Source organism: Diceros bicornis, chromosome 12 (genome assembly GCF_020826845.1).
Source record: "Diceros bicornis minor isolate mBicDic1 chromosome 12, mDicBic1.mat.cur, whole genome shotgun sequence".
In the NCBI taxonomy this organism is placed as follows: Eukaryota; Metazoa; Chordata; class Mammalia; order Perissodactyla; family Rhinocerotidae; genus Diceros; species Diceros bicornis.
Window position 1 is genome coordinate 52,876,670 of NC_080751.1, and position 71,790 is coordinate 52,948,459.

A 71,790-nucleotide genomic window follows, 5' to 3' on the forward strand; every position below is an offset into this window, starting at 1 on the left:
GCTGGTGCTGTTGGCCTGGAGACCACACTTTGAGAACTGTTGATATAAACACTAACCATGCAGGGTCTTGAGCCACACACTTTTGAGTGCTGGAAAATTCTGGTTCCACCATTTTCTAGCTCTGGGACCTTGAACAATTTGCTTAACTTCATTGTATCTCAGCTTCTTCACCTATAAAATCGGGGTAATTGTACCTTAGGATTGTTGTGGGGTGTTGTAAAGGTTAAATGAGTCAGTAAATATGTCAAGTAATTAGAAGAGTGCCTGATAAAATGCAAACACTCAAAAATGTCAGCTCTCAGTATGTGCTAGACTCTTTTAAAAGACATCATCTCATTTAGTTGTCAAAAGACCACTAGAGATTAATAGCATCATTTCCACCATTTCCATCTTACAAATGGGGAAACACAGGGTTAGAAAGACGAAGGACACCATGCAACTCGTAGGAACCCGAGTTAGGATCTGAACCCAGGTTTTCTAGCTCCACAGTTGGGGCTCCTTACAAATCAGGTCTCACTGCTTCCTGGTCCCTGGTCTCCTTTCTTTAAACTCCAACCCCTGGGAGTGGATGACTGAGCCCTTAAGGCTGGGTGCAGACTTAGCTGAGAGTGGGCGGGGCTGAGTGCAGAGAAAGGAAGAGGGAAGGAGTCGTCTCTGGGAGGATATTTGTCTGGGAACCTGGTACAGAATTACTCAGGATGCACGGAGTGGGCATTTTTGTGTCTTCAGAGGACAGCTATACGGGATGAGTCAATGTCTTGCCCACACATTCCCTCTTTTCTCTCAGCTGCCATAGCTGATTGAAGTCATCAGTGAATGATGTGGCAGGTGCAAACGGATCACCCACTGCTGGTTTACATAGCATTGGAGGACACCTCTATTCTCTGCCTAATATGGACAGAAAATCCATCTACTGGACTACAGTATCAGTAAACACCACAGCCCTTTGCGGGATGAATCAGAGCATCCCATTCACCCACACTGACCTCAGTGTTCCACAAGAAGTAAGGATCAATAGCAGCAAGCCCTTCTGTGGAGGGCGAGGGGTCTTTGTACCCCCCAGTCCTAATTGCAGTCAGTTGCCCTGCATTCAATGCTTAAGAGCAACAGTGGAGGCAGGGTGCAGGGTCAGCCCAACTCCTCTCAGCTGCCAGAGTGACAACTCTGACCCATGCCCCACACTCGATGGGTTTATAGATAGAGGATTCCCATGACATGTTTGCAGCCTGACTGCTCCCCTGAATTCCATACTCTTTCATCCCCTGGTCTAGAAGATATATCTACTTGGAATCCCTCAGACTTTCTGAATTTACTTGTCCAAATCTCCTCTCAATATCGTCTTCCCTCAAAATTTGCTCTTTTGCCTGTCCCCACTATCTCAGTTGATGATAACATCCACTAAGCACCCAAGCCAGAGGCTCAGAGAGGACCCAAGGTGCACATTCTGATGCGAAGGTCGCTCCTAAAGCAGATAGTGGCCCTGAAGTGGGGTACACTGCCATCCTTGCCCCAGGAATGTCCACTCACTTCTGGTTGGTCCCAGTTGGCCCTGGCCCTGACCTGCCTTCTTCTGAGGAGAGCTGCCTGTGGTTTGTAGATTAACCCTTCTCTTAAATGTCAAGCTAGGAATCACCTCACACGAGCTTTGGGATGATCTGATTATCACTGATGTAGAATAGATACAATAGATAAACTGGAAGTCCTTCTTCTTGACCACGATGCCTGCAATTCATTCTCATTTCGTCCTTGTCAATTTCTTCTACTCATTGACTTTGTTTCTAAGTATGGTCTCCATAACCAGCCCTGGATTCAGGGAGGGAACAAAAAGTGGGGAGGCAGAGGGGACTGGGGACAACTGGAATCCTAAAAAAAAAGCCTTCAGTCTGATGTCCATTTGATCATGTTGACCTCTCTTGCTCGTTTGCTAAATGTAAGGAGTGCTTCCTTCTCACTCCCCTCTCCCATGCCCTCCTCCTCCCATAAAGGCCCCAGCGCTCTTTCTGCTCTGGGGGGGGCTAGAGTGAGAGATGGGGAGGTAGTGGAAAGAGAAAGCACACGAGAAACTGGGAGTTAAACCACAGTCCTCTTCTTCACATTCTCACAACTGAAGACTTCTGTTAGTCTTTCAACTCTCAGATGCTGAAACAGTTAACTTTAGAAGAAACAATGGAAGGATTTGGAATGCCTCCACTTGTTATAGGGAAAAGGAATGCATTGTTCAAATTTCTTAGCCTCTTTTAAGAGATGTGGGCTATTAAAATGTTTCCTCTGAAGAAAGACTTTTGAAAATTCTATGAAAGTAGCCACATTTCTAACTAGATTTAGATGTGTATGTTGGTACTGCTGGGTATAATGTAGAGCCAGAATCACCTGTGTGATGACCATTCTAGATACACCCCCAGAAAAAATGCACTGTGATTATGCATGAAAACTTTGTATACATGGGTGCGGGGGGAGCTTGGATCCTGTGTGGCCATCTAGTCATGGCCACTAGGCTCACAAACTTTAAGAACCAAGCTCATAGCCACAAAGAAGCTAAGTGACCTAGCTTCCCAGCCTAGGATCTCAGGCTTCTCATCTCTGAGATGTGGAGTTTAGACTAAAAGATCAAGGAGGTTTCTTCTAGCTTTCATATTCTGATTCCACAATAGTGCTAGTGTGTGTGAAGATGGAATTTAATAAATAATAAAATTACTGGTTGTGTCTATTGTTTTCTGACTCAACTCCTGCCTTAGAAGTCCCCAGCAACACCCCTACCCTGCCTCTTTATGGGTTTAACATTGCGTCATCCTCTCTGGGAAGGGGTGTTCCACCCAAAGAACTCTATTTCCCCTTAACAAACTTTTATGAATATTGTAGGGACAATTTGTTTCAGGGGAAACTATACATTGTCTATAGCACACCCTTCCAGGTTGTCAGATTCTGCTCTTCATTGTCTTTGAGCTACTTGGCAGTGCTCTGTAAATTGTAAGTAACTGAAAGATTTATAATTCTTTCTTGTTTGATAGAGATTTAATTGACTTCCTAAAACCAGTTTTATCTCCAATTCATCTCAATATTCCTTTGCTCAATATAAATGTGTGTATTTTTTACTTTTCCTTTGAACACCTGCCTGGTTCCCTCATATCGGGAGGAAAACAAATTCCTGAATGTGTACATTTTTATATATGTATGTGAGTCATGATTTTACCTTTTTCTGAAAATTATCTGTTAATAACATATTGTCTCTTCCTAACCTTTTAGGAGACTGTTTCTATCTTTAGCCCATCATTTGAATTTTGTTCTACTTCAGTGCTCTCCTATCTTCACCAATTACCCCTTTTACCCCCTCCCTACTCCACCCCATTTATTGCTCCTTCTAGATTCTTCTGTTCTTTTACCCTAGACTTGTGCAGAATCAGGCTTGAACATATCCAGGCACTTGCTGGAAACCAAATGTTTTGGGGTTTGTTATTTTGGAAATTTCAGCTTCAGTGCTTAAGAAATACAGCCTGGGCATGTTTTGGTATTTGGGATCACTTAAGAGCTGCCTACTTGGTGCCAGGAGACAGAGACCATAGTTAGCATTTCCTAGCTTTGGAAGGCAGAGTTAAGGCCTGCATCTTTCCAGATAATTTATATGACATTAATTGTGCAAATAATTTAACCCTTCATTTCAGATTTTTTCACTTTACTGTAGAGGGGCTTAAATATGGAGGTGCATCTCTGTTACCCTCAGTTAATATTTTTGTTTTTCAATGGCATTTATTAAGAACGACAACAAACCCTGAATGTGACTTTGCCAATATATTTAGCCGGCTTATTTGGGTGTGCACGTATGTGTGAAACACACACAGAAGACAGAGGAAATGAGAGAAGGCCCCAACAGTTTGCAAAGTGTATGAACTCTGATACTTACATTTATAATTTCCGTTTTCCTTAGCTGTCAGGTTTGAGCCTCAAACATTTATTATCCGGGGGAAAACAAGAGCCCTCGAGGCAGCCCACGTTCATGGCTTTCCTGGGTGGGCACCTGGCAGGGTGGGAGGTACTTTGTTATTTGGACAAGCTAATTAGAGACACTTAGTTTACTCTTGTTCAAATTCATAGCCAGGGGAGGTAGGAGAAGAGAGGAAGTGAATGAATCTCACTCGCTCACCATTTCTTTTTTTATTTAACTCTTTCTTTACCCCGGTGTGGACAATGTACATTTTAATCCCAAAAGTCAGGGCTCCAACAGTATACATGATTAATGTTCTCAGGTTTCCTGCCAGAAAACATGTTGCTGCATCAAAGAAAGGAGAAAATTATACATGTGGTATGTAGCTTATGGAGGAACATTTTCTTCTGAAAATAGGGCTAGAGAATGGATCACAGATTTGCACTAAACATAGACCTTGTAGGCCTCTAGGAAATTTCTCTGAATAGCTCAGTGAGAACCAGGGAGGCCATTTCAACATTTTGTGAATGAAATTCCTCATTAACATTTTTTTCATTAGAGAGAGACAGACTTAATCCTAGACTAATATAATTGCAGCACCAGAGATATTAATGTAATTTTGAGGCATCATATTACATTATAAAAACACAGTGCTACAAAAGACTCTAATTTGCCAAGCTCTACTGGGCACCAGAGGGTACACTTACACAGAGAAATCTTTTCCTTAAAGAGGAGAAAGTATGTGACGTCACAGGCAGGAGAAGTCATGGATGCTCAGAATCTTGATTTGGAAACTGACATTCTCTTCAGCCAGCGAGGAAAAAGCCCAGCAGATACCCAGAGGGGAAGTGCTAGGTTGTATGGGTCCTGGCTCTGCCTCCTTCCTGGGATTGTTCCTCTGGTTCTGACAGAGAGACTCAAGAAGGAATGATTGGAAACTCCTGGCCTCTGGCAACCCCACTAATAGTTTCCCACAGATCTCATTTCCTCTGAACCCACTAGAAACCCAAGTGGGAAACCTTGGATCGTTTCAGACTCACCCTTCTCCCTCTTCCACTGCCCACACAAAGCACCATCGATTCCCGTCTTGATATCTCTGACCTGTGTCGGCTGCTGCCTGAGCTCCGGTCTATTTCATTCCTTTGTCTGAATAGGCAGTGGGCTCTGCCTTGGGTCTCTCTCTGCTCTCCTGAACCTTTCCTTTCTATCTTCTTCATGCTGCCAGAGTGGTTTCCTTAAATGCAAATCCTATTACTTCCCTCTCTTGTTTACAAATCACTGGTGGCACCTCACTGCCTGTCCCAGTAATCAGAAAAATTGGCCCTAGATGAAAGGTTGTTTGAGTCCCACCTAAAAAGCCCGAAAGCAAATCTCAAAAGATAAAATTGCTTCTGGGTAATTTAATAGAGTCCCAGAATAAAGCTCAAAAATATTCAAAGAAGAAAAGTCAGCATTCAACAACGTAAAATTCACACTATCTGTCATCCAATAAAAAATTATCAGGCATCAAAGAACTAGGAAAATAAAATCCATAATGAGAACAATCAATTGATAGAAACAGATACAGAAATGACACAGATGACAGAAATAATAGACAAGAATGTTTTTTAAAAAGTTATTATAAATGTGCTCCATATGTTCAAGAAGATAGAGGAAAGCATGAGCATGTTAGGAGAAACAAAAAAGATATTTCTTTAAAAAAGAAATCCAGGGATAAAAAACTACAGTGTTTTTCTAAGATGAAAACCATACTGGATGGGAATAACAATAGATTAAACACTGTGACTGAAGAATAAAAACAGAGCATCAGTGAGCTGTAGGACAACTTCAAGCAGCCTAATATAGGAATAATTGCAGCCTCAGAAGGAGAGTAGAGAGATAGAAGGAAGAAATAGCTGAAAATTTTTCCTAATTTGATAAAAGAATCCAGGAAGCTCAGTGAGTCCCAAGTACAAGAAACATGGAGAAAATGACCCCATTTTGTACATGATCAAATTGCTTGAAACATGAGGAAAATGACACCAATGTACATGATCAAATTGCTTGAAAACAGTAATAAAGAGAAAAGTCTTATAAGCAGTCAAAGAACAGCCACAAAGAACAAAGAAAAGAATGACAGTAGACTTACTGTTGGGGACAATGCAATCCAGAGAAGAGTTGAGCAACTTCTTTAAAGAAGTGAAAGAAAGCACTGTGAACTTGGAAGTCCATACATAGCAAAAATATTTTGCAAAAACGAAGTGAAATAAAGATTTTGTTCAGGCACACTAAAGCTAAAAGAATTGATCACCAATCCTACAAGAAAGTTAAGGGAGGATCTTTGCACAAAAGGAAAATGAAATCAAACAGAAATCTGGTTCCACACAAAGGAATGAAGAGATGGTAAGTAGTAAAAGATACAGGTAAATATTAAAAAACTTTTAAATTTAATTTTTAAATCTTTAAAAGATACTTGATTGTTTAAAGTAAAAATAATAACAATGTATCGTGGGATTTATATTTTATGTGCAAGTAAAATGTTTGACAAGAGTATCACAAAAGTTTGGGGGTGGAAATGGAAGTATACTGTAAGGTTCTTACGTTAGATTGTATTGGCATAATATTACTTGAAGGTAGACTGTGATAAATGAAAGATGTATATTATAAACCCTAAAGAAACCATCAAAAACAAAACAAAAAGATATCAGTAAAAAGCCAATATAAGAAATAAAATAGAATTATACAAAAATAATGTAACCTAAAAGAAGATGAAAATAGAGAAAAATGGGAACAAAAACACAACAAATGGCAAACAAAGGCAAGATAGTAAATTTAAACCTAATATCAATAATGACGTTAAATGTAAATTGTATTAGATGTTAACTAGACTTATTGTGGTGATCATTTCCCAATATATACAAATACTGAATCATTCTAGATGATCGCTCATGTTGTACACTTGAAACTAATATAGTGTTGTATGACAATTATACCTCAATAAAAAATTTTTTTTAAAGCAAATTGTGTATGCAGTCCCATTTAAAAGGCAAAGGTTGTTCAGATTGGATTTTAAAAAGCCAAGCTCTAACTATAGTCTGTCTATCAGAAATCAAATTGAGGGCCGGCCCCGTGGCTTAGTGGTTAAGTGTGTGCGCTCCGCTACTGGAGGCCCGGGTTCGGATCCCGGGCGCGCACCGACGCACCACTTCTCCGGCCATGCTGAGGCCGCATCCCACATAGAGCAACTAGAAGGATGTGCAACTATGACATACAACTATCTACTGGGGCTTTGGGGAAAAAAAAAAGGAGGAGGATTGGCAATAGATGTTGGCTCAGAGCCGGTCTTCCTCAGCAAAGAGAGGAGGATTAGCACGGATGTTAGCTCAGGGCTGATCTTCCTCACAATAAGTAAATAAATAAATAAATACATAAATAAAAAATAAAAAAAAACATAAAAAAAGAAATCAAATTGAAATATGAAGGCACACAGGTTAAAAGAAAAAAGATGGAAAAGGCTATGTCATGGTGACACTACTCAGAGAAGCCATGGGGAGTAGTAAGAAGGCAGGGGGTTGGGACGGGAATGAACAGAGAAAGACGTCAATGGTATTCTTCCCACACTTTCCCTTGCTGGGGAAGCTGAATTTCCTCCCTTTATGACCTGGTGTAGAGTGAGGCATCCGTAGTCCCCAACACTCACTGTGACCCAGCCTTGCGAGGGCAGACAATGGAAAAAGTGGAGGACAGAAGGCATCTGGGTGAAAGACTGGTTTTTGTCTTCATGTCTGGGCAGGACTGGCTGCTAGAAAAGTGCCCACAGGAAGAACTGTGGGTGGAGTGACTGGAAATGATCCCATGTCAGCATGGCTCCTAAGCCAGAGGAAGATGTAGGAGCTGAGTATGGGGCAGGGCCCCCTTGAATGACTAAGGTGTTGGTATTATTTCCTATTAATCAAACCTTTTTTATACCTTTGGGTAAAGAAGCCTAGCAAGTTAGGAGTGCTGGGTCATCCAGAGGGCAGAGATTTTTCTCAGGTCCTAGAAGTGCAATTCTGCCTACTTTGTTCAAACCGAGTTAACCCTTCCTCCATCAAAGCTTGGCCACTCACGCAAAGCCAAAATCCAGCTCCCTGGAACTTCCTGCTACGGCTGCTGGTGATTCTCTTTGTGTCTATGGAAACCATCATGACCATGAGGGGAGCGTCCATGGTGCTTGTTGGTGAGCACAGGAGTAGAGTCAGACAGATGGGGAAGCAGGACGGCCAAACACCTGAAGGATGAAGTCAAGGCCAACAGTGTAGGGTTGGACCAAGGAAGCTCTTCCAGCCCCAGGCTAAGAAGTGGTCCCATGGGAAAGTCTTTCTTTTGAGGAGGAACAAAGGGCTAAGACTGTCCTGTCCTGGGGGACAAAGAGCTCAGGACTCAGAGCAGCATTTCTGAAGTGTTTAGTCATTTTAGGCAATGTTTTCCTGGAATTAGATTTCAGGGTCTCACATCAGAGATGCCTGCCTATAACCCCTTGCACTTGACAAAGCATGGAAATCTCCATGTAGGTGAATCACAGTGGAACCCGAGGGGATCAGGGATACTCTCTCAAAGGTAAGCAGATGGCAGGGGTATATAGGTCAAGGATAGGTGAGGCTCCACAGCTGGGGCTTCATTTCCTTCCCTCTCTATTATTTCTTCCAGAAAAGAGCAAGTCACTCGCAGGCCACTAGATACGTAAGTACCCCAAAGCCGCCTGGGCAGCCCAGCGTCACCCAGACTAGTGCCTCAGCCACCAAGCGGACTCTAGATCTGAGCTTCCATTTTCTCACTTCTCCCTCCACCCAGCTGCGAGAGATATCTTCCTGCAAATCACAGCTCCATATTATCCTAGAACAAAATGCACATTCTTCAGCCTGGCATTCTCCACCAATCTTTATTTTTCTCTTAGTATAAATGATGTGCATACATATCTACTTCCTCACTAGCCCGCCTTAGCCTGGGCACCCCAGAAAGCAGATCTCAAGGCATACACTGATAGGCTACTCCGTTATTAGGGTGTGCATTTCTGGAGAAGCAAGAGCAAATGAGAAGGGAATGAACAGGAAGCCAGGAGAGCCAACACGCGCTGCGCTCCTGAGCTGACCCCACTTATACTGAATAAGCCAATTGCTTGATGTTGTGGGGCCGTCTTCCAAGAGGCTGTATAAACCTCTGAGTCTCAGGACAGCCCATCCAGGGGGGAAAAAAAGGGAAGATCGTGTTCACTGTCTCATGTCTCCATTGGTCAAAGGTCAACCTGACCTCGCACTTTGTGGTTGTGTGTATGAGGCCCATTAGTGGCATCTCACACCTCAGAGGCAACATGGAAGCCCTGAAGTAGGAAGGAGAGATATGAGGTGTGGGGATGAGGTGAGGGGTTTGCAAGATGGTGCCCACTGGAAGTTGGCTGGAGTGGCTGCGGAGTTGGTTGCACAGAAGCAGCTGGAGCATAATCAGCAGCCAAGGGTCCCAGAAATGGTGAGGCTCAGAGGGTCAAGGTGGTCCATAGAGGTGCCTCACATACACTTTAGCTCCGCATCCACCACATGCAGAGGGTTCTCAGGAAATATGTGAGGAGGTACAGCTTATTAAATATGACAATTTGTGTAAAGTACTTGGCATGGTACTTTGGAAATGCTCAATAAACATTAGCTACTGTTATTGCTATTATTATCTATGACATCAACCTTGTTCTGTCTCTCTGAGCTGGGAAAGGTGTTTCCTGCCCACCCCACTGACACTGTTCCTAACTCATGGCAGGTGGTCCTTTCCCAAAGGCTATTGCCCACTCCCCACATCAGCCATGTAATTCAGGCAGTGGAGCTGGTCAAGGGAAGAGAAAGTGGGCCTGAGGGCAGGCAGGGTGGGGCTGCCCCACGATGGGGGCCCCATCAGCTATGTTTCCCCAGATGACTTCCCCTCATCCTGCCCAAACCTGCTTCTGCTTCTCTCCACTTGGTCAGCAGACGTGAACCAACACAGCGGGCCTCCCACCCAGCTGCCCGGGGCCAGGACCCACAAATGTACTGGGGAGTTCTGAGGGTGCAGAGGCTCTTCCCTAGGCTGAGTGCCTCGGGAAGGAGGGAGCAGCTTCCAGAAAATACCAGGAACTCCCATTTGAGGGCAGCTGGGGCCTGGCCATGATGCATCTCTTCCTCATTCCCTCATCCTTGGTGCAGACCCTCTCCTCACTCCATCCTGGCCTTGGTCTCTACCCATCACTCTTAGTCTGGAACTAAGGCCTGCTGGCTTTGAGCAATTCAGTGGTTCCAAGTTGAGGCTTAAAGCAGAGTCAGGCTCCCCCAGGAAAACAGCTCACCAGTAATGGGGGGAGAGCGGGGCTAGGACTACACCTCCCCTTCCCTCCCCCCACCAGCAGACAGGCCCACGGCCTTCTTCACTCTAGAAGCCCACCCAGTAGCCTGCATCAAAGAACTGTTCCAGAATTGTCTAGAGAGGCCCAAGAGGAAAATCCAAAACCTCTGGCCAGGGCGGGTACAGCGCAAGAAATTTACACGTTACCCAAGAGTTCAGCATATATGTTGCAGGGCAATTCGTATGTACGCCCGTTACAATTAAGTAATGTGACCCCACTGGCTCATTTATTTGTTCATTCATCCAGTAAATGAATTATCAATACCAGAACGAAGAGACATGATCATGAAGTCCAGCTGTTGCAGGAAGGTCCATAAGCAAGTAACCAAAATACTACAAAAGGAAAAGACTATCAGCTTACAGAGAAGGAGGAAACTAATTTCTGCCTGAGGGAACCAGGAAGGAATTGTGAAGAAGGGCTTTTTTAACTGGGTTAAAGGATAAGTAGGAGTTTGCCAGGAGGAAAAGTGAGGAGGCTGTGGAGAGGGTTGGTGCATTCCATGCAGGTGGAGAATGTACTAAACTAGGGTGTATGAAGGAACATGTGTTTGTTTACTATTATTCTGTAAAGTTTAATTAAAAACCTACTAGGTTCCAGATAATTGGGTTAGGTGCCAAGGGTGCAGAAAATAATAAGGGAGACATGATCCTTCTCTCATTGTGGTGAAAAATGAGAAATTAAACAAACAAACAAAAATCACACAGATAACTATATTTACAATTGTGCCAAGTCTGTGAAGGGGAAGAGGAAGGAGCTATGGGAGCATGAATGGAGTGAGAGACGGGCCCGTTTGATCTGGGAATCAAGAAAGGCCTCCCCAAGGAAGAGACAGTTAAGCTGATACCTGAAGGATGAGTGGGGTTAGTCAGGCCAGGCATTCCAGGAAGAGAGAACAGCATGTGTGACAGTCCTGAAGTAGAAAAAGCACAGGGTCCAGAACATCTGAAAATAGTCCAGGATGGGAGACTGGACAGGAGAGCACCCAGGCTTGCGGAAGGCAGGCAGAGTGAGACGGCGCAGGACCAGAAGTCTTCGGTCTTTGTCCTAAGAGCAAGGGGATGACAAAATGAGATTTGCATTTTGAAAAGACCCTTGACTACCATGTGGAAAATGGAGTCAAGCAGTGATGGATGTGGGGAGACCAGTTAGACCAGTGAGTCTCATTCCTGGCTGTAAGTTAGAATTAACTGCGGAGGTTTTAGTAAGGATGATTGGAGCCCACTCCCAGAGATATTTTACTTGGTCTGGGATGAGGCTTGGGAATTAATGACTTTTTAAATTTTGTAGGTGACTTTAATGTATATCTAGGGGTGAGAACCCTTGATTATAAGTATATTGCTGAGGGGGAGGATGAGAGGGAGAAGGAGAAAAAGGGGGCGGAGGAAGAGGGTATTTCTTTACTCCAGGTGATAGAAATGGTGGTTTGGCCTAATGGTGATGGAGATGGAGAGAAAATGACAGGTACTTTTAGGAGGCAGAATAGACAGTAGTAACCAAGAAGTACTGCCAGATTTTTGGTTTGGGCAATTCGCTGAGAAATAAAATACTGGAGAACTACCAATTGTGGTGTTCATGACATGAATTCAAGTTTGGACGTGTTGAGTGTAAGGTACCTATGAGCCCTTTAAGTGGATGGCAGGGAGTTGGATACAAAGACCTGGAGCTCAGAGAAGTCTTGGCTGGGGTGTAAATTTGAGAGTCATGGATATAGAGACAGTATTTAAGATGTGGCTGGGATTGCCTGGCAAAAGGAAAGTGTGGGGGTGGGAGGAGACAAGAGGGCCTAGGATAGAGGCTGAGGTACTCCAGCCTTGGAGGGTGAGTAGAAGAGAGGAGTTGGCAACAGAATCTATAAATAAGTGGCTGTGGAGAGTCTTGAAGCCCAAAGCAGTCAACATTTTGATGTTACTGAAGGTCAAAAAAGATGAAGTTTGAAAAATGTTTATTGGACTTAGCAATCTCTAGGTCATTGATGACTTTGGAGACAGACATTTTAGGGGAGCGGTTAGGGCAAAAGCCAGACTAGAGTGAATGAGAAGGAAGGAAATGTAGAGAAGGACACATCAAGAGTTTGGTTGTGGAAGGAAGCGAGAGGGGTGGTGGTTGCTGGAGGGGGTTGTAGGATCAAAGAAATGTTTGTTAAGATGAGACAGAACTGAGTAACTTGAAATGTTACTGAAAAGGAGAGAGAGAGGTTGCAGGTACAGGAGAAAGACAGGATAATTGAAAATGTAGAGGAATGGGATGGGATCCAGAGCCCTGGAAGAGGATTGGGATCAGTTTTAAAGAGTCACCCTCCATTGTAAGAAGACAGGGAGGAATGGTTGGGTGCTGAAGTGGATGACTCTGTCCCTTTAGAGTGGGAAGGTAAGGGACTTCTCATCTAACAGCTTTCATATTCTCAATGTGGTCATCTACTGGAAGTAAGGGGGATGTGCATATTGGGAAGGATTCTTTGAGGGTGGGTGGTAAGAGGGCTGGAAATTTGAAGAGAGTTGGGGTGATTAGCAATATTTGTTGTGGAGAGATGAAAACTGAGGTGGCAAGAGAAATAGTAGAATGTGAGGCTGTGTAACAGGCTTGTAGAAAATGATGATGAAGAATTTATAGTAGCGTTCAATTCTAGAGTGACTTTCCGAGACTTAGTGAGATTGTATTGTATTAATCATTTATTGCTATATAACAAGTTATCCCAAACTTGTTAAAACAATAAACATTTATTATCTCACTTTTGGGTCAGGAATTTGGGCATAGCTCAGCTTGGTGCCTCTGCTTCCAAGTCTCTCACAAGGCTGCAGTCAAGGTGGCAGCCAGGGCTGGGGTCTCATCTGAAGGCTCAACTGGGGGAAGATTTGCTTCTAAGCTCACTCACATAGCTGTTCGTAGGATTTAGTTTCTCACAGGCTATTGGGTTGAGGGCCTCAGCTCCTCACTGGCTTTTGGCTTGTGTCCTCCTTCAGTTCCTTACCATGTGGGATTCTGCACAGAGCAGCTCACAATATGGCAGCTGGCCTCCCTCAGGGCAAGTGAGAGGGAGGGAGGGTGTACAAGATGGAAGCCACAGTCTCTTTGTGATCTTATCTCAGAATTGGTATCCCATTGTTTTTGACTTACTTATATGGTAGAAGATACTCCCCAGGCACAGAAACTCTTAAGAGGAGGAGATTGTTCAAGGATGGGAACACTAGGAGGTGGGGATGATTGGGGCCATCTCAGAGGCCTCCTGCCACATTGCATGTAGCATGTATTATAGGAGATAAGGCTTGGGGAAGGGCTTTGGTCAGGTTTTGAAGGCCATGGATGCCAAACTAAGGGATTGGAGTTTCATCCCATAGACTATGTGGAGTCATGGGCGATTTTGAGACAGGAGGGCGGCAGATCAATTTTTAAAAGGTTTACTCTGGGGCAGGGTGGTTGATGGTTTGGTTACGGAGAGAGGAGAGGTTCAGGTAGAAGAACCAGGAGTCTGTAGCAATAGTCTGGAGAGGGAATGGTGATTTAAATTGGAGATTGAGAGTGGGTATGGTGAGGAAAAAGTGGATTCAAGAGACAGATGAGCAATATTACAGGGTTCTCAGCCAGCCCCCCGGGTGGTGGCCCAAGGGGCTGCCCTCGATGAGGAGTTCAGCTGGAGTCTTGAGTATTTTTAATGTTGGGAGGAAGGACAGTGTAGAATCTCCCCAACGTGAGGTGGTAGCTGTCTTCATCTTTTTAACATGAGCGTGCCCAGGGGTAGGGGAGCCTCTGAGAGGGTGAGAGCGGTTGTAGATGGGCCAAGTCATTCAGGGAAGGTGGGGACTTTCATAGAGAAAAAGAAGCTTTAGGAAAAAAAGCAGATTTTTGAGAAGCCAATGAGGGTAGGCTGATTCAGAGTAACCACCTCAATAGGAAAACTTAAAGAGTAAGAGAAGGAAGAAACAGGAAGGAGAGAGCTGCTGGGTGGAGCCCAGGCTGGGCGGACTGAGGTGGAGTCTCAGCCACTGAGCCGAGTGGCGAGGCAGTGGGCCAGGGAAGGCAGCTAAGTTACGGGCTCATGGGAGGGCGCCCAGTTGGGGCGGGGTCGTAACCACTTGAATTTATATAGCATTTGACAACTGGCAGAACACTTGCACATAGGTTCTATTGCAATTTCACAACAGTGTGGAGGGGCACACAGGGCAAGTATTATAACCTCCACGTTAGAGGTGAAGAAAGAGGCTCAGGAATTCAGATGACTTCTTCAAGGTTACGCAGCTAGTACTTGGCCGAGCCGCAGGGGGAACCCAGGGCATCTGTGTCCAGGCCCAGTGCTCTCTCCGCTTCACCGTGCTGCCTAAAGCCAGACAGCAAGCATGGGAGGTCCCGTTCCTCCACGGATGCGGATGGCCAAAAGAGGGAGCACCTTCTAGGTCTGAAGAAATAAAAGAATCCCAGAAGTTGGGCTCCGGAGTTCACTTAGGAGAAATGAAGGGAGAGGTGGGAGCAATTAGAGAGATACAGGAATATCTGGTGGAATCCAAGGTTAGGAACCCAGGGGGGCCTCTCCAGGGACTAATGGGAACCAGGAACCTGAAGCTGTTAGGAACCCCAAAGGTGATCTCTCTCCATCTCTTCCAACGTCCCGCTCCCCAATCTCAATAGGAAAACCAAATCAAGAGCAAAACTTAAAGGGTAAGAGAAGGAGGAAACAGGAAGGACTGTTTCCCCCATGTGTCTATCTCTGTGTCAGTCTCTCTGGTCTCTCTCTGCCTGTGTCGATCTCTGTCTCTGTCTCAGGCCTTACCTCTCTCCTCCTCTCTACACATCTGCTTCACTATCTCTTCACCAACTGTTTTCTCTGCTTCTGTGTGTGAACTGGGATGTGTGTGAGCAAATGGGGCTGCCCCATGGCTCTAGAGCCCACATCACAGCTCCACCTGAGAACAACCTGGAAGATAGGATCCAACAGGCAGAGGGAGAACAAACACAACTGCCACCCCTGTGACTCTTAGAAAAGGGGGTCCCTGTGAGTTGGGACCTGCGAACTAGAGTCCTTAGTGGAGAGCATAAGAGACTATTTGGGGGCCAGCCCCCATGGCCTAGTGGTTCAGTCTGGTGCACTTCGCTTCGGTGGCCTGGGTTCAGTTCCCAGGCGTGGACCTACACCACTCATCTATCAGTGGCCATGCTGTGATGGAGACCGACATACAAAATAGAGGAAGACTAGAAACAGGTGTTAGCTTAGGGTGACGCTAAAAAGAGGAAGATTGGCAACAGATAGCTCAGGGAAAATCTTCCTTAGCACACACACAATAAAAGAGAGAGACTGCTTGATGCTATATGGAGAAATCAACTCCCAGGGACACAACAGTGACTCACCTTGGTCAGGCCCACTCCAGTTCCAGGGCCTTTGCACTTGCGTTTCCTCTCTCTGGAATGCACTTCGCAGATAGCCACATGGCTCATTCCCTCACACTCCTCAGGTCTTTGGTAAAATGGAACCTTCTCCATGAGACCTTTTCTAGCCACCCAATCTAAACTGCACTCCCAGCCCCATTCGGCATTCCTTAACTCCCGCTTCATTTTTCTCCATTACATATCACGATCAGGACGACTGTACATTTTGTTATTTATTTTTTATTGCCTGTCTCCTCCTTCTAGAATGTAGGCTCCGTGCAGGCAGGCATTTTTGACCGTTTTGTTCACTTTTGTATCCCCAGTGCTTAGGACAAAGGAGGTGATCAGTGAAGATTTACTGAAAGAACTAATTAATAAGTAAAATGTATCTTGTCTTCCCAAATGCCCTCTCCCTGCAGAAGTGAATGTGAAATGACTGTGTCTCGTGAAATGGGGCCCAGAGGGGTCCCCTGAGTGGATGAAAAATTAAGAAAGACTATGAACCCAGAGGTAGACCTTTAGAAAGGAAATATTCCCTACTCTGGTCCTTATGGGTTGGCGGAATTAGCTAATGGTTTGGGAATGAATACAAATAGAGACTTTCTAGGTAAAATAAGAATAACTACAGATTATTCCATAGAGTGACAAACTCTATGAAATAGAGTAAATGGTGTAAATGTTGTTAATGAGGGCTGCCAGGGGGTGGGGCTCACCATGGTCCCTCCAGTGACACCCCATAGGCAAACATCTAGCCTTTTTATGACTAAAGCTGGCTTCCCGTGGCCTGACTCCTTCCCCTAGGAACACAGAACATGCTACCAAGTGAGGAACTCCTGGCCCCAGACGTTGTTGTCCAGCCTGCCAGGAGGAGCCATCCAGCCTGGGCAAGACTCAGGCAGCCCCAGCCCCCAAGTGAGGCAAGCCAGGTGCCTAGAGCATAGAATTTAAGGAAGCACCCACTCTGGGGTTCATGCCAGTGCAGGGTTGGTCCTTGCAGGAACCTGAAAATGGGAGCCTCCTTAAATCCTGTGCTCTTAATAGGAGGCTCACTCTCAGGGCAAGAATCACCGTGACTTTCAGGGTCCTAGGCACTTTTGCCTTTGTTGACCCCTTCCTCATTGAGAAATATATGTTAAAATTACATTTCAAGGGGCCGGCCTAGTGGTGCAGCGGTTAAGTGCACAGCCTCTGCTTTGGCAGCCCAGTGTTTGCAGGTTCGGATCTCGGGCGCACACCGACGTACCGCTTGTCAAGCCATGCTGTGGCGGCGTCCCACATAAGTAGAGGAAGATGGGCACGGATGTTAGCCCAGGGCCAATCTTCCTCAGCAAAAAAGAGGAGGATTGGCATCGGATGTTAGCTCAGGGCTGGTCTTCTTCACATACACACACACACAAAATTATATTTCAAACTGCGTTGATATAAAGACAAATATAATTCAAGCCAGATTATATTGTTTTTTTCTTCTGACCTTAAAATACATTAAAACATTTTCATGGCCCCTAAAAGTGTCCTGGGCCCTAGGCACTGTGCCTACTGTGCCTGATGTCTGTAGGCCCTGGTGAGGGATCGCACAAACTCGAGAGTGAGTCTTCCTAGATTGTGCACCCTAGCTGCCTCACTTGCCTCACCCTAGTCCCAGCCCTGGGCGCAGAAGATTGACAGTCTCTAAGTTAGCCACCTCTGCTGAGTGATATCATTTCCTTCACTTCTATGAGCTGCAGTATCCTCATGTTTAAAATGGTTACAATCAAGTAAGAATTATTTATCCAATATAAATAGGAGAATATAATAAAATCACCACATGTTGCAGCAATTCCACTCCTAGGTGTATCCCCAAAGGAGTTGAAAGCAAGGACTCAAACAGGTACTTGTATACCCATGTTCACAGCAACATTATTCACAATAGCCAAAAGGCAGCAACAACCCAAATGTCCATCAACAGATGAATGGATAAACAAAATGAGGTATGTACACATACAATGGAATACTATTCAGCCATAAAAAGGAATAAATTCTGATACAGGCTACAAGATAGATGGACCCAACAACATTAAGCTAAGTGAACTAAACCACACACAAAAGGACAAGTTGTGTATGATTCCGTTTATATGAAGTACCCAGAATAGGCAAACTCACACAGAAAGAAGTTCAGAGTTTCTTTTTGGGATGATGAAAAAGTTCTAGAAATAGATAGTGGTGATAATTGCACAATATTTTGAATGTACTTAATGCCACTGAATTGGACACTTAAGAATGGTTAAAATGATACATTTTATGTATATTTTACCACAATAAAAAAAGAGTATATGCATAAGCACTTTACACAGGATAAATGTCATACAAATGTAAGAAATCATTAATATCATTATTCATAATTACTGTGTTGCTGTGGTAGACGAGCATTCCAAAGTTCACAGACAGACAGGCGGGCACAAAACTGCTTCATAAACACAGCCTTCTCTAGCCCGGACCTGTTGCTCACCGCCCACTGCAGCCCACAGAGTTAATGACCAAGTCAAAGAATGAACGGAAGATAGTCAAGATTCTTGATCACTGAGTATCAGAGAGTGTGCACTTTCATCCTGGAAACCTGTCATTCCTTGCCCTGCAATAGCATTCCAGTTGGGACACCAAGGATTATGGGCGTGGCTGAGAGATCCAAGATAGTCCTGGTGTTGGTGGCATGAGGAGTGGCCCACCAGGCCCTGACAGTGGGCACTTTGTGTGGAGGTTGGCCTGATCCGATTTCCTGGTTTGGAAAGAATGTCCTGGTATCTGAATGAGCAGAAAGGAGAGCTCTGGGGGCGTTATGACCTGGGACAGGGACCGAGAGGCCTCAATGTCAGAACTCCTTCTCTTTCTATGAGCAAACTCTATTCGCCAAGATGAAGTCTTAGGAAACACACAAAAGGGGTGAGGTGGGACGAGGGATTCCCAGGACAGAAGGACACTTCCCAAAGGGATTCACTATGGAGTTTCTTCAGATAACAAGTCTGTCCAGTGCAATTTCGGTTCCAGGTACACCCGGCCTCTCAGGGGATCCTGTGAGTTTCCTGGAATCTGTAAGCAATGTGTTGGTAATTGTTGGGAGAAAGTCTACAGCTTCCATCAGATTCTCAAAGGGGTGCATGACCCAAAAAATGCTTTTGAAACCACTGTTCCTGAGAGTATAAAATGTGGTCTTAGAGATCAGTGCCTAACTTAAACTCAGTTTTGTTGGGGGGCATGAAGGTTGTTGCAAATGATGTGTTGGCCTGTACACATCTAGTGGCACAAGAGGTACGAGGCTTCAGTGGAGGTCACTGCTCAATCCTCCCACCCTCTTCTCCTAAGACAGGTGATTCGTTTTTATTCTGTTTTTTTTTTCTTATTGTTGGGAAAGATTCGCTCTGAGCTAACATCTGTTGCCAAGCTTCCTCCTTTTTTCTTCCATCTGCAAAGCCCCAGTATATAGCTGTATATTCTAGTTGTAAGACCTTCTAGTTCTTCTATGTGAGCCATCGCCACAGCATGGTTACTGACAGACAAGTGGTGTGGTTCCGCGCCTGGAACTGAACCTGGGCGGCAAAGCAAGCGCCCAGAACTTTAACCTCTAGGCCATCAGGGCTGGCTCTCGATTCATTTTTAAACAAGCAAGCTTTACTTCTGTGCACAAACACCGGCACCAAGTGACAGCACGTCTCCTTGTTGACTGTGACTCCTCCTCATTCCTCTGGCTTTTGTGTGTGTGTGTGTAAATGACACACCCGAGTCACAAGTCAGCCCAGAGCACTGAGAGAATGACCCTCCAAGCCCTGTTGATCCCTGTAATAACTCTTTGCGGTCTATTTTAATCCGCCAGAATCATAGGCCGTCTGCAGGAACTTTTGGCCAGGCTGGCCAGAGTCAGGCAGATGGCAGCTTGCATGGTCCTGCACTTTCCCGCACAGGGTGGGGAGGCGGTAAGGAGAAGGGTCACACTGAATGGGTAATTTAAAGGCTCTGAAGAGTGACTCAGACATTCCAATGGGGCTTTTATTTTTCCTTTTTGTTGATGTGTGAATGTAATTGTAGTCATTTTTTCCAGTGATTTGATAAACAGTGATTATCCATGGCAGCTTCTGAGCTGGGACCAACATGAACCCATCCACGTGCCAACATTTTTCTCTCTCCCACCCCCAACACCTAAGATAACCACCCCAAGATTAAGGTCAGAGGCTTCTTGGTCCCAGGAATTTCAGCAAAATTGGAGGCTGCAAAGGGTCAGAGGAGGCTTTCCTAGAAGGGTATCCATAGTGGGAGGTTGAAGTCCGTGAGCTCAGGCCTGACTGCACCCCACCCCCTCCTCGCTTTGTTACCTGGGCTGAAGGAAGAGCAGAGAAATGGCTTGTACTACAGACAGATGGTCATCAAGAAAGGGACAAAAGAGACATAACGTTTGGTGAGCACTTCCTGTGGGCTAGGAGCTGAGCTAACTGACCCCTTCCACATGCATCGTTTCATGTAATCCTCAGAAGAGTAGAGAATTATTTAAACCTGAAAGTGTTCTAAAGGCCAGACATTACAATAATTACTTTACAATAATTACCCTAATTGGTTATTATTGTCTCCCTCCAATTTACAGATGATGACACTGAAGCATAGAGAATTAAGTCATATGGCCAGTGAGTGGTGGGAGAATCAGGATTTGAACCCAGGTCTAACCCTAAAATCCATTCTCTTTCCACCACACATGGCTGCCTCCCGTCAGAGAGCTGGCCTTGCTGGCCCACAGTGGGGAAAATCTCTTCCGTGGCAGGACTGTTCGGGGACCCCCAGGCCCGGATCCTATAGCCCAAGCAGAGCTGGAAGTGTTGGGTAAAGGATGGAGAAGCCAGCCAGGACTGGGGTGGCTCTTTTGGGGGCTGTTTAAGGGCATTCTGGCTGGACTGCTCTAGATAACCCTTTCTGTGAGAAGCCGTGATAGTCCTGCGGGGTGGTGATGGGGCCAGGCTGGGGTGCAGCAGTAACAGCGGTGAGAGATGGAAGGGACTTTTAGGAAGGAAGTCCTGGTAAAGGTTTGACTGGGCAGGGCAAGGAATCAGGGGAATCGAGAGTGAACAAGAGATCTGAGGCAGAGATTAGAAAAATGACAGCACCTTTTTCTAGCAAAGTTTGTACTAAAGACTGGGCAAGATTAGACCCCCAAGTAAGTTTTTAATTAGATCCAAAAGCTTAATGCTCACAACTTTAAAAGGGGGTGGGTAGGGAGGGGCAGGTGACTTAGTCAAAAGAGCCTTGGAGTTAAGACTGCCACTAACACTGTGGGCCTCTGAGCCACTCTTTCTCATCAATAAAATGGGGGCTGTCATTCCTCAAAGCTGGTTTGTTTTGTTTTGTTTTTTCTGGGGGAGAAGTTCAGGAGTCATTTGAGTATTAATTCTACTGAAGTTAATTGTCTTTTTCTTTCTGGCTCCTTTTCAGATTTCCTTTTGTCTTAGGTGTTCTATATTTTAATTTGTGGTGTGTATTTCTCTTCTTCTTTTGGGGGGGGATTAGCAGCCTTCTCAAATGTGTGGAAAGGTGTATTTATTCACTTAGGACAAATTCTCGTCCGTTTTCTTGTTGAATATTGTATTCCTTTCATTTTCTTCCTCATCTCCTTCAGAAACCCCAAATGGATATGTATTAGATATTCTGTCTCTGCTTTCTATGTCTCTACTCAATGTTTCCATATTTTGACTTCTTTATTTCTTTATCCTCGAAGTTGTTGAGGACAATATTTGGCACATAGAAAGCACCTTATACTCTTTCCTGGTAAAAGTGGGTGAATGTATAATTATTTGGGTGGATGCATGAGCCTTATATTTAAAAGACAAACTGAAAAATGAATCTTTGCAAAATACTTTTATCTGAAGAAGAATTGGGATGCAGAGTGGTCCTCTGTATCTTTGCTATCCGAGGCATGGTGGTTGCTGGACCAGCAGCATCGACCTCACCTAGCAGCTTGTTAGAAATGCAGAATCTCAGGCCCTGCCCCAGACCTCTGCATCAGAATCTGCGTTTTAACAAGAGCCCCAGAAGATTCACATGCATTGTAAAGCTTGAGAAGCGCAATTGCTTTACAAATTTGACTGAATATTGCAATCACCTGAGGAGTTTTACAAACTGCTGGTGTCTGGGTCTCACTCTCAGAACGTGATTTCATTGGTTTGGGGTGAGGCCTGGGCATCGAGACTTTTTAAAGGTCCCCCTGACTCTAACGTTCAGCAAGCGTTGCGAGCCAGCACTCCGCAGCCCTGCCGTTTCAGGCGTGAGAGGCATCTGGGCAGGGAGAAGCAGAGGGAGCAGGACACCTGCTCGGCTTTCCCGGGCAAAAACCTCCTTGCCAGCAGGAGTCGGCCCTGGCTTTTCCCCAAAGGAGGTTGCCCTGGGATTCTGGGTTCTAATCCCAATTCTGCCTCCCCTAACAGGCTGTGTTTCTGAGCCCGGTGACCGCGAGTCAAATGAAGGACCGATTAATGAACTGTCCCTCTCTGAGTCCTGGTGTCCTCACGTGAGAATGAGGCTATTTATTTCCTCCAGCAGTAAGGTCTAAAGTGTCCCTGACATTCTCTGTCCCCTCCTGCTTCATGGTCCTGCTGAAGCAGGCTTCTCCCAGCCGGGCTGGCAACACTGGGACCGTAAGCAGCTTTGGCAGGGCAGGTGTGCTCCTGAGGGGTGCAGGGGGCTGGACTCCATTTGCACGAATGTGGCGAGGGGTCGGAATTGTGGTGACCCTTTGGAGGAGGAGTTGACAGTGAAGGGACACAGAAGCCTTCTGGGTGTGAAAGTATTCTTTATCCAGGCCTGGGTGGTGGTTTTATGGGTGTATAAACCTTCACTGAGCTATTCACCTGTGAAGTAAGCACTTTATGTAAATTATACCTCAATTAAAAATGAGGAGCAAGTCGTGCTCAGCAGGCCCCCAGGGGAATGAAAAGTTCAAGTCACCTGACAGCCAGGAGCTGGGGACAATGGCTAGCTTGGGGTCTAAAGCAGAAATTGGGGAGAGGGGGAGAGAGTGAGAGCCAGAGAGACCCGGATAGACAGAGATGGACAAAGACAGAGAAGGTGCTTGTGGGAATAAGCTGACCCAAATTCCAGGCAGTTGAGTTGGTCCTAGGTAAAAAGTGTGAGGTTTGGCTTCCAACTCTACTGGTTTGCCTAGGACTCCCGGTTTTAGCAATGGAAGTTCTGTACTCTGGGAAATACGGCAGACCAAGGCAGTGGGGACAGCTCATCACTCCACTCCCAGGCCCAGGGCTGAGGCTGCTGAGGAGAGTGGAGCAGGCCCGGGGAGAAGCCGGCCCACCCAGGGCCCCGAGCTGTTTTGGAGGAGCCCACGATGGGTTAGGTAGGTGGGCTCTCTCCTCTTCGGCCAGAGGTGGCCGTGAATCCACCGAGAGTCTTAAATGAGGTAGTGGCCACCTGCTCCATGGTCCTCTCAGGTCTTCCCCAGCTATGCCCTCTGTCCATACAATCTCCGCCTTCACAGCACCCACCAGCTTATTGATTTGTTTATGGGTATTTCTCTGGCTTTGAGACCCCGGGGGTGTGGGTGAGTCTTCCTCACCTTTGCACCCTCTGCTCTGGCTCTGCTCAGGGCCCCAGCACCACCAGTGCCTCAGGGGCTTTTCAATATGTTTGTACCATGGATCCCTTCAGCATTTTGGAGGAGTTTTAATCTTCTTCTCAGAATAAGGCTTTAAATGCATAAAATAAAATGCAGAGGGTTGCAAAGAAAATCCATTATGCTGAGACACAGCCATCAAAAGAGTTTTAAAAAACCTGTTCGTGATCAAGTCATAGCCGTCCTCCTTTATGAACGGCGTATCTGACGCGATCCAGCGGCGGGTGTGATTTTGAGGTAGCCGTGACTACAATGGTAATTCACCATACCTGCCCCAAGTGTACTGGGAAAGTGAGAACACATGTGATTGCTATTGGTGACAACCACAGGTGCTGCTGACACTGCTGTGGTTTGTTGCCTACATTCCTAATAGCAGGAAATGCTAAATTTCACTTAGTAGTTAATGAAAATATAGATGTAATTTTTGTCCTATTCAAATTCACACGCACCCCTGAATTCTACCCATGTGTCTCAGGTTAAAAAATGCTGTGTAAGTGAGTGAAAGATCAGAAGTGTGTATTGTAAACTGTAGGGTGCAGTGCCCTTGTGAATATTGTCAGTCCTTGAGGGATGTGGGTGCTTCTGGGATGGGCAGGGGAGGCTGAGAAGCAGGCTAAAACCAGATTATTAGCCAGCAAACTGTGAGGCCAGAAGTGAACAGGGGAGCCTAGTCTCTGTTTCAGAGCGGGTTACTGACCCTCAATAGGCTTAGTTGCAGTAAAATAACATTTGGTGTGACCCTCACCTCCTTCCTCCACTTCGGAGCATGTGAGAGGACCGACAGCTGGCAGAGCTCAGGCACTGGGTGGAGAGCGGAGAGCCTGTCTCTTCAGCCTGGAGAGAGGCCTTTGGGGAACAGCGGGAGGTGATTTGGGGTCAGCACAGGGTCAGACCCGGGGTAGCCAAGGGAGAGGCTTTGAAGGCTGCTGGGAAGGCCTCTGTCATCACGGTTCCCTGAACATCCACCGTGTGAGACAAGCTTCGGGTAAGCCCTCCTGGGGCCCTCTTGTAAGATGAAAGTCCACCTGGGGACGTGGTGCATTCAGACCTCAAGGTTGTATCATGAGTGATTTTTTATATCACTCTGTGCAAGAATGCAGGGGAGCAGAGACCCTGGGGGCAAGGGGCCCCATTCCTGGCACCAGCCCAACTGACCTCCGGCTGGAAAACTGCCCTCCAATTAACAGTCAGGAAATCAAGGCATAGCACAGCGTCCAGCGGCATGACCCAGCTGTAGCCTGGGGACATTTCAGCCCTTAGACAGCGTACCCCTGCACTGCATGGCGGGGCTGCAGCCCCCATGGGTTATTTTTATCTAATGGTGTTATTGTTGGTTGTCTGGTAGCTGCTGTGTTGGGTTCCAGCGGCAGTGAGCTTGCAGCAAGGATTTCCCCTGCAGCTTCCTCCTCCTCCCTCATGTGCGGTTCCCTCCCTCCTCCCGTGCTCACTAGGCGCTTGCCAAGGGTTGCTTGGAGCCTAACCCTGGCCTTGGAGGAGGCCAAGGGCATTGTGGCCTTCCCCTGGCTTGTCCCAGGCACCAGCTACCCCGGCTCCGCCCTTGGGTGCCTCAGCCCCATTTCCTCTGCAGAGAAGGATATAAAGCTACTTTTTCTAGTCGCCTCTCTCCCACCCCACAACTCTCTAAGGTAAAAACGATGCTTTCTAGAAAGCCAGGCTAAGTCAGTGGCTCTCAAACTGTTTTGACTGCGACCTACAGCAAGAAAAATATTTTTCATGACCCAGTACACACATCCATACATATGTAGGAATGAAACAAAGGTTCCGGGAACCGCACTTAATCTTTTCATGTCTACTGAGCTCTGATTTTTTCTTGTTCTAGTCTAGTCTTTTCTATTTGTTTTCTTTTTAAAATTCTGGTTGCAACCCACAAATAAATCGACTTTACACCCCCCAATAAGGATTCATGATTCAGTCTGAAAAATACTGTACCAGATACCTCATTCTGGAGCTATTTCTCTTTTCTGAATGAAGGAAGGGCACTAGAGTTTAGAGGGGCCCTCTGAACTGGGCACTGCCCAGTTATATCCACTTTACAGAAAAGGAAAGTGATACTCAGATGGGTTGAGAAGCCTGTCCACAAAACCAGCCATGGTGGGAGCATTTACACCGTGGAAATTGGCAAATGCTACAAATCAGGGCTTTTATCCCCACCATTGGAGAGCCAGCTTTTACCAGCACACCATTGATCCTAACCCCACCCTTTCTGGTTCCAGAGTCAGTATATTTCTAAACCCTTTGACCTTAGCTTCCTCATCTCTAGAAAAACATTAAAAATGCCTACTTCATGGGAAAAAAATTATATTGATTGGGCACATTCTGGTAAGTATGAGGGACAACTACTGGAAGGAAATAAAAATGCAAATAATTGATTTGCCACTGTCACGGGATTTGAAAGATGAAGTCCCTAATTTCCACCATCTTATATAACTTCCATCATTGCCAAATATAGATTGTACAGAAAAAAATTCTGTCTATAAAAACCTACACTTTGCAAAACTGTTGTGAGAATTAGAAGAAATGAAGATAAATCTATAGCCTCGTGCTCTGTAAATGGTAGCAATGTTAGAAAAGTGAATTCACATTTTTCTGATCGGAAATGGCAAAGGAGTATTGCCAATGAGTTGCATTTCAAAGCAGGACCTTCTACACAGGTAACGGGAGAGAGGGGAGTATTCTAATGAATATTCTTCTGATTCATAGACTATGCCAACAAACATATCACACATTAATCACTAATTTTCAAAATTTTAAAATGAGGGCTTTACAGCCTCAAATTTCTCCATTCCTAGTGCAGCGGTGCCCCCTCCGTCTGATGGACACTTCTGCCTGGTGACATCCAGAGAAGACTGTGAGCCTTAGGAGGATGTGGGCTCCAATGCTGGACAGGGGCCTGGGCTTACGTGGCACCACCTCCCATTCACTGCCATCCTGCTCTCTACGGCCACACAGGAAAAGTCCATGTAATCCTCATCATCATCGTTAGGATAATAATGGCTGTATTAGTTTCCTATTGTGGCTGTAAGAAATTACCACAAATTTAGTGACTTAAAACAACACAAATTATCTTACCATTTTAGAAATCAGAAGTCCGAAATGGACGTTGCTAGGCTAAAATCAAGGTGTTGGCAGGGCTATATCCCTTCTGGAGGCTTCTGTGAGAATCATTTCCACGCCTTTTCCAGAGGCAGCTGCATTCCTTAGCTGGTAACCCCTTCCTCCATCTTCAAAGCCAACAGCATTTCATCTTCGAATCTTTGTCTGACTCTGGCACTCATTGGCTGCCTCTGCCTTTCATTATAAGGACTTTGTAATTAGATTGGACCTGGATAATCCAGGATCTCCCGAACCACGGTCAGCTGATTAGCAATCTTATTTCCACCTGCAACATTATTTCTCCCTGCCATGTAACATAACATAGTCACAGGTTCCTGAGATTAGGATGCAGACAACTTTGCGGTGGGGGCCTTACTCTTGCCTACCACAATGGTTAAAATTTTGAGCACCTCCAGTGTGCCTGGTACAGTTCTAAGCCTCTTACTAGCAATAATGCATTTAAACCTCACCACAGCTCTATAAGGTGGGTACCCATTTTACAGATGAGGAAAGTGAGGCAGCACAGTGAAGAAGAGTAACTTTCCCAAGGTCACACAGCTAGAAAGGGGCAGGGCTGAGCTACAGATCCAGGAGTCTGATCTCAGAGCCCATTCTCTTAGCCACAACTGCCCTTCAATAATTGGATGACAGGTGTGCAAACTGAATTCTCCCAATTTAATCCTTGACAATCCAGAAGCCCCTTCAAGTGTCTGTCAATACTGACTACCATTTGCCACCAGTCAGACAACTCTGGATGGGCTGACCAGTGGACTTCCAGGGGCTGGGATGCCAGATGAGCCTGCTTTCTTCCCCAGTGGTCTTCTCACGATGGGCAACAGAGGTTCTAAACCCTGTGAGGAACATCAGCCCTGAGCTAACATCTGATGCCAATCTTCCCCTTTTTGCTGAGGAAGACTGGCCCTGAGCTAACATCCGTGCCCATCTTCCTCTACTTTATATGGGACACCGCCACAGCATGGCTCGACAAGCAGTGTGTTGGTGCACGCCCGGGATCTGAACCGGCGAACCAGGGTCTGACCCAGCGAACCCCGGGCCACCGCAGCGGAGCACGCGCACTTAACCGCTTGCGCCACCGGGCCAGCCCCTCAGCTACTTCTTTTTCCCTCTACTCTTGCCGTGCTAGCTTCACAGACATTCCTCAAAAAAGTCAAGTAAACTTCTATCGCGGGGCCTTTGCACTTGCTGTTACCCGCCTGGAATCTCTCCCCAATTTACACAAAGCTCAACCATCACTTAAAACAGGTCTCTGCCGAAGGATCACCTTTTTAAAAAGGAGCCAGGCTTCAGGCCCACCTTGATGGGAATTGTCTCCTCCTCATTCCAGGATTTTGGTGGGCAGAAGGCAATAAACTTCCTTTCTTCTCTCTGCTTTCCCCTCCTCATGGTGATGAACAAAAGGGGGCAGGCTAAGGGAGTTGCATTTGGGAATAGGGAAATGTCTTCACCTTGAAGCTTCCCTTGACTCTGGCATGCACAAAGGACCCAGAGCAAAAAGCAGGGATGAGAAGGCAGGGGCCGCTTCATTAGCCACCAGGTCTTCAAGGAGAAGAGAGAAAAAAGTCCTGACTTGTGGAGCACCTTCTGAGCGCTCAACCTTCCCACCTCTATGCAGGAGGTACTAGTCTTATCCCCATTCCACAGACAAGAACACTGAGGATCCTGGACATTGAGAAACTGGCCTCACATCACATCTGGAGGGGCTGAGCAGGAGTTGAATGCAAGTCAGCCTGAATAACAGCAAATTCACCAGTTGCCACCCAATGCTCCTCCTTTAGGGAGAGACGAGGCAGACTGGGCTGGAGTGGGACAGTATTGAAGTGATTGGCCAACTATGAAAAAGGAATTTTTGTCCTAAATGAATGACTATTCTATTTAGAAGATCACAGGGAGACAATGGGAGACAGAGTGAAGACCCATGTTTCCGTCCCCAGGAGATATTTGCACACGAATAGCCAATTGTTCCAGCACCATTTGTTGAAAAGACTATGCTTTCTGTGCTGAGTTGCCTTGGCACCTTTGTCAAAATTCAGTCAACCACGTTCTTGTGGGTCTATTTCTGGACTCTATTCTGTTCCATGGCTCTATTGTCTATCTTAATTCCAGTACCACACTGTTTTGGTTACTGTAGCTTTGTAACAAGGTTTGACATCAAGATGTGAGTCCTCTAACTTTGTTCTTCTTTTTCAAAGTTATTTTGGTTATTCTAGGGCCTTTACATTTCCATATGAATTTCAGAATCAGATTGTCAATTTCTGCAAAAAAGCTTGTTGGGGTTTTGATTGTGTTGAATTTGTAGATCAACTATACCTATGTGGAGAGAATGGACGTCTTAACATCGTGTCTTCAGATCCATAGACATAATTTATGTAGCCTCTCCATTTATGTAGATCTTATTTAACTTCTCTCAGCAATGTTTTGTAGTTTTTGTCAAACAGATTTTGCACATCTTTTGTCAGATTTATCCCTAAATAGTTTACATCTTTTGATGCTAAGTGGTATTTTAAATTTCAATTTCCAATTGTTCATTGCTACTATATAGAAATGCAGTCAATTATTGTATATTGATCTTAGATCCTGCAACCATGCTGAACGCATATGTCCATTCTAGTAACTTTTTAAAAAAATATTTCATAGGATTTTCTACATAGACAATGCCATTGGTGAATAAAGATAGTTACCTGAGGGGCTATGTTCTAATAAACTCCATCCTTAGGCTGTGGAGGGAAATAGAGGGACAACCTAAGGTGATGATGGTCGAGGCTGGCAAGTCACCCCAGGGCAGCAGATCTGTAGATTTAATGGTTCTACGAAGGCTAGTGTTAAAATGACTGATACTCTATTAATACTGGGGGACACCCTCAGCACAGATCACTTGATTATCTACTCTCACCACGGTTATGAGCCCAGATGTTGGCTGAGTAAAGGCAAAAACATCCAGCCTTGGGTTAGAAAAATGTCCCCAAACCCCATTCACAAAGCACCACCTTCCCTCACTTTGACCTCCATGAAGCCTCCTTCCTGGTCTCCGGGCCTTCCATCTTGCCCTCTCCAATCCCATCTCCATAGAGCCAGGTTGCATCAAAATGGAAATGATACCATTCTGGCCCTGCACTTAGAATAAACATCCCACTCCTTACCCAGGCCTAAGCAGCCCTCCTCTGAACCATTTCCTCCTCCTCACCTCCACCTATCGAGCTCGTGCCAAGCCTTCTCTCTGCAGGAAGCACTCTTTCCACGCACCCCATTTTTCTTGCTTTGTACTCACCAAATTTGTCATTTAATTTTACACTAACGCAGAACTATGAGGGCTGGGACCACTGCTATTTTGTTTACCCCAACATCTTAACATGCCTGATAAGTCGCAGGCACTGAATAAATGGTTTGAATGATTGCCGGAGCCCTCTTCCACTACATACACACTGGTCTACTTGCCCTCTGCCTTGGTGAACAACCTTACAATCTATTTCGGTTGTTTCTCTTCCCGTAGAAAGGTGGCTCAAAACTGTGGGTGTGTTAAAATCCCATGGGTGATTCTAAAAAATACTAATGCTTGGACCTTACCCCAGCCCATTGAAATCCAAGCCTCTGGGGGTAGGATCCAAGTATTCGCATTTTTTTTAGAGCTCTCTTGGTGATGCTGATGTGCACCCAGAGTTGAGACCCACTGGCATAGAGGGAAAGGCTGCTGTCCTTTAGCCAGGGGATAAAGAACCATCGATGGGCTCACCCTGGAAGGGCCAGCAGGTGGGCTATATAAGGAACAGCACTTGCGACTGCCCCTAGCTCGGCCTCCTGTGAGTTGCACCTTTGTCCTGGGCTCTGTTCACTCCAGTGGAGCAGCAAGGAAGCAGGAAACCAGAGCAGAGTGGAAAGCATTTTCAAACTTTATTTACAACTGTCACAGTGACAAAAAGTAGTTTGGAAAAAAAAAAAATGCTAGTTTCTCCCTGAGCCTCAAAAAAGAACAGATAGAAGTTACAGGAGGTTCATCTTACAACAGGCATTTTTACTGAAATACTAGGGTTTTTTTTTTTCAATACGATCAGTTAGAAATACACACGGTACTTAAAAAAAAAAAAAGAGGAGGCCAGACAGGAGCTCAGCAGCCACTTATCCAAGAGTGGCTGGGTCCCCCCAACAGACTCACCGCTGTGGGTCCTGACTTCAGCTGTCAGCCTCTGGCCTGCTCAGACTCCAAATGGTCATACAAAGGGGTCTAGTGACCAGCAAAAATAATAAACCACCTCCATAAACACACATATACACAAAGTAGATTTGTTATGCAGTTTACAAGCACGTTCCCATCACATGGCAAGACCAGGACCGATGATAGGGAGGAGCAGATGAGAGGGAGACACGGAAACACGGGATTTTAAAAGGCAAGACCCCATCCACAAAGGGCGGCAGGCTGAGAATGCTGCTGCGGGGGAACAGAGTGAGGAGACTGCAGCCAAGACGGAAGGAAAGGGAGACGAGAGAGACCCCGCAGTACAAGGCCTCTCCCTCTTCCGCAAGGAGCTGGAACAAGTTATTGCCATCAGTGTGTAACACAAGCAGACAACACAGAGGGAGGGAGCAGGGTGCTGGGGTAAGCGTCGGCTCCCCAGAACCAAATCCTGCTGGCCAGCAACAGCACACCCTCGGCTTTTGTCTTCCTGCCCCAACATTCCCCAGAGCCACACTAACCTTGAGGTATTACATACAGCTCTACACGCAAATCCAAAACCGGGGTCAGCCTGGACTGACTGGACACCTGAGGGGATGCGGTGGGTGCCTCAGTCGACTGAGTTTGGCCTCAGGGAGGCTCTCGAGCCCACCTCTTAGCCACACAGTCCTGCTCTGAGATGGAGACAGTTTGAAGAGCTTGTCCTGCAACCTGCTGCTCCAGATGGTTCTTAACTACGATAAGAAGCTCTAAGTCCAAGGCTAGCTTTCTCGTGCAACTGCCCTTGCAGGGGGCAGGTGGGAGGTGGGGAGGGATGAGGACCACTGTTCAGTGCTCCCTCACTATACCGCCCTCCCACCTGCATCCGGGAACAACACGGGGAGAAGCCAGGGATCTCACGACACCCTTTAGTTTCAAACTCAATCTGTAGGCTGCTACATGAGAGCCTTGGTCACCCCCATCCAAAATTCCCAGGCTCTGCCAGCTCTCAGGACCTGCACTAGGCTCACCTCCCCAACAAAAAGCAGGAAAAGTCTCCTCTGCTGTCCCCTCAGCTCCCACCAGAAAAAAGGGCCAAGCGCCCCCAGGGGAATGGTGGTCAGGCCGGCTGGAATGCACAGCATGCTGGGAACCACCCCTGCCTGACTGCTGTGGCCAGAGGCTGGGCAGGGCAGTGGCAGGAGAAGGGGCGAGCAGCCTGGGAGAGCCCGCCTGCTCTACGCCTCCACTCAGACTGGGGCCAGTCTGGGGAGGAGAAGCTAGGGAGGGACCTTCATGTCCAAGCATCCACTTCAGGCTCCAACAAGGGTGGGAAGTGCTCTCACTACTCCCAAAGGGCGGGGGGGGGGGGTGCAAAAAAGATACACCAGGGGAGAGAAGCTCAAAAGCGATGGCTCCTAAAACCCTCTAGGTTACCGCAGGTCTATGAACCTGCCACAGCAGGAGCACAGGGTCGGCGGAGAAGGAACAGGGACACCTTTTTCTTTCCCTGTGCATCACCTCCAGCTGGCTTTGCAGGCAGCCAGTTTCCCTGGCTCTCCTTTACCTGCCTCCCTGTTACAGACCAACACACCTGGAATAAAAGCAAAGGCAGCAGTGGGCGAAACTGGAGAGAGATGAGGACTTTGTGTTCTGATGCCCCAGCAGCCAGAAAGAATGCTCGCTGGGTACTTCCTGGCTGCACTTCTCTGCTCAAAGTCTTCTTTAAAATGTGTGTTTTCTCTTTTGTCTCATGATTGTTTTCTTACCCCAAATGTTCTTTGCTCACTTTGCACATCTCCCATCCCCCCGCCCCCCAGAGCCCACTGGAATCCCACCACGACCTCTAGCCTGCTCGAGTTCAGATAATGATCTCACAGATGCACCCACTTCCCCACACCCCCCACCCCTGCTCGAAGCAGCTTCCTTTCTCAGAAGGCCTTGCAAATTGTCGCAGAGGGCTCCACTGCCCGACACATTTCAAAAAGAGAAAAGAAAAGAAAAGAAAACCAACTCAGTGATTTGCAAGTGCAAACGGAAGCCATCGTTGGACATTTTCAGAATTGTGGTGGCTCCCTCTCTCCTTCCATCATACTGGGAAAGAACAGTTCAGGTAGAGATGCTGTCTGGCATGACCCCATGGGAGCTGGCGGGGACTCTACTGCTCCTTGCTTTCTTTCGCCGTCTCTTCACAGTTGTCCTGCTCATCCTCCTGGACCAAGAATTCCTCGGGGGGCCACCGGAGCTCCCCACTCTCCACCTCCCCCTCTGTGGGTTCCACCACAATGGAGGGCAGGCGGTCCTTCAGTTTGCAGCAGCGGTCGAAGTCTGACGGGTCAGGAAAGATCTGAAATAAAAGCAAAGTGAGCACCAGTCACGCACGGATCTGAGAAGAGAGATTCCGTTCCTTCATCGCACACACGCATGGAGAACTGAGCATCCGCTGTACGCCAGGGACGGTGTTCCACCCTCAGGATACTGAGGGGTGGAAGGCAGGAGCCAGGGAGTAAACCTGGGGCAACATAGGCAACCACCCCTCAGCAGACTGGGACTCAACTCCTGAAGCTGCAAGTTTTCAGGGCAGCACCACCGAGTCTCAAAGGAGTGTAGCTCTGTTTGTATTTTTTGTTTTATTTTCAGATAAAAGACTTCAAGATCACGTCATCCACAGTAAGTCACGTCTCTATTTGCAGCAAGCATTTTACTCGAGCAGCCCAAACCAGACAGCAGGTCCCATAACATTAAATCCCTCCCGGGATGATGATCAGCACCTCGTGTGAGCCAGCTACCAGGTGCTTTGCATATATAGTTTTGAACAAACACAGAAAGACAGGTATTGCTAGTGCTATCTTTAAAAAGTCTCAGGCTTGGAGAAGGAGGTTGCCCAAACCATACAGCCTGGAAATGAGTGGTGGTGGAATGAGAGTCACACCCAGGCCTGTTTGAGTCCCATGCCCACGCCCCAGCACCCCTGCCTCTCAAGCAGACGGGTCCTGACCTAGCTAAAGTTGTAAAGTCAAGGCCAAATCCTGGTGGACGGCAATCACAGGCAAGCTGGGAACAAAATCCCAGGCTCCTTTTCCACCTGTGAACACCTCCTGGCTCCTGGACGGCTCTGCAGCTGGAAGAGTCTGCTTCTTTTTCCAGAGTGCCATCAATGAGGCTTCTTTTTTTAATGCCTACTGTGTGTCCTGCCCAGAGCTGGGAGAGACCCCAAACCAGGCTGTAAAACGGAGGGCTACGTCTGGCTCCGCGGATTCCCTTTGCACCCACTGCCCTGCGACTACAGCTGACCCAGTTCTTTGCCCAGCAGCTTAAGTACTTAATCCGATGGGCTGCTGGTCCCTTGCATTCACAGCCCTCGATGACACACCCAAGAGCCGGAGAGAGGAGTCTCTGTCTGAGACACCGGGGCTCACAGAATCACAGATGTCGAGAGCCACATGGCACCTTCAAGTCCAATTCTTCAAACCTCTCCATTTAATAGACAAGGAAACCTCGGCCTAGAGGGGTCAGGAGACTTGCTCAAGATCACACAGCTTGTTAATGGCAAGAGAAAGGAAAGAAAACCAGGAGCGGGTGGAGACACACACACGAAGAGATCCAGGAGATTGTCAGAGCCTGGCTCAGATCGAGACAGGCCCACGGCAGCAGACAGGCGTCCTCTGTTCTCAGGAGGTAGAAGAAATGCTCTCCTCCAGACTCAGGCCTTCCCACCTTCTGTGGTGCCCAATCTTACTGCACCCCGACCCCAAGCAGCCCTGTCCCAGTCAAGTCACTGAGTACATCACAGGCCACGTGAGGCTCCTGGGAATCATGGGCCTTGACAAGACCTCCGCAATCCCTGCAGACGAGTGATTATTAACCATTTATCCAATGAAGCCCTATTGCTGGGGATTAAGCCTTAAGCCAGCCACACAACCAGGCATCATTAAAGACTTAACAAGGCTCATAAAAAGTATGGTAATGGCAGCCAGGAGGAAAACAAGCCAGGAGAGGGGCTCGGCTAGTGGGGTGAAAGGAGACGGGGGCTAAGTTTAGCCCCACTCCGGGCTTTCTCTTCCTGATGCGGCCAACCCTGCAGTTCTGCCCTTGGACTGTGCTCTGCACAGAGACCTGCACCTACCGAGCAGGCAGAGGGTCTGGTAGCCTATTTGGGCCCTTCCTCACTTCTCCTGTGGAGCTCAGCCCCCTCCCTGGGGGAGAGGACACAGGTGCCTTCCAAGCTGAGCTTTGGGAGCGAGTGAGGGGAAAGCCTGCCACAGTCTACAAAGCTCTTTCAGACATCACCTAGTTCTGCTGTGTTCAGTGCTGTGCCTTTTGGAAAATGAATGGATGCCTCTGGGTCAACACACCCATTTCACAGATAGAAAACTGACCAGGGACAGTGGGCAAGACTCTGAGCTCTAACCATTCAGCTGCTGGAGGCCCCAGTTTCAGGTGCCAGGAGAACCATCTGGGCATCCAGGTCCAAAAGATGAGCTTCCGTCTGGACAGTTGTTCTATATCTTCAGGACCCAAGATAGAGCTGTCAAATATCAGAGGAGACGGACAGCTGGCCCAGAACAGACCTGGGCCCCTGCCTTTGCCCTCTGCCCTCCAGCCCAGGGCTGCGCCTACCCTGTGACTCCCTGTCGAGAGATGTGGCAACCAGATTCTAATTATGATCACCCAAACCAAGGAAGAGCAAAAGGGACAAGAAACAGCAAGGCCAGCAGGAGGAGGAGGAGGACAGTGATGGCGGAGAGCATGTGATTTCACTCTGGGCTGGGAATAGGTCTTTAAAATTAGGGGGAAAAAATGTTAAAAGGATGACGATGATGATGGAAGATATTCCAGGCATATTTGCTGAGCAGAATCTCAATCTTCACAATAATCCTATGAAGTATGTAGTGGTGTGATCCTTATTTTATAGATGAGGAAACTGAAGCACAGAGAGGGCAAGTGACTTACTCAAGGCCACACAGCTAGGAAGTGCTTGAATGGAGACCCAAACTCAGACCTGTAAGACTTCAGATGAGGTATTCATTTGATAACATGTTGTGTCAAGCCACAGACCCCAGACTCTCTCTATGTCCCTGACATCAATTGTATAAACCCCATACAAAAGATGATAAAACCCTTCGAGGACATATCCTAAACTCAAATTGGCATGTCCTCTTTGGAGCCATTTCAGCAGGACTAGAGTAAGTATTTAATCTCTGAGCAAGAGGCAGTGATACTAACACAGTAATTAAAATAACTCCAAACAAGGCGTTTCATACCACGAGCTGCACAATTAAGTCTTTTAAATCCTTAGGGGAAGTCTGAGCATTGAACTTCCGATACCGCTTAGTTGCCAGAGAACTTTGCTCCTTGAATTGCTCAAAGCAGGCGCCATTAAAAAAAATTTCTTTTACAAAGCCTGTTAATTGCATTTTAAAAAATCACTATAATCATCTAACCCTTCCATCAGAGATTTTATTTTATTATCAGATAATGTCAATTTACGCCTCTGAAAATTGTAGCTCTCTCCAAAGACAAACAAGATGCACCCGGAACCAAACAGCTTCTCATTTCCTTATAGGCAGACAGAAAGCCTTGCAAAGTGTTGCTGAGTATTTTGCCAGCACAATCTTATCTCCAACAGCTGCTTAAGAGGCTGACCCTAAGGAGGTCAAGATTTTTCCACTAAGTCATGCTTTTTAATCATCTAGGCAGCAGAAAAATGAGAGGTTGCAACTGCAAATTGACGGGGTGGGGAAGGCAGTGGAAAAAAGGACTCAAGTCAGACTTGCCAAGCACATGACAGGTAGGGTTGAGGCGGAAGGCCAGTGCAGTATACTGTTTGCCTGCAGGAACTGGCATGGAATAAAGAACTGCCCCTGTTCCAAAAAGAAACTGCTTCTGGTTAAACCTCTTACTCCAAAGAGTCCTTTCTCTCTGGATGGTGAGGGAAAAAAATTCCTTTTCTCTCTGCAGCAAAGGCTCATCTCCATGAGTCCAGAAAGGAAGATGGGGAGGCTCCGAGAAGCATTTTCCACCCTCATCCGCAGGACAGGGCAGATCTAGAAGCATCTGTCCCCAGTGGGATTCCCTCAGCCCTGCCCCTTCCTCTCTCTGCCAACACTGGCCTCTACCTCCGGGGCTCATGGCTTGGATGCAACTCATAGACACCAAGACCCTCCTCTGCAAATGAAGTCTTGAAGATCCCACACACCAAGAACATCCCGGGTCCTGCACCTCCCACTGTGTAGGCATAGCAGGTGTTCCGACTTGGTAGTGGTGAATTTTATAGGGGACACTTCTTCAGGGGCATCCTTTGCCAGGTGGCCTCCAATCCCAACAGGCCCTGACATTCTGGAAACTCAAATGAGTTCACTTGAAAGGTCAGTGGAGTTTTAGGACCTTCTAGGGGGAAGAAATGGGCTGTGAGATGTAGTTTGGATGCCAATATACTGGAATTTCTGGCTGTATAGATCAGAGCTGCCCAATAGAACTTTCTGTGATAATAGAAATGTTTTCTATCTGTGCTGTCCAACAGTAGCCGCTAGCCATAGGTGGCTATTGAGCACTTGAAATGAGGCTAACATTTTTAATTTTCTTTAATTTTTATTAATATAAATGTATATGATATATATAAATATAATATAAGTTTAAATATCTGCATGTGGCTAGTGGCTACCGCATTGGACAGTGCAAATATAAATGGTTAAATATGAGGGCAATGAAAGCAGGACTGTGCAGGAAAACTTAGGATGTTTGGGTGATGGACCAACATGGGCAGCCTCAGAGCAGAGAAGTCTGGGTTGAGGGTGAGCACCTGCAGATCAGAAATTAGTCAGCAGGCTCTTTGCTTAAGTATAAAAGTTGCCTGTCAGTCAGCTCCCATTTCACCCATGGAGAGGAACTGAAAGATAATACCAGGGCTCCAAAGGCCCGAAATTTGGGGGCCTAGCTATCAACTGGCTGCCTCTAAGCCAGGTGACCTAAACCTGGCTGCCTTTGGGGTGGGGAGAGGAGAGAGATATCTGGCACCTGGGATGGAAAATGTGAGCGATGGTGGTTGGAGTAGCCCTGCCCTGTGTGCGTGCATCTCTCAGCCATCACCCCTGACAAACCCGAGCTGGCCACAAAGAGGGAGGAGGGCTCGGCAAAGAGCTGAGAGATGCTAATAGGGAAAGCAGACACCAGCAGGTGGAGGAGATGAAAGGTGGTTAACTCGACACAAAGGGCTAATTACCAGCTCTGCAAGCTGAGACCTCCGGAGCTTGGACATCCTGCTCCTCTTTGCTGGGGTGGAACAGAGGAAAGAGGCATGCTGGGGTGGGGTGGGGTGGAGAGGGGAGGTAGGGCAGAGGGCCTGAGATGAATAACCAGGTAGCTTCCAAAGGCACTGAGAGGGATCTTCTTCAGCATACAAAACCACACAGTGAGCCTCTCCCCTTTCTGGTTCCAGAAGGGAAAAAATCAACCTCAAACTTGCTATGGAAAATCACCCCTCCCACAGGTAGACTAGGAGTCCGAAAGATCTGGCTTTTACCTTGACCCCACGTCTTATTATCTCTATGACCGTGGTCAAGTCATTTTAACTTCTCTGAGCCTCAGTTGCCTCATGAGTAAAATGAGGAAGGAATTTCCACTTTACAGTATTGTTGGAAGAATTACAAGATGCTGCCTGTAGTGTACCAGCATAGAACCCCACAGGCTCAAAGATATGGAGGCCCACCCCCCTCCTCTCCTCCTCTATAAATTGGGATGAATCTTAATTCCTAACTTGTAGGGCTTTGGAGATACAGGTATGTGTGAACATGTTCTGTAAACTTTAAATTCCTAATGATGATTCTTATTAGGTGAAGCTGGGGTCCCCAAGGAGCATTTAGAACGAGGGACTGGAAAGTCAAGAGCTGTGGCTTGGGACAGGAACAAATTAGCGCTGCTGGGCTTGTGCTCACAAACTCTAGGCCGGGTTCTTTGGAGAAATGGTTGTGACTTCCTCACTCCCCTCCCAGTGCCTCTGTTTTCCTAGGGTATGGGTTAGGCAAGTTGGAATGGAAGCCACTGCCTTGTCTGGATCCCAATCTTTCCACGGAAGCCCCTGCAGCTAGAGGTCTTCCCATTACGCACCTCCCCTCTCAGCCTACTCCAGGGGCCTGCTGCCTGGGTAAGTCCCCTCATGTCCCTCGGCTTCCCAAAGTCTGGATTTCTTATTTTTCCTGGAGAACAACAATGGATTGGCCTTGTGTGTTTATTCCTTCCTAGGAGGGGCTGGTTGGTAACAATAGGCAGATCTCTACCAGCATCCTGCTCTGCCAAGGGCTGAATGAATGCACAGCAGCTAATTCAAATGAAAAGTACACCCTGCTTTTTGTCCTCTGATAATATGTGAAGGCAAGAAATACGTTCTTTGAAATGCTTGCCTCCTGCTATTTTATCATTATCATCACCATCATCATTATTATTACTATTTGCATTTTACTAATTTTTTAAAGTGAAATGAGGCTGGTAAGAACAGAAAGAATTATAGCAAAGGGGCAGAATGGCTACTGACCAGATTCAGGGAGGGAAGAATATTCTCCGGTCTCCATTCGGATGCTAGTCACCTCATTCTCCATCTTTGAGACTCTCACCTTGCTCAAATCTGCCCTGGACTGGGACTGCAGGATATCTACCTCACCCTCTCCTACCCTTCTCTGGTGTCTCTAATCCTACAGGAGACTTGAGCAGAGATCTGGGGCCTTATAAGAACAGTTGGTTCTCCTTCCTTTGGATTAAAGATGCTTAAGCCTCCAGCCTTGAAACTTAAAAGAAAAGGAAATCCTCTGGATAAACACCATCTTTCATAAACATCTCTCAAACACACACGCATCCTGCAAGTCAAGAGTTCCAAGTTCCATTAATTAGCACTAATTGCCACTGATATTTCTGGGCCCAGCTGATGGGGCTTTTGGAATGTTAGAGAATGTTTCTCAAACTTCTTCAGGGCAGTGAGATCTGGCATAGGTGATTTCAAATACCCATATCCTATCAACTACATCATCATTGCTCTTTGGAGGGAAGATATGCCTCCCAGTCACCTCTGGGCCTCTGGGGATGACAGCTCCCTTTCTCTATCCTCTTCCATTGGTACTACCCAAATGTCCCATAGTCATACCTCCTCTCTCTCAGAAAGCCCAGACTGACATGGCTTCCATTTCCAACCATTCCTTCATTCTTGGATTTGTAGATAAAAATCTTGAATATCTGGCCTGGTTCCACAGCCTTCTCATCCTTGTCTGGAGTTCCCTTCCTACTCCCTACCACATGGCTTCCAAACCCATCCTTGTATGGAAGCAACTCGTTCAAGTCTCTAAGAACTTTCTTACAGCCCTGCCCCACGGCCTTTGCTCAGCCTTCAGTCGCCACCACCTCTGCAGCACATTACCAGGCTGGTCAGCTTACTTCAGGCCCTATGCTCTCTCCTGATTCTCATGACCCTGCTCAGGTTCACCTGACTTGTCTAACCTCATCTTCTCTGTGCCCTTCCTGGACTTGGCGTCATCTTCAGACTCAGGCAGCTTTCTGGCTTCACCTGTCCATCTCAGGCTGAGGATTCCCCAATCTACAGCTGCACTTCCACATTCCCACCATCTGTGAAATGTCTCCACTTGGATGACATCCACCACCTCCAACTCACCTTGTCCCAAAGTGAAGTCATCAGCTAATCGACCCTCCTTTCTTTAAGTCAAAGACTTTTTAAACTCCCAAACAGGAAGCCTTGCTTGATAGTAGGTCCTGTAAAAGAGGCCTGGAGACTTTAGTTGATCGTAACTGCAGTACTGATGCTAAAACACTGAAGCAAACAGTTTCCTAGAGCTCCATCATCTCATGGAGGCCATCCACCCACAGGGCGGTGAGGGTCCTGCTGTCCTCTGATCAGACATATTCTGTTCAGTCTAGAGCAGTGGTTCTCAAAGCTCAAATCCCAAGTTCCTTTCAGGGAGGGAGTATCCATGGAGTTAAAATATTTTCTTAATAATACGAAGATGTTATTTGCCTTTTTCCCTGTGTTGACACTTGCACTAATGGTATAAAAAGCAATGGTGGGTGAAATCGCTGGCACCGTAGCAAGAATTAATGAATGCAGAGGCAGCACACTGTACTTGTAGTCATTATGTTCTTCACCACCTCACACTCACAATTTTAAAAAACTTAATGTCCTTGACGAAGCAGTAAAAATTAATTTTTATTAAATATTGACTCTTAAGTGTATGTTGTTTTAATGTTCTATGTGATGAAATGGAAAGTCAGCATAAAACACTTCTGCTGCATATGAAAGCCCAACGGTTGCCTCGAGGAAAAGCACTTATGTGATTGAGGTGCAAGCTGAACTAGCCACTTTTTCCATGGAACATCATTTTTACTTGAAAGAATGACTGACCAATAAACTATGGTTATTCAGACTTAGGTATTTGGCAGACATGTTCTCAAAAACGACGAAAACGAGCCTGTCACTTCAAAGAAAATGACTGATGGTATTTGTTATCAATGATCAAAATTGAGCTTTCAAGCAAAAATTAGAATTTTGGAAAACTTCTTTCAGCCACCGTAAGCTTGACAGTTTCCTAATACTTGAAGAATTTCTCATGAGACCAGTGGAGATACTAACAAATATAATTTTTTGATATTATATAATGAAATGTGTCAACATTGGCAAGCTTTGCATAACTCAGTGAACTTACATTTCGAAATGATCAATGCACCACATTAAAATACCAAGCGTGGGTAAAAGATTCATTCAAAGTGCATGATGGACTAATGGATTTTAATGTACGAGTACAAAAAGTTCATAGAGAAAGTTTCAGATTCCACGTTGCCACTAACCTTTAAGAAACTCCACTTGTCGAGTTTTGGTGAAATAGCAAAGAAAAATAGCTGAAAAGGCTACTAAAATATTTCTTCCTTTTCTAACTACATACCTGCATAGGCCCGATTTTCTTCATTTACTTGAACCAACACATATGGCAACAAATTGAATGCAGAAGCTGATATGAGAATCCAGCCATCTTCCATCAAGCCAGATATTTAACAGATTTTCAAAAATGTAAAACACTGCCTTTTCTCACTAGACTGTTTTCGTTTTGGAAAATATATTTATTTTTATTAAAAACTTATTTATATTAACATGTAATGGTTTTATTATTTTAAAGGAATTAATAAATAAAAAATGTAAACACTGTTTTAATATCAAAAGATATAACCCACATAAACAAATATCTCTAGGGGTCCTAAATAATTTTGAAGAATGTAAAAGGGACTGAGATGAAAAAGTTTGAGAACCACTGGCCTAGAGAAAAAAACAGCCCCCAGAAGATGACCACATAAGTCAAGATAGAAAGACAATATATTTTAAAGCTGGAAAAAGTTTGAGGGGAACATAAAAGGTGCCTTTAAATATCTGAAGGGCTGACATGAAGAAGAGAGCAGATTTTTTTTAACTCCAGGGGGTCCAATCTAGGATCAGGAGGGAGAATTTCCCCTCGTTATACAACATTCTAACGAAAATGGTAGAATCAACTCTCTCCATTGTAGATGGGGAAATCAAGGCCCAAAGAGGTGATGTGAGTTGCCTGAGATGACAGATAGTGGCAAAGCCAAGATTAGAAACCAGTTCTCCAGACTCATAGTCCATAATCCTGCTATGAGGAGAGGTTCTGAGCTCTGTGTCACTAGCAGTGTCCAAAGAACGCCTAGGTGACCGCATGCCAAACTACTGTAGAATGTATTCCCACATCCAGTAGGAGACTGGCCCAATCTCAAAGGTGCCCTCTGCTCTGAGATGCTATGGTGCCACAGTTTTGATTCCAAGGAGAGAGTATCTGTCCACGATCTCCCAACTTGTTGTTGGTGTACTCCCTGAAAGAATTTTGAAAAACTGTCTCCTTTCACATGTTTTTAAACTGACACCTAACACTTCTGAGATATTATAAATATTAACATTTTAAAATAAAAATTATATACCACTCTTTTAAATATACTCAATGGCTTTTAATACTATATCAATTTGATATCAACCATCACCTATTAAAAAAATGGCATAAACAAGCTCTTAAGTCAAATCTTATTTCTTTCTCTACTTGAAACTGTATTTCCATTCTACTTCTCCATAGAATCTTAATATATTTTTATGCTTGAAAGTTTTAGTCATTAGCTTTTTTCATAGTTCTCTACAATAGAGTACAACTTATGTACATAAATTGACATTTAATGTTTTTATGTCCCATGACCCTAAGGCTTGCTAGTAAAAAAAAAAAAAAAAAAAAATTCTGGATTTGCTTATTGCAGCTACTAGTATATAACTGATCAATAAACATACCACAAATAATTATTAAACACAAAGGTAATTTTTTTGATTGGTTTCTTAATGTGATAGATAAGTGGGATTTATGGAAATTCCTAGACAGTTACATTTTGAATGGTCCATTTGTTTGATGCCCCTAAGGTTTCCACACCCTGAGAAAAAGTACCTCAAAAGATTCAGGCAGGCGAGGGGCGAGTCCTTCTCTTATAAAGGGGAGGAGGGCAATGTTGACAGGAAAGGTAGGAAAAGAAAATCGGTGAAGCCTGTCTTCAGGAAATGCAATTTTAGAAAAGCAACCAAAGGAAGCTAAAGATGTGGAAATTGATTTCCCGAAAATGCTCTCTGCTGTCATATCCCTTGGAAAGTTTCTGTGAACCCCAGGGGTGGCTGTCCTCCAGTTTTAACACTTTGTTTAAACGTGAAGTGGTATACACAAAGAAGCATTATTAAGAAGTATTTTGGTGTGAAAACTTCCAATATTAGGACGCCAAGGGAAACAGCCAGGAAGGATCCTGATGCTTCGACTGCAATATCCAAGGGGGCAATGACCAAAGAAACACAGGAATCATCATGTAGTATTTGCTGATCTTTAAGAATGCTTCCATCTAAGAGGATATATTCAACTCTTGCAGAAAAAAATTCCTTCATCTAACAATAGTGACACCAGCCTCAGGAAGTCGGACACCAACATCATTATCCCTTCGTGTCCACATACACATTATGGCTCAATTACATTTTTTCTTTACTCACTGGATTAAAGCGTATTTAAAAACAAAAAAAACTTTATCACTACATAAATGGAAAACTAGTATTACTTGTCATAAGTAGTGACCATAAAAATACACTAACGTTTTTTAAAGTTTGTCTGTGTAACACCTAAATTAACTTTGTAAACCACCAGGAGTATGTGGTCCTACTGGAATACTGGCCCAGGCTGTTTACTTGTTGCAAAGAACCTGGAGCCTTGCAGAGTTGTTGGGTAGAAGATCCTTGGGCACTGGGCCCAAGGCTTCCATCATGTTCAGATCTACTTCTAAAAGCCCAATCCATCCTTGATTCCAGGAAGCAATATCTCTAAACCATGACCATTCCATGAGCCGAACCTGGAACCCCAGGAAAACCAAGATGGCTCAGGGGATTAAGCGTGCGTCTGTCCAACTTTTGTCAGCCTCCAGGCTGAGGCGACTTCACTGGTCTTCCTCAAGGTCACACAGTGCTCCAATGTCATTAGTAGAATCAAGGAGACAAGTAGGGCAATCGTGGACCCATACACATTCGTAATCCACAGAGCGTGACAGCATACCCACTATGGGACAAGAAAATGATCACTAGCTATTTTGCAATCCTGGCTAAATGTTGCCTAAACATCATCAACTGTTATCATCTCTGCTCAAAATAAGCAATTAACAAACTAGAGGAAGATGTACAACATCTCCTAAACACTTTAAAATAACCAAACACCTTTCTGACTCTATCTACAAAGCTCCTCTGTTTTCCCATCTCTGTAGAATTTATACCCCTGAGGTTCTATTTGCCAGAGCTTTCAACGCTGGGAGCTCATATTTTGAAAAACTCTTTTATTTGCTTTCTATTTTTAAGGTAATATATAATCAAGAGGCTTAGTGATGTTGAATCTCTTTGAATCAGTAATTCCACTTCCAGGAATTGATTCCAAGAAAACGAATCAGACCTGTGCAGAGATTTACGTAAAATGATGTTCAGAGCAATGTTCTCTGTAAAAACAAAATATGCCACAACCTAAATATTCAGCAATAAGAAGTGGTACATAACAAAATGAAATGCCATTTTACAAAGAGAACCAAATGACGGGAACGTAGTCACAATATTATAGTCAGTGAAAACAAGATTCACTCTAGCATGTCCAGTATTATGTCAATTGTATATTTTTAAATGTAAATGCATAGAAAAATACTGGAAGTAAACATACCAAAATGTTTTGAGGATAGGAATATGAGTGTTTTTTTTTTCTTTGTACTTCTTTATATCTTCCTAAATTTCTAAAAGGAATAGATATTACCTTTATAACTATCGCACACACACACACCCTTAAACCTTTTGGCTCAGAAATTCTATTCCTAAGACTCTGTCCTAAGGAAACAGTATAAACTATGGACAAAGATTTATATATAAAATTATATATAAATAACTACATTATTTATAAGAGAAAAAATATATACAATCTAAAAAATTTCAACAATTGAAAAATGGTGAAAAAAATCACATTGTAACTTTGATATAATATTGTGCAGTTATTAAAAATGCTGGCTTTGAAGGATTTTTAACACAAGTTCTACTGATGTGATGCTGATGACTTATATACTGTTAAGTAAAAACACAGAACACAGCTCTGTGTGATTTTGGCTACAGAAAAATACAAGAGCATTGGAAAAGAAGGCAAAAGATGCTAAAATGTTAACAGTTGTGATTTATGCATGGTGAGATTATGGTGATTGGAAAACAAAAAGTTGAAAGAAGAAAATTAAAATTCTAGACTGGGCATATGTTACTTTTAAAATTTGAAAAGTAAGCATAAGAATAAAAAAATGTATACTTTATCAGTAAAAATATGAAATTACTGAAAAAGGGAGAAAGGAAAAGAAAAATTTCCTATAATTACAACACTAATCTAAAACAACCACTATTAACATTCCACTGTCTGCCCTTTTGGTCATGAGTGAGTGTGTGTGAGTGTGTGTGTGTGAGTTCATGTAAGCATCCGAGAGTGTGCAGGTGTGTGCATGTGAGTGTGTGTGTAAGTGTGTGTGCATGTTTGGGTTAGTGTGTGAGTATGAGTGTGTATGTGAGTCCCAACAGGCCCCTCAGGCTCTGTCCATAGGGATCAGTGGCTGAGCTTGGTGCCGATCACACACCTTGGGCTAATGGCCACTTACTAAATTAGAGCTTATACACAGGGCTGTGTCTGGAGAGAATGTTTAGGAATTTAGGAAGCCAAGGATGTCTCTCAAATCAAGGGTGAGAGCTCCAAAGTAGAGGCAGAAGGTGAATTCGAGCCATACTATTAATTCTGTTTGGGAACCATCTTCAGGTTCAAGTTAGGAGAAAGTCAGACCTAGAGACTGAGGTTTGTAAATGCCCTCCTTGCTCAGGCCAATTCTTCTTTGGGTGAGAGATCCAGAACCTTCCTTCCCATTGGCTTTCAATAAAATTCCTGGCCGAGAAGCAAGTAGTCGATGCTGCTTCAGCTAAATGCTTGGGTACTTCTAGATAGTTGACCTAAAAGGAGCTTCTGACAGTGCAAGGCAATTAATTCTAGTGGGGAGGAGGCCAAGAGCGCTCACAAACTTCCCCTGAGGTCAAAACGCTAGCTGGACAACAGTCTGGGGAAACTTTTGACAACTTTTAATGTTTGAAAGACAAGTCTGTGCAATAAGGAGCCCTCCCCAAGCTAAGGAGTGAAGCAGCAGACACAGGATTTGATCTGCTGATAAAGATTCCTCCTGAGGCAGGCTCGGGGACAGGGAAGGGCAGGTGGTGAGGTGAGAGGCAGCAGGCACAGTGGCAACGAGACAGGAAAGGAGTGAAGGCCCAGCACCTCTGAGTCCCACGTGAGTGAGGGCCTGTCTTTATATCCTCTGAGGATTATTTCAGGGCCTGAAAGATCATGTCAGGACATTCACTAGACACCCAGGAATAGCTCTGGGCTCCAGTCACAAGATCCGCCACCTAAACTCATCCCTTTCCCTAATGGTACAATCCTCCTTTCTATCTAACTGGGGAGACTGGGTCGACGTAGAGAAAATGCTGATTCTATAAAAATCTATGCCATGGGATGGTCAAGGTAGAGGGATAATTCTCAGTGCAGGAAAGGGGGAGAGGCAGGGTCCAATCCATCATTCAGCGCTCATGAAGCAACTACTTGTAGGACACTGTGCCCAGCACTGTAGGAACAAAGAGCAGTCAGACACAGACCCTGGCTCTGGGGAGTGATGAACACACCACCACTTGAGGGGCCTCAGGCCTAACACAGGTCCTTTGAGAGAAGGCTGGGCTGTATGGTTCTAGTGTGTAACACATTGGCTAGGAAAGTGAAGAAAGCTTGTTCTCTCCCTGGCCGTGCTACAGACTCACTGTTGTGACCACAGGATGTGTGCTGGGGGGGAATCCCCCAAGGGAATAATTCCAGCCCTCTGCAGGCCCTACCCCGGGGGCATTCCAGAACAGTGAACACGATGTTTGTGTCAAGGCTTTGGGCATAGGAAGGAAGGTGCTGGGTCCCTCATACAAAGCAGACTCGATCTGAACAAAGTGGGCACTGACTCAAAAGGAGGCAGTATGTGTGGACACAAGCCCAACACTGCTGAAAGAAACAGACTCCTTGTGCTTCTGCACCATGTGGCCCTAACTGCCTGCTTCGCATCACATTATTATGATTTGTACCGAGGAGGGCGTGGGGTGGAGGCGGTAGGGACAGGAGAAAGAAAACTCTCTGTGATTCCAGTAACATATTGTGTCCACGGCTGGACGTCTCCTGCCAAGTGCTTCGGAATTTTAGTTTTATGTCTCTCTGGGGACTACTGAGGCTTTTTAAGTCTGATGTTGTGAAAGATGATTTCCTGGTGACTATGGGACTTCCGTGCGGCTGCTCAGCAGGGCCTTCAAGACCCTTGAGAACATGTGGGGTCCCACAGCTGGGGGTAACCAGGGAGACAAGGGGCACAAGGAGTAAGAGACAAAGGTAGGTGATGAGTTATGGCCAGAATGGCCTCGTGAGCAGGGCCTGTGGGAGACGGAGGCAGGGACACAAAGCAGGAACGTCTCTGAGCACTTAACCCAGGGAGGAAGCTCAACCTGCCGCTTATTTCAACACGTGCATTGACACAGGAGGGGATGGCACAGGGAAAGCCAGGCTCAGAGGCTCTTCATAAAGAAGGGCTCAGTGTGGACGGGAGTGGAGAGAAAGTGTTTTCCGAACTGCTGCCTGACTTCAGTGATTCAACTGAGCCTGTTCTTTTGAGAGACAAGTTGCTGCTTCTGGTAAAGAGCGAGGAGGGGAGAGAAAGAAGTTGGCTATCGTTGGGCTTCAGAGGTAGAAGAGGCTGAGCATTCCTGTCCAGGGAGAGGCTAGCTCTCAGCCAGCAGAGTGCTTTAGACCTCTCCTAACACAGAGCAGGAACTGAGGCTCTCAGACTGCAAGAAGCAAACAATAGGGCTGTGGGAAGAGGTCAGCCCCCACCCCCCATACAAAACACCAGGATATCCCTCTCTCCTGTCTTGGGAGACACAGGGGAAGATGCAGAGAAGCTCTTAGCTCTGTGGATCAAAGGGAAGGCACGGGGCATGGGGCACCACGGCGCATAGACAGCTAGCTCCTTTGGTTTACAGCGCATCCTCGCTGGCTCCCATGAGAAGAAGAGCCCGCTGCCTGTCTGACGGGGATGGATGTCAGATGGTAGGAGTACGTGACCAAGAAGAACAGCAGAAGGAATACCAAGGGTGGCCAGTAAGGGACATATGCTGATCAGAGAGGAATTTAAAGAGCCTAGGGAAGGACAAAGTTATCAGATCTTGGTCCAGATGCTTTAGAAGGGACAGTTTTAAGTGAAAACCAAGGAGCCATATCTCTATCTAGAACTTAGCAAGGGCAATAAAACCACAGAAGCCTTAGCATGCAATGCTGTGGGGAAGTTAGGCAGTATGGCCAGAATCCCCGTAGCCCTTGGGTTGTGGCAGAGTCAGTGTTCACAGGCAAATGCCCAGGCCCCTTCCCCATACAGAGCCCAGGACAATCCACGCACAGCACGGAAGGAGACCCAGTCAGAGAGGCGTTCGAAAACACTACACCCTAGAGCCCTGGAACCAAGGGAGGGCCCTGCACGGCAGCCGCTGACTCTCTTCCTTGAGTTAGGGAAAGGAAGAAGGCGTTAGGTGACAGAGATTCCTGTCCTGAGGGGCCAAAGAACAGGAGGCCCACAGACATAGTGTGGGGAGGGAGCTGCGGCCACCAGGGACATAAACGTCCTCATGGAGACCTCGCCACTCAGCCAGGTGAGCTGGCTGCCGCCCACAGCCAGCTCAGCCAGCCCGAAAGTACTCAGACTTTCTAGTAACCATTTACTCACCCACCCGGCGGGTATCCAAACTCATGCCAAGTGAGTGTGCAGGCATGGATTTCATATATTGAATTGACTCTCTAAATGAATGTTAAGACAAAACAAGGCACCGGCTCTGTGGATTCTTATACATGCCCACAACACAGCACTAACTTCCTAAGCGCAAGAGAGAGGGCCCACCTGAACCTTCAGGGGAGGAAAAGGCATCACTTGGAGCCTTGATAGGCATGAGCCTGAGGGGGCCCTTTAAACATCCTAAGGCAGAAGTGAAGGCGGCTGGCTTTAGAATCAGGAGACTCAACTTCCCTGAAACCACCATCCACTTAGCACCTGCTCTGTGAAGGCCCTGAGCCAGAGGGCACCCAGAGTCGGGGAGGGTGCAGGAGGGGTGATGGCTGATGGGCACAAGGAGGGCAAGAAGTTATCCCCCGGCCTCAGACACCTGGGCAGGGAGGAGGCCAGGCAGGACCCATATCCTCAAAGCCCAGGCCGCACTATTTCAAAGCACAAAAAGCCACAGTGTTGAAAGAAGAAAGAGGTCACATCTGGGGCAGAGAAATTAAGAGAGCTTCATTCTGGGTAGGTCTAGAAGGTGGGCGAATGATCGACAAAGTCCAGTGTGCCTATTTATTTTATGACCTTGTTTCAAGGTCAAATCACCAGCCTGAGATTCTACGTCATCTGCCAAGTTGGACTTGATGTCTCCTTCCCAATTTCAGTTCCTTGGAAAAGCAGGTCTTGGTAAAGCCACGTACTATTATTACCCTCAGGAGGAATGCCAAGAACAGAGCTCTGAGATCTCCTGCCCCCGGATCTGAGCCCAGCCTGAGCATGCACAGCGGACGGCTTTGGCCAACTGCAGGCCCAGCCAATTCCCAGAGCTCTGGTGGGAATGTGTTTAACTGGATGGCACTAGCTTTGAGTGGGCCCAGAAAATATGTCATATGACAATTGTCAGACCAGCTCACTGCAGAGCCCTGCACCTGGCATAAACAGGGATGAGTGGAGGGGTGTCTGAAGGTGCAACAAAATTAGATTAGAGATGGAGGTGCCCTCTCAAAGTCCTAATTTTCTTTCAAGAACCAGTCCCAGTCTGACCCCCTTCTTCTAAGCCTTCACGTTGCTACCCATACCTGGATTGACTGTAGCTTTTGCATCGCTCCACCAGACTACCTGCATTCTAGTTGTCATGTTCATGCCTGCTTGTTTCCCACATGAGCCCTGGACCCTCTGGGCAGCACTCAGCATAGTATGTTGCACACAGTAAGTGCCCAATGATTGTTGTTTGTTTGGTTAAAGATTACAACGTCTCTCCGTTCTCTTCATCAGGCAATGAGAAGACCTTTCTGAAATCCTGTGACAGAGTGCTTTGAAGTTCCAGGTAAGATATTTTGGAACTGGGCAGTAGCCCCCACCCAGGAAGCAGGGACAGACTTCCTGAGGGGCTGTGAAGACTAGCCTGCAGTACAGCACCACAGGGAAGATTTGAGGGCCCTTTGCTCAGGCGTCCCTGAGACATCTCAGAAGCCCAGAGGCAATTTCATTTTCCTCCTGCCATTGCAGCCCCGACTCAGGCTTCCTCACCCAGTGTTGCAGCCCCTTCCTCCACTGTCACCTGCCCTAACCCTCAGATCCAGCGGAATGGTCTGAAGGACCTAAAGGTTGAGAAAACTGCCCTGTAGGACCTGAGCCTTTTCCTGGGACCTATTCAAAAGAAGAATATAAAAAGCACACAGAAGACGTACCGACGACTGTGTTTGGAAAGGTTCTGTGATGGAAATCTAAAACCCAGAACTGAAAGAAAATCTCACCTTTAACCACAAAGAGATTCAGTCTGATTCAGTGACTTGGAAACTGGTATCCAAAAACACCCCAGCCGGTGGGCTAGGAAACTTCTACCCTCCCACAGGCTGTGGGGCCTTCAATTGTCTCTCTCAGACCCACTGTGGGGTGGAGGGTATAAAACTGCCCAGGAAAGGGTATTCCTCCTCCTCCCACACCTCCTCAGGCTACCCGAATACTTATTTCCAGCCAGCAAAAGGGGCTTGACCATACTGACACAAAACAAAAGGGCCTTCTTGAACCTCCCAAGCGTGTCTGAGGGTGACTCTGCCGTCACCTGCCAAGTTACCTTACCCAACCTTGGCTTTCATCTCGGCTCTCTTTGATCACCCTCCCTCCAACGCACCCTCCTGGCTTTCTGTTTGTGTCTTCCTTAACAAAATAAATGCCCCTGGAACAGTTCTAAGGAATGACTAGCCATAGCAAGTCTAGATTCTAGCCAAGATCCAACCGAAGGTACAGACACGGGTATATCACAAGAGCACTGCTCTGGAGTTCGAGACCCAAGCCACCCACGCAGGCTGAGCCTGTTTCCCCATCTGTGGAACAGACCAAGAATTCCCACCAGAGCTCTGGTCAAGGGCAAGGGCAAACGGGGAACATCTGTCAAATGCATGGCCCACAGCAGGCATTCAGTTAACATCTGCTGAATAGGCCCATCACACCCCCGTGTGTCTTCCCCGGGGCCAGCCACCCTACACAATTTCCCTAGCCCCCCAGGTCTTCCCTTAAAAACAGGCTCCTTCCTTCCCCAAATATAATAACCTAGGAACTCTCCTTGGAAATCTAAAACACTTCACTGCCCCGGAGGCAACTGCAGGTGCTCTGAGGCCATCCAGGAGCAGTCAAAAAGCAGCATGGCAGAAAGAGCACCAGGAGAAGAATCCAAGGGTGTTACTTAAGTCATTTTTTTTTGGTCCTTATCTATTTTGGGTCTATTGCCCAGGACGATCTTAGTCTAAGCTAAATTCTGGCAATGGCATCCCTGAGATAGCCTTCCTTTGGGGGAAGTTCTCCTCAACTCTAAGTAGTTGGAACATTAACTCTGTTGGAGTCAGTTGGTAACCATCAACCTGAGGAAGAAAGCAGCATTTGACACAGCTACCCTTCCATCAGACCACCAAGCCACCTCTGATAGTGATGTTTCTACTGCCCATGGCATGGCTGCGAAGGAAAGGTCTGGTCTGAATTGACTGCACGAATCAGTTCCCCCTTTGCTGCCATGAACGGGAGAGTCCACAGCAGCCAGGATGACTAATTAATAACACTGGCTCATGTTTGCTGAGCCCCTGACTGTGTCCGAGGGACTATGAATGCTTTATGCACATCACCTCATCGTGTTGAATCTTCACCACAATTATATGAAGTAAGAACTATTGTTGCCCCATTTTACAGATGAAGAAACAGGCTTACTGGCATCAGGGGACTTTCCAAGGTCACGTAGCTCTTATAAGTGGCACTGGGATGCAGAACCAAGTCTGCCTCCAGCCCCAGCAAAAGCCACTAGGCTCTAAAGAGCCAGAAGGAACCCAGTAGGTAACTCACCTGATAGGAAAGGCCATCCTTCCGGGGGTTGAGGCCAATCTCCTCCATGGATGGGGTGTTCATCATCACCTCAGTCATCTCGGCTGATCTCAGATAGTCAGGGCTGCCAACAAACCCAGACCAAAAGTCAACAAACACACGCACTTTCACATTCCTACTCTCGGTGCGTTCTGCTGTTAGATCAGGGGGCCGTCTGGAGGCAGGATGAGAGGTGTTCAAAACAGAACTCTCAGAAAAACAAGCTCCCCCACCCTGAGGAAGTGCCTTGCGAGCCCAGAGCATCAGGGCTCTCAGCGTCAACTGACAAAGCCCATTGTCTGAAAACCTCCCTGGCAAATCTCCTCTTCTCTCCTCTCCTGTGCTAGTCCACACCGGCACAGAGCCACTCTGGATTTTCTTTTAAGTGACAGAACTAGAAAAAAATGAAACAGTAGGTAGTTGAGTCTGTCTGTCTATATTAAAACCAATGCATCTCTTCTCCAGGGGCACTGCATATTATTATTATTACATAATAATACCAGGTAAACCTCAGGGGAACAAAGTCCAATAATGTTGCCTTCCTAAATTTCTCTCTGTCTCTCTAGTGTTCCTTTTCGCAAAATGTCCTACTTAAAGCCCCAAGGGGTCAGCTTTCTGCAAGCTTCACATCTGCCATCCAACCCCTTTCTCTAGCCCCAGCCACAGCAGCTGCAAGCTCACAGCTTGAAAAACATCCCCTGGATTAAAAGCCTTAAGGATGCCTGGACTCTGATTGCAAAGGAAATTTCCAAAGGGGCCAAGCTGGCCCACCAATGGCTGACATGTGAAAGTGCTTTGTACTCTGCAAGCAGGATACAAATGTTCCATTATTCTCACACAAGCCATGGGCACATACAGGGTCCTGAATGCATAATGCCAAATAGCACATACCAGAGTCAATGCCCTCGCTACGTAACACCCAATATTTTCACCATCATGCCTTTACACATGGTTAAAAAAAAAAAAAAAGTGGGGTAGGATTTAGAAAGACTATATCTAAAGAAACAGGGGTACCAAACTCTTCTTCCTTTTATGGTGACTATATAGGGTAGAAATGGCATTGGATTTGGAAACAGAAGCAATAGGTTCTGATCCAAGCTCTGCCACTGAAGAGCTGTAGGATCTTGAACAAGTCACGTAACTTCTCTCAGCCACAGGTGCCCCCTTTGTTACCAGGATGCTGATAACACATATCTCATAGTTATGCTAAAGAGCTAACCTCTGGGAAACAAAGCACTGCAAACCATGCAGTGCTAATCAACTATAAAATAATGCCAAACCTAATTTCTCAGGGAATAATAACCCTGATGGGCCCTAAAACCCACCTTGGCAAATTTTGAGTGGCCAGGGGCACAAAGCTTCCAATAGCCTTCAAAGTCTCACCCATATGGCACCTGGCTGCTCACATACCACGGAGGTGGGAGGGAGGGGACGCCTAGAAGGAGAGGGGTATGCGAGCCTCAGGGGTGGGGGAATTTTTACTTTGTTATGAGAGTTTAGTCTCCTCTGTAAGCAGAGCCAAGCTGGGACAGGGGAAGGGAGACTAAGGGAAGATGCTGGGCTTCCAGGTAATTTTAGGGGCAGGAGCCCGGACTCCAAAGGTAGTTTCCTCCCAGGTCATGGAAAGGCTGCCGCCGACCTGCAAAGAATTGGAGCAGAAGAGCGCCCACAGGTCTCTCGCCAGGCTCTTTGCCTGATGTAGGGGCGCTCGCTCCTCGCTCCGGGCTGTGACGCGGACCCGAAAAGTTGAAGCGAGAAGCATGAACTTTCCGATTCCTGGGCTGAGCAGGACGGTACCAAGCTAGAGCCTGCCGGGCCGGACTCTCCTCGCCTACACCTGAGAACGCGCTCTGGGGCCGCCAGCGCTCACCCCCCAGGCCGCTCCTCCTCTTCCCCAGCGCAGGAAGGAAGCAGCAGCCGGCGCGCAAGTCCCAGCGGCTGGGGGCCTCGCTCCGCAACCAGCTGGGCGCCCGCGGCGCATCCCATCCAGTCCCGATCCCCGGTCGAGTGCAAAAATCCTCTGCCACCCAGCCGGCCCGGGTTCTGTCCAGCCGGACCAGGCGACGATGACTCCTCTCCAGCCCGGGTTCCCACAAAGGCGCGTCGGGTTTTAGGGGCTATAGAGAGGAAGAGGATCGAGAGGGAGCAGCGTGTGCTTGCGCTGCTGCTTGTGGCTTCTCTTGGGTTACATGTGGGGAGAGCGTTTTTCCCCCACCCCTAGGAGCTCTGCAAACGCCACCGCTGCACCAGCTCAGCCCGCTGCTGCCGGCCTCGACGCCGAGACTTGCATGCAAACAAAAAGAAAAAGGGGAGGGGCCGGAGGAGAGCAGGAGCCCCCCTGCGCCAGGCGGGGCGCGCGCCTTCTGCAGCCCTCTGCATAAGGGATTTTATTAGCGGGGTTCAGGCGTGACCCCTGGTTCTCCCCCCACCCCACCACCACCATATACACACCCTCCCAGCCGTCACTTAAGTGAGGGCTTCGAGTTCACTTCCTTTGTCTGGATGTTCTCAGCACCACCTCCCCCCCACCCCCACCTTTGCAACCTTGACGTTGACTCCTGCACCGGCCGGGGCGGCGGGTTAGTGCCAGGCGTCCGCGCCACCAGGTGCCCTCGCACCCGAGCCGGCACGAGCAGGCGCCTGGGCCCCGCAGCCACGGCCGCGAGACGGATGCCCGCCCAGGGCGCAGGATACTCACCAGTGAATGGGGAAATATACAGACATGAAGTCCTAGGGGAGGCTGACCCACGCCCTTGTGATTTAAAAACGGTCACTGCGTCCCGAGCAAGGATGTCACGGGCGCAGACAGGAGCGGCAGGCAGGGAAGCAGGCGGCCGAGTGCGGGCACTGGGCGTTCGCCGGTCCGCCTTCCGGAGACAGACCCACTGCCAGCTGCGTCGACAGAGAAGACGGAGCTCTCCGTTCTCCACCGAGCTCGCGGCCCCACAAAGAGCCCGGGAAGCCGTATTTATAGGGGCGGGGGCGGGGCTTGGCCCCAAGAGCCCCGCCCTCCCTCGCCCACTCCTGGAATAACGTCACCAAAATCATGAATGGCTTCAGCGCTCGCAGCAACTGCCGGCGACGGCTCGGGGGCGCGCTCGGCCCTGCTCCCCGATGGCTGTGGTTTGCTGCAGCTTCCAGTCTGGCCCCCTCCCCACGACTCACACACGCAGACACGCGGGGGGACACGCGCGCGCGCACACACGCACGCACCGGGCTGAAGTTCAATGTCAACGCTGCTTCGCGCTTAAAAACCCGCCGGCGTCGGCGACCCCCTCGCTGCACACACCCCGGGGGACTCGGGGGCAGAGGACTGTGGCGTGAGGAGAGCGCTGGGGCCGGCTCCGGACCGGACCGCTCGGCGGCCGCGCAGTGCCGGCGCGGGGCGCCATCTCTCATCCAGTGCTCTCTTTTGCACCCAGTCGCTGCCCACACCTCGGGACCCCTCTTCAGCGTTCATCCTTCAAACTAGGCCTCTCCCTGGCATCCTCGGCCGCGGCACCTCGATCGCTGCGTCCGAGGCGCGTCTCTTCTATCCCGCGCAAGCTGCGTGGAAAAGAGAGCACAGCTGAAAAAGAGGCGGTGGGAAAGTGGGAGGGGACGCGGATCTGGGGGACCGAGTGCCCGCGGGGGTTGCGTTAGCTTGCAAGGGGCTGGTTTGCAGCCCTGAGAACCGTGGAGGGTTTTATTTGTGTGAGAAAGGATGTTGTGTCGTCGTAGGGTTTTTCCATCGGACACATAGACACACCGCCGGCGGCGCGGGGCAAAGGGTGCGGGTGGGCGCCGCGCAAGCACACCTTCCCAGCCTTGGCTCCCAGATCTACTCCAAGGAGGAGAAACAAAGAGCTTCAGCCGGCCCCCTCCCACACTGCCCGGGAATTGCAACTCCCGGGGTCTGTCCAGGCGGTCAGGCTGCGCAGCCCCCAGAGCCGGGATGGGAGTCTGCCCCTCTGTGGCTGGAGCGCGTTGCTTCACATCTCGACTTCAAAAACTCCTGTAAAATGGCTTTATAATCCTGCCCTATGTGTGTATTGGGGACGGAGGAAGTGTGTGTGTGTGCCGGGGGGGGGGGAGGAGGGGGGTCAAAAACAAGGCAAAATTGAATGTGTTTTGAAGTCGGTCAGCTCTTTGAAAGAGTGACTGTATTGCATCCATGTGTATGTGCTTACAAGTGGAAACACATAAGCTTGTCTCAGGTAAAGGATGACAGGATTAATGGTGAGGGTTTAACAGCGGCAGAGCCGTGAGGAGGCCCTCATAATTTTCATCGGCCCTCCTAAGCCAACTAAAATAAAAGTAATCGATAAGAATTGATAAGGATGATTAAATTAAAAACAACTTTGATAGTTTTAGTCAACCATATATACAACCTGAATAAAAACAGTATACTTCCTATGAAAACGCAGCTTCAAGACAAGCCCCTTAGTTGCTCCCTCCAACCAGAAAAATTCAGGAGCTTCTCCCCACCCCCACCCCACAAGATAAATCAGAAATTGATTTGTGCTGCCAAGTACCATCTCCACTCTGCTTCTCCAGAGGTAGTGTCCTGATGGAGGGTGATGCTTCTATGGACAGGTGCTAATGGGGGATGCTCCAGGTGTGGGGTTATGCTAACAGGGGGGCTGTTGTGCATAGGGTAGGGAAGCTGCTGGAAGTCTGAGTATTGTCATCTATGTAGCCAAAGGAGAAGCCGATGGCTGAAGAGCTGGTTTCCAGGCTGGACTTTCTGGGTCTCTTAGACAAGATTGCCTGAGCTAGGCCCCCGGCAAACAGGACTGATGCCTTCTGCCATCTCTCCCCAGAAGCAGTCTCTGGCAAGGCCTGTGATGAAAGACCATCTTGCCCCTTTTGCATACCAACAGCCTGCATTACATATTTGTGATCATTGTTTTGTGAAACTTTCAAAGATCAGAAATCTTCCTCCCCACCCCCATGGCCTCATTTTGGGGAAGAGGATGGGAAGTAAGGCCTTTGCCAGCAGACATCTGGCCTCCGGAAAGATTCCCTACATTGGAGAACATTAATGTAATTACCTGAGGCCTGCTCTTGGGGAAACTTTGTATTAACGTCCTTTTAACTAAATTTCACCTCTGTCAGTAAGTTGGAATGGAAAGCAAGCCTTGGGTTGTGACCCCAAATCTACACTTTCTGTTTCCCCCCTGGGACCACTGTGACACATTCATTCATTTGAAAATATGGCAGGCATGGGGCTTAACTTTCATACAGCTAGAACAAATATGCTATTTCTCAATCATAATACTTTATATAGTACCTTGCATTTTTTCAAAGCATTTTGATCTCGGCTTTAATGTAATAAGATTAACATAGCACAAATGTTATGTTATACATATACATTTGTATATGTATGTGTATACATAACATATACAAATATGCAAACTGAGGCTGAAATAAATGAGAGGACTTGCCAAAGCTCACACAGCTATTCTGCTGCATTGCACTGGGTCACTGCATTTCCTTCGTATCTCTAAAGACACAGGGTATTTGAACATGCAGACTAACCATTTCTTCCCCAAATCCTATGAGATAGGTTTCGTCCCTACTGCCTTAGAGTAAATAAAGAAACAGAAACACATGCAAGTGAAGCTACGTAGAGCCCCGGAACCTTAGAGCTGAAGAGCCCTTCCAAATCACCGTGTCCAGTCTCCTCGTTTTACAGGTGAGAAGACACCTAGGAGATTAAGTGGCCTGTCCAAGGTCGCCAGGCTGTTAAGTGGTGTAGTTGGAACCTGAACGCAGGGCTTCAGACTGACGGTCAAATGTTCCCTCCACTACAACCCTACGCCTTGCAATGAACTTGCCAGAAGTCAGCAGCAAAAGTCATATGATCTGGACTCTCAAATCCCCCCTAGTCCACCACCAGCATTTATTGAGTATTTACTGTGTGCTGATCAGTGAACTAAATAGCCCTCTACATTCCCTGCCTTCCCCCACCTTTGTTCCCAGGAACTCAAGGATTGAATTGCAATTCTGCTTCAATAGAAATCCAGGTGTAACCAGAACTGCCTTGCTCTCCAACATTACATAAATCCAGTTTCCCAGCTCCTTCTCTCTCTCTCTCACCTAAAATAAGAATTAAAAAAAGAATGAAGGTGCTGTGCTTTATGTCTTATCAGAGTCACCTCAGGCGCCGCTGTGCTATATACACAGGACATGTAGCTAATTCTTCACGGAGTAAAAAAGGTCTCCATCTTAATTCATTTAACGACATATTCCCACACTTGATCTCCCCTCTGGCTTGCAAAAAGACAGTATTGCATTTAATTTGCCTAGTAGTGGTTAGCTATAAGGGACTTTACGCAGTAGCTGTTTGCTAAGGTACACTCATATCGGTGAGCACATTTATGCCTCCCAACAACTTTAAGACATAGGCACTATTGCCCCATTTTGCAGATGAAGAAAGAGAGGCTCTGAGAGGTTGAATAACTTGGCCATGACCACATAGCTCTCAAATGGCTGACCTAAAATTTGACTCTGGAGCTTGTTGGTTCTAAAGCCTATGTTTTCCCCACAATACTGCACTTATTCTGACCTCTTTGGTTTTATTTGTTTGTTTTAACAGCTAAACTATAAACTGAATACAAGAGTGTTGGTTCCAATAGCAAAGACCAGGCCTACTGGTGTCCATCCAGTGGGGTAGGGCTGGCAGAATACATACATTTCCCACCTTGGGATTCTGGGAGCTTCTTAAAGATATCAGTCAAAGGGTTAGGGTTAAAAAAAAAAGTGAGTAAGAGAAGGGGAGTTTCTAGCCAATTTTTTGGTGAAACTCATTTGAGTACATAAGAAATCTGAAAGGCAAGAATGTGTGTGGGTTGATGTGAGGATGAAATGAGATAATGTTATGAAAACACTTGGTAAGTTGGAAAGCACTGAGCAGATGCATGGCTTGTTTTTAAGGTGTTTGGGGGAAAAGAGGGGTTTCAGCAGAGTTGATTGCATCTGCTTCAGTTTTTCACTCATTTCAACCACAGACTGCCCCATTTCCCCCTGGAGCCCTTGTCTGAAGTTTCCAGCTTTTGGGGAGCAGACATCAGAGGCAAGTATTGAAACTCTGCCTGGTGGGCACTGCTGTGGTCCCAGTGTCCCAGCCTCTCCCCTCACACCCATGAGCTCCTCCTAGCGTTTTTGGTGCCTCCCAGCAAGAGTTCAGCTGGGTTCTGGACACACGATGAATGAGCGAGGCCTGAGAGTGCAGGCATGCTTTCCCACCTTGGCCTTTAGGGAATTAGCAGTCCACAACACAGAGCAACCCAAACTCACTGGATAAAATCTTCTGCCTTCGACTGATTTTGCTATAAGTCCTCAGACAAGTTGCATGACCTCTCTGTGTCTCAGACTCCTAAAGCAATAAAGCAGACAATAGACATCTCTTTTTAGCTCCCAGGGTGCTAATAAGACTGAGAGAAATTGCTTCTATAAATGCTCTGCAACCCAATACCAAGCCTGTGGATTCTCTTGCCATGCACCATCTCAGGAGGAGCCTCCTCTTTCTGCCCAGAACACTCTCACCCACAAAAGAAGCCTGCGATCTGGCAGCCCATGAACTCTTGCCTTCCCAAATACCAAAGAGATCCAGACCTGGCTTTTCCTTTATTTCTGTCCAGAGGCCTTTAACCAAAGGGAATTTTCAGAGAAAAAACTCTATGGAATCTTTAGGGTCCAGGCTCTTAAAAGAAAACACTAAAACTGGAACCAGTTCAAGGCTCTTGTGTCCAATTAAGGAAGTAGTCACATTCCTGTCTTAGCTCTGGCTCTCGTGTGCTTTCTCTCTTTCCACATCTACACAGGAATGCACTTTAACAGCCAGAAAAGAGGTTACTATCACCAGGACACACATCGTATAGCAGAGAGCTCCTCAGGGTGGGCTCCCACAGGCTGATACCTTCCCCGAGTCAGACAAAGAGCAGGGACCATGGAACAACCTAAATTCCCTTCATACCACTCCCCTCCCCCTATTTCATCCACAACTCTGGACCAGAGAAACTCCACGGTACCTGTCGGGTTATGAAAAAAAGAGGAAAACACTTACAGCAGTTTCTTGTGAAGAAAAGCACTTTCAGTTTTCTTTTCAAATCTACAGGATGTCAGCTAGCTTCCTCCAGGGGCAGCTGCGTCCCTGCTGATTTCACACCCACTGCTCCTCCTTGGAGGAGCACGCAGTGAATTATGCACCGGGGTGCAGCTCCTTCTGAACGCTGCTGCCAACTCCGTAACCCAAGCTAACACCAGCCTGCTGGAGTCCCTGGTGTACTTCACACCCACATGGTGCCCAGCCTTGGGATCAGATAGCTGGGTGCATATTACACCTTCCTGCCCTTTCCACAACAATTCTACCAAAAGGCATTTAGCACCTACTGTGTGCCAGACGGTGGTGGTTCCAAGGAGAACTTTAGTTCTCTCCCATCCCCATCACCCCAAAACCATCCCAGATAAACACACACTCGAAGTGATAACAGTGTGTCTGCCAGGCCAACACAGCTTTAAGACAAATTCCCTAAACTGCTTTAGTGATCCCCTAAATAATCATCAAGCCGAGTGAAAACAGCACACTTGCTATGCCAGCTCAGTTTGCATATAAGACCCCTAGCCTCCGCCCTTCCTATCAGATTTGCTGCCCCCGAGTTCCTTTTACAAAGAAATCAGGGGCTGCCTCTGGGGCTTGGCATGGTGTCTGTCACTGGGGAGACTGGGAGGACCTGATGCCAGCCCCCTGTAAGACCATATGATAACTGCTGTATCAGAGACTTGTGACCATAGGAGTGGTATGATCACTCTTGTCTTGGGGAGAGGGGTGCTGACCACCAGAATATAAGCCTGTAAGGGTAAGGACTGAGTCTATTTTGTTTGCTACTGTACCTCCACCACCTGGAAGAGTGCCAGGCACACAGGCACTCTTTCTGGCACTCAAGAAACATTTGTTGAATGAATGATTGAATGGTACCAGGAGAAGCTAAAGGGAAAGGATGCCATTGAGCTGGCTTCAAAGGATGGGTAGAAGCCAGAGAAGGTCAATCCTAGCAACAAGAACAGCATAGGCGAAGGCCCAGGAGTGAGAAAGTGCCAGGCGTGTGCTGGGAACTAGGAGGGAGCGGAAGAATCTAGATCTCAGGAGAGGGCACTGGAGAGGGCACAACTGCAAGTCTGCATGCTAAATGAATACTTATTTGTTAGCAAAGTCTTATTTGTCAGTTGGGCTCTGCAGAAGGGACTGCGCACCGAATTTCCAGCAAGAAAAAGTCTGTCACTGCTATGAGCCAAACCAATCCGATTTTCCTCACCTCTACAGATTCTGAGCTGATACCGGCATTTCTCCTCCAGTTAGGTGGGGCCCAAGCAGAGGTGTTAAGTAGGTCAAATTGAGTTGATGTGAAATGTGTCTTCTGAGACTTCCCCTTTCCATGCCCTATTGTTTCACACCTCTCTTTGACCTGCCCCAGGCACCCACTGATCTCAAGAAACTAGATGCTTCCTTCATAACAGCCTCCCAAGCTCCCAAACCCCATCCTTTTCTTTTCCATTGAAATGGCCATCCTTCAGCTCCCTAAACTCAGGCAGCTGCCGGGCAAGCGAACTTGATCTGACAAATAAATTCACACTATTGTGAGAATGACATGCTCGCAATACCTCCAGGGCCTCCGTCTGGAGTGGCATCTCACGCAGCGTAAGTGGGTGAGAGGGAAGATCTCTGTGGTCTCAGAGGCTGACGATGGTGGATGGTAGAAGTCTGAGGGGAAATCGGGCCATGGTAAGACAGAGCAAGAAGTGAGCCCCTCAGAAGAGCTGGTGTAGGTGCAACCAGAAGACACACATATAAAATGACTTTCCACATCAGTCACAGCCCTTCTGGAGAGATCTGACTGGAATCCTTGATCCCAGCTCTAATCTGACGACGGCACTTGAGTGGATTAACTCCAGTGATCAATGGGAGAGGGGTAAGAAAGGTCTCAGCAAACCCTTTTCTTCCTCTTTTTACTAAGAAGGGACAGAGCTTCAGACCACAGGGGATTCCTCCAAGTGGGCCCGGGCACCCAGCGCCCTTTCCCAGGCCCAGGCCAGGGAGAGCAGCCCAGGTGTGCTCCAGGAGAGGTGGCCCTGCTCTCACTGAAGAAGTCCCGCGCCAGCCTGAGCAAAGCCGATGACAAGTCATGACAGTGAGAAAGGCCAAATGCCTTGCCACCAGCTTAATGAGGCCCTTGGGGCAGCGGAGGCTTCCACAGAGGGTTTCTAAGCCTAATGAGCAGATGGAGTGGCACATTCCCGGCTCGGGCAGGAGCCTCGCCAGCGACTGAGGACAGTGGGGCACTGGCTGCCCACACCTCCTGCCCTGACATCTGGAGCCTGCATTGCAGCAGGATCCTTGTCTTGCTCTCCCCACCCGCCCTCTGAGCAGGCACCTGGCTGTCCTGTTCCTCTTCATCCAGGCCTCCTCTTAGGAAAGGAAAACCAGAAAGCTGGAAGGAGATTCTCGAGGCGGTTTTCCAACTTCATTCTTTAATGCTCCTGATGTTACTATTGAAAAAAGCTAGAGCCTTACGTGTGTTCGAGTCCTTCTGGAGGTTGGGGGGCATTCCCCTCTCCTAGCCACCTGCTCTTTTTAATTTCTGAGTGGTTGAGGAGTGCACCAGTGAAAGCCTTGACTCACTTTGCTTGCTCCCAGTTCCACCCTAGAGAGGGTCCCCTTCACACACACTCCCCAGGGCTGTTCTCATTTTATTGCCTCCATCGCCAGGACCCTAATCTTCCATAGTGCTTAATAATGCCTCCATTTAAAAAGAAGAAAATATAAGGATTAATGAATTACACACCAGATCTAATGTTGTCTGACATTGTTAACAAGAGAATGAACAGTTCTCTTCACTTGTCTGGCCTCGGTGTACTCATCTGTAAAATGGGCCTGATCTTCCCCGCCCTCAGCTCATCGCACAGTAAGGTGTAATAGCGGCAAGCCCTCGGCTTTCTTGGCAGAAAGGTGCAGTATTAGATTATTCTCTCTTGGATCTGCTTGAAGATGAGCAGTAAGAAGAAGGGAAAGTGAAACCCACATCAATTACTTCATTTTGTTGCTGGTTAACAGGAAAACATAGCAAAGATAGCAACTCTCTCTTGGTTTCTGAGAAAGAGGGTCCAGGCCAGTTCTCTTGAAGAGATGGATGCCAAATCTAATAGTTGATATCCCATCTCTCCCTCTTTCCAGCACATTTTTGGAGTATTCGCTCTGGGTGCTGCACTTGCCCACCTTGGCTAGAAGCACACAGGTGCGTGAGCTGCTGCACACCTGTGGCAGTCCAGGGAGATTACACTGGCTCTCATTGGCAGGCACACAGTCTCCCACCTTGACAGCCCGCCCTTCTACACATGGGGACACAGGCATCTTAAAGCTACTTGTTCAACAAGGAACATTAAGAAACACCCTGGTGTCGAGTGTCAGCAAGTCACCCAGGTCTTCTGTTGTTCCTGGGACCTCCACATGTCCACACAGGCACATACACTTACGTGCCAGGGGCATTTTGGCAGTTGAACGAGTGCTCTGTTTTTTGGGTCTAAGGTAGGGAAATAACACTGACCTCAATCCAAGTAGAAACAGAAACTTCTCGTCCAATTCACATTGTTTTACCACCTTTGTTTGTGTTTGGGTATTTGTTATAAGCAGCAATGAACACCTCCCAGGACTTCAGGGGAAACAGGTGTGAGGGCCTGGTGTGATTCCAATATCTCTAGCATTCTCCTCCTTCTGTTGAGCAATGACGGGGAGCAGCGGTGGCGGGGGGGGGGCATCACTGTGATAGGAGCCAGCACAGGGATCTGACAGTAAGAAAGGAGGGGGTGAACTGGAGAAGGGGAGGTCAGCAGGGAGCTGCCGTGATGGCCCAGGAGGGAGTGGTGTCCACGGGAGGTGTAGATGATGAGAGGTGAGGGCAGTGCAAAGACGAGCCTTCAGAACTCATTGTTTGGATATGGGAGCAGAAGGGGGAGGGAATTGGAAGAGGCTTGGAGTTCTTGAGCTTGGGAAATTAGAAAACTGGCACCATCCCCTGGAAAAGCACAGTCCGGAAGGGGCTGGTTTGGGGAGAAGAGGGTCATATCCATTTTAAATGAGTGGGGCTTCCATGTGATGACTGCGTATTGAGTTGCAGCTGTGGCTACAAGTGCTGTCATACCACCCATGCTCGTTGTTTCTCTCGCTCCTGGGTCCATGGTGGCTAAGGCTTCTGTTCTGAAGGTCGTGTGCCTAGCAAGTCTCTGTGCCGTGGGTGCTTCGACGCTGTTGCCGATGGGTTCTTCAGAGGCAGATGCCGAGACGGGGTTTGGGACCAACATTGTTGAAAGGAAGGGGGAAGAAGCAGGCCTGGGAGCAGAAAGAAGTCTAATTGAAATGCAAGCTCAACAAATCTCCGGCAATCCTATGGGGGAGCTTTGGAGCAAATATAACCTGTCAGAGTGTCCTGCATTCGGACAAAAGCCTGGTCCTTTGTTCCCTGGTCTCGCTCAGTCTGCAGTGTGGGCTGTCCTGTCCTGCGGGAGGGCATATCTTGGGAGAGGCGGTTCTCTTTGGCTGAGGCCGACCTCGAAGGAGCTGACAGCTGGAAGCAGTCGGCTGACCCCCTCACCACAGCTGGGCAGCAGGTCCTCCCCTGAACGGGGATCTGGGTGGCACATTTCCCTTTCTACCACAGACCCCAAAGCCTACAACACTGCTTTATTGCCTCTTTGGTTTGTCATGCATTGAAGAGGACCGCAGCCGGGAAAATCCTCAGGGAAGGGACAGATTAGATGCTAGTCCATCTTCTCCATTTTGCAGGCGACAGAACTAAGGCCCAGAGAGAGGAGCTGCCTTTCCTCAGTTCCGACAGTTGGCGAATGGTGAACTTAGGACCAGCCCTTGGTCCTCTGGCTCCTCTGCCTGAGCTTGCCAGAGAAAGGAGACTGCTCTGTGCCCAGCAGGTCGTGGCGGCAAGACCGTTGCTTCCAGCCCATGGATGGGCTACATGTTGTGCCTTGTCTTCCCCTTCTGCAGGTTTGCTGGGAGCACTATGGCCTCATTCTCTAAAGCATTAAGTAAAGACCTGGGGAGCAGACTGAATTCAGATTCCCAGAGAGGCAGGGCTCAGGGGGGCCTTAGAAATCGGCCCGTCAGATTCCCTAAGCAGTTCCTTGCCTCTGATTTTTATCCTGGGATTAAGCCAGCTCAGCAGGGGTCATTCTGGAGTCTTCCATAATTGCTCTCGGAGGACGAGACATTGGCATGGCCATCAGCCTGCATTGGGGGTGTTATAGGAAACATCCCCATGAAACCACCTGTGGGGTTTCCCATAGAGCCGGTGTTGAGGACACACATGACATTCCCCTGTGTCTTCTGATTCTCCCCTATGAGGCCCCATGGGGAGCCTCAGCGTCAGGAATAGATGCACTTGTCTGAAGCAACTGCCTTGTTTTTTGCCTCAGGGGTGCAGTGAGTGCTGTACGTGCTTTTCTTGCACTTTTGCTTTTTAGGCTAGGAAGTCGGAGCTTGATCTGAAGATACCTTAGTCCAAGTGCACGGGACCTTAGAGTATTTGATAGAGTATTAACCACATCAGGCTTTATCCTTTTCTACCTTTTATTTTCCCTTCCCCCCCATTTTCTCTCTTCTTATTTTTTTTTAACTTTGCTCTGTTTTATGTGGTTTCTGTAAAATCCCTCAAATGCTTTCTAGAATGATGTAATATGTAAACAACAATAGTATATATGACTTCTTTGGAGGCTTTCTATTTGTCTCGGGCCTTGCTGCTCTGAGTCTTTCCTTCTGTGTAACAACTTCCCAGGGATGGCATTGTAATGGACCTCCAGGAGGGCCTGAACCTGGCCTTCCCCACTCTGCAGTACAAATCATGGTCGCATCTTGGGACCACGGTGGATGAGGTTCAAATGCTGATGGAGTCGTGGAGCCACCTGACTTGTTGAGTGGTCACCAAAATTCAGGTCTTCCAAGGGTCTTAGGGGGAGTCTCACATTGTTCCCACTTTGCCCTGTGGAGGACGTGGCCAGGACCAGCCAGTCCGGCTGCCTTTCTCCTTAGGACCCAGACGTGACGCAAGTTCATGCCTGGAAGCTGTCTGGGTTTTTCAAGGGCACATCACGGTTCTTCGAGGTATTTAAATATCTCCAGGTGGGTCTGTCCGGTTATAATTGTCTTCTCTTTGGTGTTTCCACAAGCTGGGGCCTTTTATTTTTTTTGTTACAATCCTTAATGGCCCTTAAGAGACATTCTTTCCAAGCTGACACATCAAAGCATCTGCTCCTGGTATGAAGAATCTCAAACGGCATGTCATAGGGGTGGACACATCAGCACAAGAGGGATTTGAAAACTAGACTTGCCCACCTTCCTGAGCAACTGTCTCTATTGAGGCCAGGGCTTACTAGGGCAAACATTGATTCCAGGATTCCTGAATTGCTGTGCTTGCCGTGGCCATTCTGTACTGAAGGAATTACTCATTCCCGGGAGTTGAGAGGGCCAATAGGCACAAGCAGACAACGCCCAGTCCTACCATGGGGTGTTTATCGTCCTTCGTCTTTGGGTTATTTCAGATCACTGGGAAGGAGAGGGAAGGTGGTAATGAAATCTCTTGGAAATGACAGGTATAGAGCACAAATTAACCTTTCTTAGCATCAATTTCCTTGCCTGCCGAGGAGGAGACGAGGATAATAACAGCCACCTTGCAGAGCTGCTGTAAAGAGTAAGAGAGTGAGATGACAGAAAACACCTGGTAGCACGCCTGTCACAGAGTCACATGGAGCTCCTTAAATGGCAACTATTTCCACTGTGTAAAATGCACACAGCCATCTGACTGTTAAGACTTGGCTCGCTCACAGTGTGGTCCGTAGACCAGCATCATTGGCATCACCCTGCAGCCCTGTAGATATGCAATTTCTCAGCCCTGCCCCAAGCTGTTGAATCAGAAGCTGCTTAATGAGATCCCCAAGTGACCATATGCACATCACAGTTTGAGAATCATGGAATTAAGGGATGTCAATTTTACCTTTGAATCTGGTGGATTTGATGGTGTTTCTTTTGGCAACCAACAGACAGTCAGTAAATGAGTCTGTCAATCAAATCCAGGCAATATTTATCTAACACAGGCTGCTCCCGGGCCAGTCTAGCTCTGTGGTGGCCCTGGCCAGCTTGCGGCTCACCCTGCTCACCTGCCCCCTGTGATCACCTGCTCAGTGGCCAAGGCTCCGGGGAGATCGAGGGCTCCTTGTTTACTGGGCAAGCACAGATAAGGTTTCTCACAGCCCCACCTGAGCTCCTGTGCCAAGGTAAACTTGCTCTCCAGAATCGCTCCCCGACTGGAAAATGTGTCAGTCTATTTATTTCTCACTCCCACTGGAAAAAAGGTGGGGTGGGGGAGTGGTTGGTCATGATGTCATTCTTTCCACGGAACTTCTCAAAGGCATCGCATTTCACAGTGACTTCCAGGCACTGCTTGTGTTTCGCTGCACAGTACGGAACAGAACTGGCCAAGAACGCGAGTTTCTCTTCCTTCTCCCAGCAGTCGGCCCCTCCCCCCACCTCTTTCTGGGGTTTTTACTCACTGAGGGTTTTGCAGGCGACCCTGAAAAGCAACCTGGAAGCCAAGAGGTGTGGGAAAGTTTTCTTGGCATTTCTCCTAGAGGAGACCTGCATCTGGGGAAACAGTTGCTGGTGGGTGGGGATGGAGGGCAGGCGCTGGCTCTAAGGGGGCAGGGAAGGGACTCTCTAGGGGCAAAGCTGCCACTTTCAGACACATCAGAGAACAAACATTGAAACGATTTTTCTAAAAGCCATACAAAGAGTCTGCAACAGTTGGGGCCATTGCATTCACTACAATTCTTGTTTATATTTCTCTGCAGAAGAGCTAAGACTTTCTAATTGGGTTTCTGGCTCCCACAAGCTGATGAGAGATGCTCTAGGCTAGCAGACAGCACTGGAGGAAATCTGGGCTCCTGCTGGGAGTGTGAGCCCATCTTTCATTCACCTTATCAGGATCTCCTGTAGTTCAACATTGTTTCCATCCCAAGTCTGAGGTACTTATTAAGAAAACAGGAGTTAATAAAATGAGGGGCCTTATACAGATTAACAAAAATAATGTGCCATGAACTGAGAAATATGATTAATCCAGTCCAATTTAAAAACTGTTTAAAAAATTTATTTGTGGGGCTGGCCCAGTGGCGCAGTGGTTAAGTGCACGTGCTCCACTGCAGTGGCCCGGGGTTTGCAAGTTTGGATCCCAGGCGCACACTGACACACCACTTGTCAAGCCATGCTGTGGCAGCGCCCCATATAAAGTAGAGGAAGATGGGCATGGATGTTAGCCCAGGGCCAATCTTCCTCAGCAAAAAAAAGAGGAGGATTAGCATTGGATGTTAGCTCAGGGCTAGTCTTCCTCACACACAAAAAAAATTTATTTGTAATATTTCAATATGTAGAGAAAATCAGACTAATACAGTGAACCCAGGTGGACCCATTTCCTAGCTGTATCAGTCAGGACAGACTTGGTTGTGCTGTGGTAACAAACATCCCAAAATCTCAGTGGCTGAAAGCAACAAAGGTTCATTTCTCATTCATCCACCTGTCCTTCCTGGCTTGCCTGAGGATATCATGTCAGCTTAGGGATTGGGGAGGAGAGAAGGTTTGTCTTTGGGCTGCCACGCTGGCCAAAGCTTTGGTGCACTGGCACATGAGGCCAGAGACATAAGTCACTCCACTCCAGTTCATCGGCCAAAGTCTCTAGGCCACTGCTAACTTCAAAGCGAATGGGAAATGCAATCCTACCATGGGCTTGTAAGGCAGAGAGCCAGAAATATTTGGTGGGCAGCATTAATGATGGCCACATAGCTTTTTTTTTTTTTACAATTTTATTTATTTTTTTCCCCCAAAGCCCCAGTAGATAGTTGTATGTCATAGCTGCACATCTTTCTAGTTGCTGTATGTGGGACGCAGCCTCAGCATGGCCGGACAAGCGGTGCATCGGTGCGCGCCCGGGATGGAACCCGGGCTGCCAGCAGCGAAGCGCACGCACTTAACTGCTAAGCCACGGGCCAGCCCCACATCAGCTTTAGCAAATACTAGCGTATTGTCTTATTTGCTTCAGGTCTTTTTACTTCAAAGAAAGTAAATATTAGAGATACAACTGAGTTCCCTTCTGTACTCATCCCCATCCCATTGTCCTCCCTCACTTCTCAGAGCTAAGCACTATTTTGCATTCAGTGTTAATCATCCTCCTGCATGTTTTTATATTTTTTACTATTTTTATTGCATTTTTACATATCCATAAACATTATAAAGTATTATTATGCTGTGCCAGCTTTTAAACTATATATATATATGTGTGTATATATATAGTATCATAATCTTCTGCAATGTTCATTTCTCCCTTAGCATTACAATTGTGAGATTTTTATCTATGCTGACACATGCTGTATTGTATTCCATTGTACAACTATAATACAATTTAGTCATCCATTCTCTTGTTGACGGGCATTTAAGTTGTTTCCATGCTGCAGCAAACGTCTTAATACATGTCTCCTTGTGCACACAACAAGACTATTGCCTAGGAGTGGAATTTCTGGACATGACCACCTACAATTTTGCTAGTTATTGCCAAATTGCGCTCCAAAGTACTTGTATCAACTTAACAATCCAACTAGCAGTGAATGAGGCTCCACGATGTAACAGATCTTTGCCAGCACTTGGCATTGGTGACATAAATTTTTGCTGATCTGGTGGGTGTGAACAGTATTTCATTGTTGTCTTGGTTTGTATTTCTTTGACTACTAGTGAGAGCAAACATCTTTCTGTATTTTTGTTGACCTTCTGGGGGTCCTCTTCTACAAAGCGTTAGTTTATATTCTTTGCCCATTCCCCTCCATGTGTTGTTTATCTTCTTCTAATTAATTTGAGAGATTTCTTTACATGTTATATTCATCGCAAATATCTTCTTCCAGGCCATGGCTTGTTTTTCACTTTGTTATACTGGCCTTTTGTTGTGTAGACATTAATTTTAATGCAGTCAAAATTCACAATTTTTTATGCTTTCTATTTTTTGGTGCTTTTTTTTTTTTTAAAGAAATCTTTCTTTATCCTAAGGTCATGAAGAATTTTTCTATATTTTCATCTTGTGTTTTAAGTTCTGCTTTTTGATTCTAGTTCTTTAATCTAGCTGAGGTTGATCTAAGGTAGAAATCTAATTTTGTAGTTTCCATATAATGAAAGTGGTTCCTAAGACTCGTTTATTAAATAGACTGCCCTTTCCACCCTGACTTGTAACATCATCTCTGCCTTGTATTGTTTCCAAACATGGGTGGGCCAGTGGCTGGGCTCTCTGTTCTGTTCCATTGGTCTCTCCTTTTGCCCAAATTCTATTGTCTTCATTACTAAATATTTTGATAATAAATCTTGATATCTGGTAGGGCAAGTTCGTCCACCTTGTACTTTTTCAAAATTGCTTTTCAGTTATTCTTGGCCCTTCGCTCTTCCAAATCAATTTTGGGATCAGATTGTCTAGTTCCAAACAAAACAAAACACCCTGTTGGAGTTCAGTTGAAATTCTATAGACGAATTTGACATCTTTATGATTTTGAATTTCCTATTTATTCATTTTCTTTTGTATGGCACGTGCTCATGATTTCAAAGACCCCTCATTTGCTCCTCTGCTCCCCTCTCCAACCCTTCTTACTGTCACTCAAACATGGCTTACTTCCTATTTCTTATTGTAGCTTCAGTCTCTGTACTTACAGTACTTACTTCTTTCAAAGGTCTCCTAATTCTTCCAGCTCTTCTCAGTGTGCAAAAGGTAAAACCCAGACAGTCTTCTGAAAGTCTCCTGTGAGGAGCTATGACGGCATAATTACTTATGGGGGTGGGGGTGCACAATAATCTTCTCTGAGCTCTGGTAAAGAAGCCAGACTCTGAGTTGGAATTCCAGCTCTATCTTTTACCTGCTCCAATCTTGGGCAAATTACTTAACTTCTCTGTGCCTCAGTTTTCCCTTCTGTAACGTAGGGATAAAAATATTAATTATCTCATAGCATTATTGTGAGAAATAAATAAGTTCATGTATGTAAGGTACTTGGGAGAGTGCCTGATACATTGTGTGTTATTTATTACTGTCATTACCAAGATAGGATTTCCGTAGCACACTGGGAAGTGGTTAGTTTGAATGTTCCAACTAGATAATGTCAGAGTAACTCACTAATCTTAAACCAGACAAGGAACTTGCTGGTTAGCATTGTATCTTCTCAGTAAGCAGAGAGGCACCATCCACACAGTTGAAGGTTTAATCATTAGTAATCATCAGTGGTGCTAGTTTAGTGTTTACCATGTTGCAATTTTCACAGAATCAATGAGTTCATGGTTGGATGGTGCC

At 46.8% G+C, this 71,790-nt stretch overlaps 1 protein-coding gene across 1 annotated transcript; it reads right to left on the bottom strand.

Annotated features, from left to right (window-relative positions):
- Nucleotides 1-30,290: 30,290 nt before the first annotated feature.
- Nucleotides 30,291-55,321, bottom strand: LBH (LBH regulator of WNT signaling pathway). The gene is made up of 3 exons (XM_058551515.1): nt 55,083-55,321; nt 52,367-52,469; nt 30,291-32,915 (listed from the first exon to the last, which is right to left on the bottom strand). The coding sequence occupies exons 1-3, from the start codon at nt 55,106-55,108 to the stop codon at nt 32,727-32,729; spliced, it is 318 nt and encodes a 105-aa protein (XP_058407498.1). The 5' UTR covers nt 55,109-55,321; the 3' UTR covers nt 30,291-32,726.
- Nucleotides 55,322-71,790: the final 16,469 nt, after the last annotated feature.

Coding starts and splice junctions, on each gene's coding strand:
- LBH (XM_058551515.1), bottom strand. CDS start 55,108: ATGTCTGTATATTTCCCCATTCACTG. Junction 52,470..55,082: donor GTATATTTCCCCATTCACTG/GTGAGTATCCTG, acceptor GTTTGTTGGCAG/CCCTGACTATCTGAGATCAG. Junction 32,916..52,366: donor AGGATGGCCTTTCCTATCAG/GTGAGTTACCTA, acceptor CTTTTATTTCAG/ATCTTTCCTGACCCGTCAGA.